Here is a 72,089-nt window from a genome sequence, read left to right as displayed (position 1 = left end):
ACCAAAATCTGCGAGATGGAAATCACTACTGGCTATCCCTGCCACGCAAAGCCTATCTGTTGGATTTCTATAGGTTTCGATAGGGGTAGGTTTGTAATTTCACCCAAACGTGACGTAACCGCCTCTCACCCGGATTCATACACGGTGGGCGCCAAAACACAGTGTGTCCTCGGCCGAAATCGACTCCCTCCCCGATTCATATTCATACACGGTGGGCGCGAAAAACAAACTCTCGTCGGCAAATATTCGGTGTATGCGAGATTACCGTCCTATCCCCAACCGACTAATGTTGTTGTGATGTAGTAGAAATTTGAAACGGGGGCTAAGTTTGTAAATTTATTCGCATTTGAGACAAACGCGCCCTGAATACATGGTTCCCCCTTCCTCTCTACCTCCCTTTTCCCCATTCATACTCTGTGGGCGCCAAAACACCCTATCCACCCACCCTCCTACATCCGCCGCCGTCCGCCACCCCATCCACCGCCGTCCTCCTCCACCATGCCAGAGCTGATACCCCGGCGCCGCCGTCCATTACAAGAGATTGACCTCTCTCATCCACGGCTTCGGACCGGGATCCTTGCATCTGGCCCTCTCGCTTCATCCCCACCGTCATCCACCTTGCCGGCGCCGCTCCTACGACCATCTCGTCCACCGCGCCCTGCCGCCATCGTCTACCCTCCTAGATCTACTTCCACGCCGCCGACAGCCATCGCTACCGCAGCACCGTCAAATTCTCAGCAGATGCGTACACGGCGTCGCACCAGAGGTGGTACTCTTTCGTGTCTGCTCAACTTATTTATCACAGCAAGAAAATAGATCGCCACTGCTTTACTCTGATTTCTTGTCTTGGTTGCGAAGTTGCCTTTGTCTGGTTTGCACCTTCAGATCTGCCATGGCACGCTCAACACTACACTCCCAATGCTTATGGTTTTCCCCTTTTTATATTCCACACTAGTTAAATCACAGTAGACTAAATTTCAAAATTGGGTCAGTCGATTTTTCAGAGCTCGTCGGAGTTCTCCGGTGTGATCGAAGGGGCTCGGGTGGTTGTGGGGCCTCGTCGAATGAAGAAAACTCAACGCGGGTGGGGGTTGGGGCGGGGTAGGGTGGGGGTGGCAGAGGAACACAGGCTGTGGGGGCCGGTGGTCCGGCCGATGGCCCGTGCGGTGTTTTGTATGGGAAGAATCAGAGACGGGGAATAAGAAGGGTTAGGAGACATAGGATCTTCATCCAACCGCCTGAAATGGTCGAGAGACAGTTGGGAGGTGCATTCTTAATGCGCTCTGGTTCATCATGTGTGGGCACTATGCAACCAACATTTTATTATCGAAAATCTACTTGCTCTTCTTTACCATGTTCCTCTTCTGTTCTTCTTTAATATGTACTCTCTCCGTTCCTAAATACAAGTATTTGTATAGATTCCACCATGGACTACATATGGAGCAAAATGAGTGAATCTACACTCTAAAATGTATCTGGATACATCTGTATGTGATCCATAGTGGAAATCTCTACCAAGACTCATATTTTGGAACGGAGGGAGTATGATAGTAGTACAGTATGTTCCTTGTACTGAAGATGAGCAGGGACATTTGCAGTGTAGAGGTTTATACGGTCGGTTGTGATGGACACTTTGAGCCTATTTGATTCGTATGATCTTGTAAACATAGGAATAGGATTTGTAGTGGCCTGCCCACTTGAATCCTATAAGAATAGCAAGGAAATGCGGGGAGCTGTGTCGCCTTTGAGAGTTACACTAATATTAACAGTACCGCACCTTCACTTGAAGAGAGCTGGTATCTGAAGCCTTTCTAGCCGTATCGGCAATACTAGCACATATATTCCAACAAGTTCCACTTTGCTGATTTTACTCTGATGCTTAAGGTTTTCCCGTTATATCTACACTATGATCTGTGTAGCTGCTTTGAGTCGCACTAGCATCAGTCCACTCTTGAAGCTAAACACTGCAATGACTTACAAAATTGGCACCAAGGCATTGAGTGCCATTCTGGATGCAATGAAACTCATACGCTCCCCACCTATTGATTCTTGTTTAAAAAATGATCCTAATGACTATTCTAACCTCGAGGAGTCAAAGGCAGATGGCCTGTCCTGTTCACCCATCAAGGTGCCTATTCTAATTTGGCAATGTTTTATTGATTGCGGGTATCTTGCATATGTTGTCTTGCATTTCTTCTACTTTGTTGCACCGCCATCTACTTAGTTTACTCATCATATATGTCAAGATGCCATGCCCATCCATCATCAATACATATTCCATCTGTCATCATACCATGTTTTTCCACTCAAATGTTGTTCTTGTGCATCAGACATCAAAAAGGAAGAGGGTGATCGCCAAACCTGAAGGAGCACCAGCAAAGTCCTTGAAAAACGTGGTGGTGCCAGAGAAATCAGACATCACCCCACTTATATTGGTTGTACAACCAGTGACACAAAACGTAGGACCGACTCCAGCAGACTGTACACATACTTCACTGGCCGCACCACTAGCCCCACCATACAGGACCTACACTCCAGCAATATGCAGATTTCATTTGCCATAGCACCAGCTGTACCACAGAAAAATCCCACTCCAGCAAAAAGTACAGCAAGTCCACCGGCCGAAGACCTATCCCAACTGTAGAGACAGCCAATCCCTGCAGATTGGAACCCCATTCCATTTATTCTCAGTTTAAAAGACAATGCTTTCAATGTTGTTAGGGACTACATGCATATATTCCCATCATGGGAAAATTATTGTGAAGACAAACACCATTTTCACATCTTCCTGTCCAACTTACGTGTAAGTGCTATTATGCATGGTTATTATTTTCCTGTTTTCTGCTGATTGAACACATCAATGATTTACATTACATTGTTGTAACTAGGCGAGGGTCAATCTGGATAGTCATGACGAGCAAAGCTTGCTTGTGCTTTTCAAGGAAGCATTGCAGCTGTATCGGTGTTACCTGAGGAAATCACACTTTGATGGCAAGTCTACAAAAGAATTTCCGGTGAAGTCTCCTATGCTAAATTTAGAAGACATTGAATGGAAAAACCTTGTCATGCACTGGTCTTGTTCCCAGGATGAGGTACTATATATGAAATCAGATGACAATTTGAACTTCTACTTTTCTGCATGTGCCTTACGGATCTTTTTTGCAGGAAATCTGCTCGAAGAAGAATTCCGGTTTGACAAGAACGACAGGATATAGCAAATATGCTGCCCGCTGCTTTGCTCTTGTTAGTACCTATTGTCCTGTATCATTGTACTTGCATACATACCTGGTTCATTATGTGATAGCAGTATGCATGATAGCTTGCTTATCAATTATTCGCTCCAAATTATCTAATCTGTATGAATGGTTACATTAGTGTAGAATATATCCAATGCCAATGTTTTTTAGCTCTGCATTGTTCTTGTAGGTACATGATGTCATTTATCAGTGTACTTATAATGACAGGTAGTTGTTCATGTACCATCACTCTGCAGCTTATTTTCCTTTGCCCTCCATTTTCTACACATCAGATCTATATTTACTCTTACCATAAGGTTGGTACTGAAAAAGTTTAGTTGTGCAATGCTCTTGGCTGTACCTTTTGCCTGTATCGCTGCACTTACATTTATAGCTACTTGGTTATGTAGCATCACTCTTCATCTTATCTTAAATATTCTCCATTTTTTCGTATATTATCACATCTATATTTACTCTTAACAAAATGTAGAATAAAGGCACTCCTTTTGAAGAAGATTCCGTGGTAAACTTCTTGAATTGCCCCCCCCCCCATCAGCATGGACAAGGCCTTTATAGAGCATGTCTTCACCAATAATGTAAGTTTGTCCATCTCAAGCCTTCAAACTTTGTTGTATATATTTGGTTAGGCATGACTGCAACAACTGTTTATTTTTGGTGTTTGCATCAAATTGTTTGTTTAAAGTTTATAATGTAGTTCATAAACAAAAGTTTGTCCTTTCTCAATTTAAGTTTTCAGTTGTACAACCAAGTTCCTTCTTCATACCATGTAAATTAAACTATATAGAGCAAGTGATCTTCTTTTGCACTGCATGTATGCTTCTGTTCTTCATCCGTAATCCAGTGGTGTGGTGAACCTACCCACTACAGCACAATGTCAAATTCTGCAATGTCTTAACTATGAACAATGTCATATCATTCTACTATTATTTAAACCGTCTCTTTATTTGCCAATCTGAAATGGTATAAATTGACAGCACACTAACCATTGATACTTATGAGTTCTTGATCTGTAATCCAGTGGTGTCGTGCAGCTACCAACTCCTTCACAATGTCATTTCCTGCCATGTCTTGACCTGAACAATACCATATTGTGTTAATGCAATTTTAAACTGTGTCACTTTATTCGTCAGTAAGAAATGTGATGAATTGTCAGCACTGATACTTTTACGTGCAAAACCTGTCATCTGTCTGCTTGTTTATCTTTTAGAGTGAGGAAGATATAAGTGTTGAACAAGCATAGTCTCATCATCTTGCTCAGCTGCTTGCGCTGGAGCTCCCTAGCAGGGCTAACCTTTCTTGAGCTCTATTGAAGTGATGTCAGTTTTTTATATTATTTTGTCAGCGTGTTTATTTGCATTGGTGGCGATCTTTGATGCCCAGTGTATGTAATCTGCTGTCTGCTTGTGCTTTATTATCATAGTGGCAAACTTTGATGCCCGGTGGATGTAATATGTCGTAATTCCTTTATTGTATAGTCTAGGTTTTTTCTTATTCACGCTGCTGCAGTTATTTTACTGTATATATATATATATATATATATATATATCCTGTCTTCACAGTAAACCGGACAAACTGTAAAATTATGGTACATAATCGGGCCGTCATGCAATCACGATGTAGGTTGGGCGTGAAACGTGCCAAACAGCTCACGGGCCGGCAGCAGCCCGAAATGAACCCCGGCCCATGATTGTGCGAATCAAATCACGGGCTTTTAACAGGACAAAATTGTCTCGGTCCTTGTTTGTCCCAATCAGATATCGGCTGCGAGCAAGGCGGATGCAAACTGGGTCGTAGTTAGGCCCAACTATATGATGGGGTTTTAACATGCCGAAATTAATATAGGGCTGAAATGTTAAATGGGCCCTTAACAGGCCAAAACTAATATCAGGCTGAATTACTAAGTGGGCCTTTAGCAAGTGGGCCCAAAAGCATAGTGTCCAGTTAACGAGCCGAATCTGATATGGGCCATAATTGAGCCCAAAGCCTCTTAAAGGGTCGGACCTGATCTGGGCCGTAATTTGGCCCAGAACGTGGTAGGCTTTAACGGGCTGGATCTCACATGGGCCACTATTAGGTCCGAAGCGTGGTAGGCCATTAATGGACCGGGTCAAATATGGGCCGGCATTTGGCCCAAAACATGGCAGCCAGTTAATGGGCCGGCCTACTACGGTCCTCAAAATCTTGTGGGCCTACAGCTGGGCCGGCCCATTAATGTCGGCGAAATCTCATGGGTCTTTAGCTGGGCCGGCCCATTATGATCCGCAAGAATCTTGTGGGCCTTTACCTGGGCCGGCCCATTATGGCACACAAAAATCTTGTGGGCCTTTACCTGGGCCGACCCATTATGGCCCACAAAATCTTGTGGGCCTTTAGCTGAGCCAGCCCATTATGGTCCGCAAAATCTCGTGGGCCTTTAGCTGGGTCGGCCCATTATGGTCCGCAAAATCTTGTGGGCCTTCAGTTGGGCCGGCCCATTTAAACTTGATGGGCCGGTCCACATGTCAACATATCATAGGCGCGTCTCGCCCATTGGATGAGTGACACCTATGCCAACGCGGACCTGACATGTGTCTCCTCCTGCCAATGATGATCTTACACATGGAAAATCCCCATTGGTCGGGGCTGTTAACGGGTTATCGGATCCAAAACCCGACCCGATAGCTTAACGGCGTTCCATTACGGTGGATGCCACGTGTCGGTCACCCTTGACGAAAGCACTTCTGTGACGCGCGATTTATCGTCATGGAAGTGGACACTTCCATGATGATAATTTTGGTAATGTCATGGAACACTTCTACGACAGCACAGGTATGACTATCTTGATTCTGTCATAAAATCGTCATGGATGTACATGCATGACAAAAAACGCGACCTACTGTGACAAACACGTATCATAATGGAAGTGTATTTTTTTGTAGTGCTTTTCTTCTCAACCTTATAAATCCCACTCAAATGTTTGTCCCATCCACGTAAAAACTGTCTTAGGTGCTATCTTATTCTGCCATCTTTTAACATTCGACCTCCCTCCTGAATCTTTAGCCCATTCTCTTGCTATCAGATCGAGGAACCCTTCTATTTCAAACCACACTAATTCGAAAGAAAAAGTGTTCTTGTTTCCCACATGCGTTGCCTCTCCCGAGTCAACCAGCAATGCGGTATGGTCGGAGATCGCGCGTGATAACGCTTGGACCGTCACCAGGGGGTACTTCTGCTCCCATTCGACGCTAGCGAGGACACGATCCAGCTTCTCAAACGTCGGAGTTGGTAACGTATTGGCCCAAGTGATTTTTCTACCGGAAAGCTCGATCTCTCTAAGATCCAAGCTTTCAATGATAGTACTGAACATAAACGACCATCTTCCATCAAAGATATCATTGTTTTTTCCTCCCGACGCCGAATAATGTTAAAATCGCCCCCAACCAGAATTGGGAGCTGCTTGCTGCCGCAAATAGGGACTAGATCCACCAAAAAATCTGGTTTGAGTTTAGGCTGCGCGGCGCCATACACCACCACTAATGCCCAATTAAACCCATCGGCTTTCGATCTGACCCAAAACTTAACCGCAAAATCACCCATAACCATATTCCGGAATTCCAATGTATCGCATTTAACCCCAAGTAAATTCCCACCGGATCTTCCTCTTGGAGGCAGGCAATGCCACTCGAAATCAACACCTCCCGATAAAGTACTAAGAAAATGGGGTGTAAAATTGTCCCTTCTAGTTTTGGTGAGGGCATTAAAATACAACTTGTGTTCTATAGATGCATTTGCTAGAAACCTTCTTTTAGCCAAGTCTGTAAGACCTCTGCTATTCCAAAAGATTCCTTTCATATTTCATCATGAAATTTTTTAGTGGTCCAGATCCTAGCACTTCTACACACAGCCGAAGCCGGATAAATCTTACGTCTCCACTTTCGTTTCGGCATGTTTTGGTCCTCTACTCGGTCCTCACAACCGAGCTCAGTGGACCCAACCACCTGAGACTCTGCAAGAATGGAATCTCTTGGGGAGATAGAGCAGTCATCCTCCTCCATCTCAGGAAGTGAGGGTACAAGATCCGCACCTATCAAGCACCCTGACTCCCAACGCATCTATATCTGAATCGTTCATAGGATTGACAGCCGCTAAGTTTCAAATCATTTCTAAAGCGCGCTCCGCTTCAAGATCCAGGATATCATTAACGGATTTAGAAATTTCACTACCATTGCTACCTAGTGAAACTCCCAACTGATTTGCATTATGTACAATCTCATCAGTAGAAAAATGCAAAATAGAATTGGAGGTGTTGACCGACATACCAGTAGTGACCTCAATGTCATGAAGCTTGGCCGCCCACATGGCGCACCTTAGCTGCATATCATCAACATCCGGCTGATCCTGGAGGCGGCAGCTCATCCACCGACCTTCGAACACATGATCCGGAATCCCTCCAAAAGCAATGATCTCATCCCGCGTGGCCCCGGGTAAGGCCTCCTGCCCCACCCCCAACAGGGCTCAAAAGAGTTGAAGCCACTGGAGCTCTGCCAGGTGACGTCTCCTGAACCGGTGAAGCGGCTCCAGCCACCACTGTCTCGGTGCCCGGTGCACCCAGCGGTGTCGTCCTGGGTCCGAGGCCAATGAACGCAGGAGTGGCCGCCCCCTCCAGCGGTGCCAAGGGAGAGGCAGGGGTGGAGGCCACCTGCCCACGCCCCCTCCTGACCCGGCATCTCCTCCGGCGCGCGGCACGACCGCAGCCGTGCAAGGCATGACCGGGCTCCTCGTCTACTGCGGAGCACCACTCCGAACGTGAGCAGCGAGGGAGCTGGGGGCCGCCTTCCCATGAGCCTCCCCGCCCTCGAAGCGAAGCTCGGCTACCTGGCCGAGAACTGCCTCGGGAACCGCAGAAATAGGTGCACACTCCATAGACGTCACCACTGAAACCAAGCCATCCGAGCAACCACCAACAGCTATGTCATGAACCGCAAAATCAAGAGGAGGAAGCGAGTGTTCGACCAAGTCACCACACTCCACCCGACCACTCCACAGTCTAGGAGGAGTAGAAGCAGGCTCAAACGAGCCAAATCATAATGAGTTCATAGGCGTAGAAGTTAGTGGCGGAGTCCGCTTCCCGGGCGCCACCGAGGCGTGATTCAAACCCGGGGTGTTGGACTTATCTCGTCCACGATCATCCTCTCGCAGCTCCTTGTTGCCTGTGCCATCATCCTTATCTACCATGTACAAATCGTCCCCACCCAAGGCCTCAATGAACAAATCGGTGTCGTCAAACTCAATCTCTAAGTTGTATATCATTCCGGCATGCGTCCATCTAACCACATCCAGTACGAACTCAATATCCAGAACACTCACAAGCAACCTCGCCACCCCGTTCGCCAGCCCATTTGTGCCATTTGTAAATCCATTTATCTGGAGCAGTAGTGGGGTCTCTTGTTGCAAACAGTTGATTCAAGGAATTCAATTGCTGGTAGGCCTGTAGTGACAGAGGACGGTGAAAAAGAGCTGAAAATTTCATGGATTGAATCACCTCCTCAAGTACAATGTTCTTATCTAGAGCAAAGGAGTGTAACTCAGGATATGTTTCAAGTAGAGGTTGACCATTCGAATTATCAGTCCAGAAAAATGGCGTATCTCCCTTTCCTGCTTTGCAGATGGCATTTGCCTTGTAGATAGGTAGCAGTTTGACAATTGATTTCCACCAAAAGGATCCATGTGGCCTCACATCTGGTGATGATGTCTTATAATATGTTTCCCAAATGATGTTGACCCATGGGATATCTTCTTTGTTCAAGAATTTGTGCAAGAATTTCATGAGGAGAGCTTGATTATGTGTAGAGATATCCAAAACTCCAAGTCCTCCACTCTCCTTGGGCCTGCATACTTTCTCCCATGAGATTGAAGCAGCCCCAGTCTCCAAAGTGCCATATTTTCTCCAGAAACACTGCTTCAGGTAGATATTAATCTGCTTGACCACTGTTTTGGGAATAGGCAGGGTGCACATGAAGAAAGTAGGCATGCTTGTGAAGACAGATTTGATCAAAGTGAATTTGTCTCCTGATGAAAGCAAACTGGAGTAGCTAAGCAGCCTTGTTTCTATTCTCTTCAGAAGAGGAGCGAAATCCTCAACTCTAGGTTTAGTAGTGGAGAGAGGCAATCCCAGATAAGTGTGAGGAAGATGTCCAATCTTGCAACCCATTAATGACAGTTCCCCCATTTTTGCCGCAGGAGTGTTGATTGATATTAAGGTTGATTTAGCATAATTCACTTTTAGGCCAGTGTAGGCAGCATAGTGGAGCAAAAGGTTCTTGATGTGAATGAGCTCTTGAGCATTATCATTGGCCACTAAAATGGTGCCATCTGCATACTGAATTATGGGATAGTCTGTGCTAGAGCTATGGGCCAAAGGGGACTGCACTAATGAGCTTGCCATTGCCTCATTAATCATGGACTGGAGCAAATCTGCAGCAAGAACAAAGATAAAAGGGGAGAGTGGATCTCCTTGTCTCACACCTTTTTTGCAGAGGAACTGTTTACCAGGAATGTTAGTAAGGAGGACAGATAAGTATCCGGTACTATAGATCATTTGAATCCAGTGGATCCATCTTCTTTAAAATCATTTTGCAGTCAAGATTTCAATAAGAGTATCATGATTGAGCATATCAAAGGCTTTCTCAAAGTCCAATTTTAAAAGGACAATTTCTTTCTGAGATTGTTGACACTGATGAATATATTCATATGCCCAGGCTAAACAGTCCTGGATACTCCTGTTGTTCAAGAAGCCATATTGATTCTTGTGTACCATCTTGAGAATCACTCTCTGTAATTTGTTTGCCAGCAGCTTGGTAATAATCTTGAGTGTGCAATTGAGTGGGGAGATTGGCCTAAATTTAGAAGGTGAAGCTGCAGATTCAGTTTTAGGAATGAGTGTGATGAAGGAGTAATTAATACACTGAAGATTAATTGTCCACTCATAGAAGTCTTGAATGAGTTTATAGAAATCATGAGTAATTATGTCTCAGCAGCTTTTCAAAAATGCAACATTGGAACCATCAGGGCCAGGTGATTTATCAGATGGCATCTCAGCAATGACTTTGTCAATTTCTTCTTTAGTAAAAGGTGTATCCAGAGTCTCAAGGTCCATCTGTGATAACAATAAGTGGTGGAGGTGCAGATGATTTGAAGTATCAGAGGTTGTGCCCATTCTAGCTTTAAAAGCTCTATAAAGGATTGCAGCTTTAGCATTTTGTTCAAAATGTTCATTCCCTGCCTCATCTTTAAGCATGGCTATACTGTTATGTCTGAATTTGATTGTAGCTTTGGCCTGAAAATATTTGGTATTTGCTTCCCCCATTTTGATTTTCCTGATAGTAGCTCTTTGTTTCCAATAAATCCTTTGATGTTCAAGAATTTCAGCCAAATGTGCTTTCAAAATCTTCCTACCATTCTCTTCCTCCAAAGTCAGGTTTCTGAATTCCTCTATAGTGTCATAACATAGAATCATGAAGTTTGTATCCTCGGAGATCTGCTTGAGGTCAGATAAATTTCTGGCCCAGATTTTGATTCCTTTTCTCAGTCTCTTGAATTTTTTTCGCACTTTTGTTTTTTATCAAACGTCTTCCAAATTTCAGTCACTCACCTTGATTAATTCTTTTTCTAATCTCCATATAGGGTATCTATGCTAATATTTTCAACTACAAATATGCTATTTGCATCAGGATTAATTGGTCCATTCTTTTCTTGAAAATTCTGATAAAAAGGTCAGTGCTTCCTTCAATTGGTAGTGTGAAAACTCATGAAACTGGTGAGCTAATTTTCATCTTTATCAATGAAAATTGTGAGGCCCTCATAACCTTTTGAAGAAAAAAAAGGTTGGCGCACATCTTTCTTAATTCTGAAAAATTGGTGCCACAACAAGTATATTGATAGTCATCTCAATATCTCACCCTTGGTGGCATCCTCAGTTTTATATCTTGCTGATTAATCCTACCTTAAGAATTCCAGTTTGGGCATCCATATATTCTGGCTATATCAGTGATCACGCTAGATTTTTTATCTTAGATAGTCATCTTGAAGTTATATCTTATTTGATGGTTAAACAATGATAGCCTTATATGACAGTTTATATTACACCTAGAATATACGTTCATATGTTAATTTGAACTAACTTTTGAGTATCTGAAGATGAACCATGGAAGAATAGTTCCTCAAAAATCACTAGCATGGTCATAGCTAGCCACCATTTGCCAGCTTACCTTGATCGTTTAAATCTTTTCCTACTGTTTAACATGGCACGTACAAACTACATCAAGTTTAATACCATTCTCATACTTAATTAGTTGTGAAGGTAACAGCCCTATGTAATATACTTTTCACGAAATGGCAACAACTCCATGTAACTGGTAAATGAACTTGGTGGGTAATATTGACCTTCTAATTAACCAAATCTATCGTATGCAAACAGTAAAAGAATACAGTCTGTACTTTAAATTATTTATTATTATGGGGTCTTCTAGATTTTAGGTATAGGTAATGATGACTTTGATAAACATTTCTTACCATTTTTGTCCTTCTGTTGGTCTCTCACACATGTAATCTCAAAGGATTGGGTTGACAAGAACACAAATTCATACATTCATATTAGCCTTTTGATCGCTTTCATTATGGCATATATAGTGTAGTAGTAACTCTTTTAGATCGAATTGGTGCTTGCAGTCGCACATCGACGTGAGAACCAAGCAACAATGTCACAATATTTTTTGACATTTATTTTGTACATTAGTAGCTTTCTCAGGTTATTGATTTATTATTCCTCTTGACATCCACAACCATTTTGGTACTCAATAGTCATGATTTTTTAAGTAAATTCAAACCAAAATTTACCGCAGCAATGCATGGGGCATCATCTAGTTTCTATAAGTAGGGGAGGATGTAATGCCCGTGTTTATTAGAAATAATAAGGTTTTGGTATTTGGTAATTAACAGAAATTAGCACACACTGGAGTAGTAATTATCAGCTTAATTAGATAAAATCAATCATTGGAAATCATTGGTTAGTACTAAGTAAGAGTAGTCAACTAAATTCCTTAATGTGGAAGGATGTGCATTAGAAGAACATGCTTGTAGAGCCTTCGGGTAGGAGGGCCACATGTAGATGTGGTACAAGATATTTTGCAGCTCAAGCTTGCAGTTATCTATAGCATTTAATGTTCAGTTAAGTTAGCTAGCCACGTGTGATGTAAAAGTACAAGCAGCTGTAAAATCTAGGGGCAAGTAGGTTGTAGATATTTCTAAGTTACATACTTATCTGGCTCCATCCTTTCCTTGCCATGCCTATAAATAGAGGAGCAAGAGCATGTTGTAGTACTCATCCCAACATACAAACCATTTCACTAGCTAGCTTTGCATGGAGTAGAATCACACTGATCGGCAAGAGCGCTCGGAGGAAGCAGCGAGTCAGCGAGTCAGGCAAGCCGGGATTCCTGTTATTCATACGAAGGAACAAGAAAAGAAGAAGTATGGGATAAATGGTTTTTGAGTTGGGCATGATGAAAGCGGGTACAATGGCATTACTTAGAAGCTATTATGTCCTGTCTTGGCTTTAGCTATGCATTCCATCTAGCCTTTCTAGCTTACCTATTCCTTGTTTGTCTCACTGTTCATGCCATGCTCTATAGCTAGTAGTACTTCTGAAGCTCTATAATGTGCATTGTTCGTGTGATTTGTTCCTATACATCTCTTGAAGCTAGCATGCATACCACAATACTACCTTCTGGTTTATGATCACAATGGAGAAATCCTTGCTACATGCATGTGAAAACATGGATTAATGGCTCATGAATGGATGGTTGGTTCTGTGAAAAGCATAGAGACATCTATCTTGGTCTTGCATGTATTTCCTCTTGTTAATCCTTGTCTAGTGCATTTATAAAAAATCTGGTGCCACGACGGCAAACGTATTGTATCGATCACAGTTCAGGTATGGGACTGTCTGAGTTCTCCGCTAAGAACGCCACTCGTTCGAAAGCGTGTCGATGATGGATCCGTAGGGGCGATCGACACTAGTAAGTCGGGTGGTCGGTTCTTAGGGGATCAAAGAGCTCTGCTCTACTAGCTCCTGTGTGGTTCTAGTCGAGACTGTCGACGTCGGAGTACCCCTCTTAAGAGTGTAAAAGTGTGAAATTTTACCCCTGTGACTCCCAGGTCGGGAAGCTTGCGGTCATATGTGATGCTAGTTATTTATTTTCTTTCCTTTAAAGTAAATCTCCATTATCTTCCTCTGCCATCAAACTCTTTCTATACAACTAACCCTTGTGTTTTTGTCACTTTGGCCGTGAGAAGTTCCTTTTGTACCCATGTGCTTCCTAAATATGAGATCATACTCATTCTTGCTATTGTTGTTGATTTTGCAGAAGTAGCAAATGATGGATGTGTCGATGATAATGATGAACAATAGGAGTAGCTCTACGGGTTGGGAATAAATAAAGAAGTTGCATGTATCATGACCTTTGTAATAGCTACTCCCTCCGTCCGGAATTACTTGTCGTATAAATGGATAAAAGCGGATGTATCTAGAACTAAAATAAATCTGGATACATCCATTTCTTTGACAAATATTTCCAGACAGAGGGAGAAGTAATGAATAAAGTTTGCTCTTGTACATACTGGAAAATATTTTGTTTACTAGCCTAACATGCTTATAAATTTGAAATTTATAAGCATGTGGCAATTGTCACGACTAAGACTCACTTGGGGTGTGACAACTTATGGCCATGACTTTGGCACAGGCTCCTCCCAGTCCCAACAACTTGGAGTTGCTGGATGATATACAACCCTCCCACGATCCGCACCCGACGCGGTTGGTGGGAACCAAATTCCTGTCGTCGGAGTAAGCACTTCGATGGCTGGAGACGACGAGGATGTTCGGCGAGAGCTACACCCCGGTTTGTCATGAGGAGGGGTAGGTCATGTCACCTGCCTCCTCCAATCCGGCCGCCCCCAAGGGAACAGTCACTAGGATAGGTACCCAGAGCACCGCTCCTCCTTCCTCTTTGGTTGTAGCGACCAACCCTCGTCCGGCCATCACGCCGGAGCAGACTGCCGATGTGTCAGTGACTCCTTCCAAGGTTCAGTCGGTGATGCGCCACCAAGGGCAGGAGGCTGCCTTCGGCAATGAAGCATTGAATCTACTTATCCGTAATTCCCTAGAATTGGTAATTAAGCTTACAATTTGTAGTCCCCAATTCACCCTCTCTAGTCGAATGCATCGATCCTTTCAAATTTGTTGGCTTTAATGGTATGAACAAAAACAGTGATGGGTTTTTACCTTGGGGTTGCTCTGATGGGCCGGCTACTAGTTTGTTGGTTCACCATGTCGTGATGGCTGCTCATTGTGAATTAAATTGGCCAAGCGTGGGCTTTCAAGCGTCTCGCTGGTTGAAAACATTTCAATGGTACCGGTTTATCCTCGACGGTGCCTATTGTTTGTTCACAATATACATTTGGTATGGGCGGCGTTAAAGGGATGGTGAAGGTTGGTCCATGCCGGTTTATACGTTCATTTTGTATCACTATTTCTACTGTAATTTATCCTATTCTAGTGACATATTTCACATTATGATGCAATTTTAATATCTTTTATCTCTTAAAATGCAGGGTATACAAAGAGAGAGGAATTGCCGGATAGCCGTAATATGGATAAAAAATACAACAAAACTTTACGCATCTCCTAATGAAGTGTGGATTCTACTGAATTATTTCAAGAAAATATTAAGTGAGAGGAATGAAGATGGGCCAAAGGGGGCCCACCAGGCCTTTGTGCATCCTAATGGGCCGGGTCCCCGCCCAGCCGTGCCCCATGCCCGCGTGGACTCTTGGTGGCTCGCCTCCTGATGCCCTTTGGCATAAAGTTGAAGGAAATATGCCCTAGAGGCAATAATAAAGTTGTTATTTATATTTCCTTATATCATGATAAATGTTTATTATTCATGCTAGAATTGTATTAACTGGAAACTTGATACATGTGTGGATACATAGACAAAACACAGTGTCCATAATATGCCTCTACTTGACTAGCTCGTTAATCAAAGATGGTTAAGTTTCCTAACCATAAGACATGTGTTGTCATTTGATGAACGGGATCACATCATTAGAGAATGATGTGATGGACAATACCCATCTGTTAGCTTAGCATAATGATCGTTAAGTTTTATTGCTATTGCTTTCTTCATGACTTATACATGTTCCTCTGACTATGAGATTATGCAACTCCCGAATACCGGAAGAACACCTTGTGTGCTATCAAACGTCACAACGTAACTGGGTGATTATAAAGATGCTCTACAGGTGTCTCCGAAGGTGTTTGTTGGGTTGGCATAGATCGAGATTAGGATTTGTCACACCATGTATCGGAGAGGTAACTCTGGGCCCTCTCGGTAATGCACATCACTATAAGCCTTGCAAGCAATGTGGCTAATGAGTTAGGTGTGGGATGATGCATTACGGAATGAGTAAAGACACTTGCCAGTAACGCGATTGAACTAGGTATGATGATACCGATGATCGAATCTCGGGCAAGTAACATACCGATGACAAAGGGAACAACACATGTTGTTATGCAGTTTTGACCGATAAAGATCTTCGTAGAATATGTGGGAGCCAATATGAGCATCCAGGTTCCGCTATTGGTTATGGACCGGACAGGTGTCCCGGTCATGTATACATAGTTCTCGAACCCGTAGGGTCCGCACGCTTAACATTCGATGACGATTTGCATTATGAGTTATGTGATTTGATGACCGAAGTTTGTTCCGAGTCCCGGATGAGATCACAGACATGACGAGGAGTCTCGAAATGGTCGAGAGGTAAAGATTCATACATTGGAAGGCTATATTCGGACATCGTAAAGGTTCCGAGTGATTCGGGTATTTTTCGGAGTATCGGGGAGTTACAGGAATTCATCGGGAGAAGTAATGGGCCTTATTGGGCCATACGTGAAAAGAGGAGGCAGGCCAAGGGGAGGTGGCGCCCCCCCCCCCTTGCCTTTTCCTACTCCCTCTATCTTTCCCTCTTTTCTTCTCTCCTACTCCGAAAAGGAAAGGGATTCCTACTAGGACTTGGGAGTCCTAGTAGGACTCCATACTTTTGGCACGCCCCTAGGGGGCGGCCTCTCTCCCTCCATCCTTGATATACATGGGCAGGGGCACCCCAAAGACATAACAAGTCTTCTCTTAGCCGTGTGTGGTGCCCCCTCCATAGTTACACATCTCGGTCATACCGTTGTAGTGCTTAGGCGAAGCCCTGCGCCGATAACTTCATCATCACCGTCGCCATGCCGTCGTGCTGACAGAAATCTCCTTCGTCCTCAACTAGATCAAGAGTTCGAGGGACGTCATCGAGCTGAACGTGTGCTGAACACGGAGGTGCCATACGTTCGGTGCTAGGATCGGTTGAATCACGAAGACGTTCGACTACATCAACCATGTTACTAAACGCTTCCGCTTTCGGTCTACAAGGGTACGTGGACACACTCTCCCCTCTCGTTGCTATGCATATCCTAGATAGATCTTGCATGATCGTAGGAATTCTTTTGAAATACTGCGTTCCCCAACAGTGGTATCAGAGCCAGGTCTATGCGTAGATGTTATATGCACGAGTAGAACGCAAAGTGTTGTGGGCGATAATAGTCATACCGCTTACCACCAACGTCTTACTTTGATTCAGCAGTATTGTTGGATGAAGCGGCCCGGACCAACATTACATGACCGCGTTCATGAGACTAGTTCTACCGACGTGCTTCGCACACAGGTGGCTGGCGGGTGTCTATTTCTCCAACTTTAGTTGAATCGAGTTTGACTACGGCCGGTCCTTGTTGGAGGTTAAAAGAGCACACTTGACAAAAAATCGTTGTGGTTTTGATGTGTAGGTAAGAACGGTTCTTGCTAGAAGCCCACAACAGCCACATAAAACTTGCAACAACAAAGTAGAGGATGTCTAACTTGTTTTTGCAGGGCATGTTGTGATGTGATATGCTCAAGACATGATGCGATATAATTTTTTGTATGAGATGATCATGTTTTGTTAAAGTTATCGGCAACTGGCATGAGCCTTATGGTTGTATCTTTATTTCATAAGATGCAAGCGCCATATAATTGCTTTACTTTATCGCTATGTGATGGCAATAGTTGCAAAAGCAATAGTTGGCAATACTTTATCGCCATGTGACGACACATTGATAGAGATCAAGATGATGGAGATCATGGTGTCATGCCGGTGACGATAAAGATCATGACAGTACTTTGGAGATGGAGATCAAAGGCACAAGATGATAATGGCCATTTCATGTCACATATTTTGATTACATGTGATGTTTATCTTTTATGCATCTTATTTTTCTTAGTACGGCGGTAGCATTATAAGATGATCCCTCACTAAATTTCAAGGTATAAGTGTTCTCCCTGAGTATGCACCGTTGCGACAGTTCGTCGTGTCAAGACACTACGTGATGGTTGGTTGTGATAAGCTCTACGTTCACATACAACGGGTGCAAGACAATTTTGCATGTGCAGAATACTCGGGTTAAACTTGACGAGCCTGGCATATGAAGATATGGCCTCGGCACACTGAGACCGGAAGGTCGAACGTGAATCATATAGTAGATATGATCAACATAGAGATGTTCACCATTGAAAACTACTCCATCTCACGTGATGATCGAACATGGTTTAGTTGATATGGATCACATGATCATTTAGATGACTAGAGGGATGTCTATCTAAGTGGGAGTTCTTAAGTAATATGATTAATTGAACTTAAATTTACCATTAACTTGGTCCTGATAGTTTTTGCATATCTATGTTGTTGTAGATCAATGGCTCGTGCTACCATTCCCTTGAATTTTAATGCATTCCTAGAGAAAGCTAAGTTGAAAGATGATGGTAGAAACTACACGAACTAGGTCCGTAACTTGAGTATTATCCTCATTGCTGCACAGAAGAATTACGTCCTTGAAGAACCGCTAGGTGCAAGGCCCGCTGCAAGAGCAACTCCGAACGTTATGAACGTCTAGCAAACTAAAGCTGATGACTACTCGATAGTTTAGTGTGTGCCATGCTTTACGGCTTAGAATCGGGACTTCAAAGACGTTTTGAACATCATGGAGCATATGAGATGTTCCAGGAGTTGAAGTTAATATTGCAAGAAAATGCCTGAGTTGAGAGATATGAAGTCTCCAACAAGTTCTATAGCTGCAAGATGGAGGAGAACAGTTCTGTCAGTGGACACATACTCAGAATCTCTGGGTACCATAACCACTTGACTCAGCTGGAGTTAATCTTCCTGATGATACTGTCATTGACAGAGTTCTTCAATCACTGCCATCAAGCTATAAAGGCTTCATGATGAACTATAACATACAGGGGATGGAAAAGACAATTCCTGAGCTCTTCGCGATGCTTAAAGCTGCGGAGGTAGAAATCAAGAAGGAGCATCAAGTGTTGATGGTTAACAAGACCACTAGTTTCAAGGAAAAGGACAAAGGGAAGAAGGGGAACTTCAAGAAGAACAGCAAGCAAGTTTCTACTCCCGGGAAGAAGCCCAAGTCTGGACCTAAGTCTGAAACCGACCGCTTCTACTGCAAAGGGATTGGTCACTGGAAGCGGAATTGCCCCAAGTATTTGGCGGATAAGAAGGATGGCAAAGTGAAAGGTATATTTGATATACATGTTATTGATGTGTACCTTACTAATGCTTGTAGTGGCGCCTGGGTATTTGATACTAGTTATGTTGCTCATATTTGCAACTCAAAATAGGGGCTACTGATTAAATGAAGAGTGGCTAAGGACGAGGTGACGATGCGCGTCGGAAATGGTTCCAAGGTCGATGTGATCGCCGTCGGCACGCTGCCTCTACATCTACCTTCGGGATTAGTTTTACACCTGAATAATTGTTATTTGGTGCCAGCGTTGAGCATGAACATTATATCTGGATCTTGTTTGATGCGAGATGGTTATTCATTTAAATCAGAGAATAATGGTTGTCCTATTTATATGAGTAATATCTTTTATGGTCATGCACCCTTGATGAGTGGTCTATTTTTGTTGAATCTCGATCGTAGTGATACACATATTCATAGTATTGAAGCCAAAAGATGCAAAGTTAATAATGATAGTGAAAATTATTTGTGGCACTGCCATTTAGGTCATATTGGTGTAAAGCGCATGAAGAAACTCCATGCTGATGGGCTTTTGGAATCACTTGATTATGAATCACTTGATGCTTGCGAACCATGCCTCATGGGCAAGATGACTAAGACTCCATTCTCCGGAACAGTGGAGCGAGCCAATGACTTATTGGAAATAATGCATACTGATGTATGCGGTCCAGTGAGTGTTGATGCTCGTTGTGGGTATCGTTATTTTCTGACCTTCACAGATGATTTGAGCAGATATGGGTATATCTACTTAATGAAACATAAGTCTAAAACATTTGAAAAGTTCAGAGAATTTCAGAGTGAAGTGGAAAATCATCGTAACATGAAAATAAAGTTTCTATGATCTGATCGTGGAGGTGGATATTTGAGTTACGAGTTTGGTCTTCATTTGAGTAGTTTCGCAACTCACGCCACCTGGAACACCACAGCGTAATGGTGTGTCCAAACGTCGTAACCATACTTTATTAGATATGGTGTGATCTATGATGGCTCTTACCGATTTACCCCTATCGTTTTGGGGTTATGCTTTAGAGACGGCTGCATTCACGTTAAATAGGTTACCATCTAAATCCGTTGAGACGACACCATATGAACTGTGGTTTGAAAAGAAACCTAAGATGACGTTTCTTAAAGTTTGGGGCTGCGATGCTGATGTGCAAAAGCTTCAACCTGATAAGCTCGAACCCAAATCGGAGAAATGCGTCTTCATAGGATACCCAAAGGAAACTGTTGGGTACACCTTCTATCACAGACCCGAAGGCAAGATTTTCCTTGCTAAGAATGGATCCTTTCTAGAGAAGGGGTTTCTCTCGAAAGAAGTGAGTGGGAGGAAAGTATAACTTGATGAGGTAATTGTACCTTCTCCCGAATTGTAAAGTAGTTCATCACATAAATCAGTTCCAGTGATTCCTACACCAATTAGTGAGGAAGTTAATGATGATGATCATGAAACTTCAGATCAAGTTACTACCGAACCTCGTAGGTCAACCAGAGTACGTTCTGCACCAGAGTGGTATGGCAATCCTGTTCTGGAAGTCATGTTACTATACCATGATGAACCCACGAACTATGAGGAAGCAATGATGAGCCCAGATTCCACGAAATGGCTTGAGGCCATGAAATCTGAGATGGGATCCATGTATGAGAACAAAGTGTGGACTTTGGTTGACTTGCCCGATGATCGGCAAGCCATAGAGAATAAATGGATCTTCAAGAAGAAGACTGACACTAACGGTAATGTTACTGTCTACAAAGCTCGACTTGTTCCGAAAGGTTTTCGACAAGTTCAAGGAGTTGACTACGATGAGACTTTCTCACCCGTAGCGACGCTTAAGTCTGTCTGAATCATGTTAGCAATTGCCGCATTTTATGATTATGAAATTTGGCAAATGGATGTCAAAACCGCATTCCTTAAAGAAGAGTTGTATATGATGCAACCAGAAGGTTTTGTCGATCCTAAAGGTGCTAACAAAGTGTGCAAGCTCCAGCGATCCATTTATGGACTGGTGCAAGCATCTCGGAGTTGGAATATACACTTTGATAGTGTGATCAGAGCTTATGGTTTTATACAGACTTTTGGAGAAGCCTGTATTTACAAGAAAGTGAGTGGGAGCTCTGTAGCATTTCTAATACTATATGTGGATGACATATTGTTGATTGGAAATAACACATAATTTCTGGATAGCATAAAAGGATACTTGAATAAGAATTTTTCAAGGAAAGACCTCGGTGAAGCTGCTTATATATTAGGAATCAAGATCTGTAGAGATAGATCAAGACGCTTAATTGGACTTTCACAAAGCACATACCTTGATAAAGTTTTGAAGAAGTTCAAAGTGGATCAATCAAATAAAGGGTGCTTGCCTATGTTACAAGGTGTGAAGTTGAGTCAGACTCAATGTCCGACCACTGCAGAAGATAGAGAGAAAATGAAAGTCATTCCCTATGCCTCAGCCATAGGTTCTATCATGTATGCAATGTTGTGTACCAGACCTGATGTGTAACTTGCTATAAGTTTAGCAGGGAGGTACCAATGTAATCCAGGAGTGGATCACTGGACAGCGGTCCAGAATATCCTGAAATACCTGAAAAGGACTAAGGATATATTTCTCGTTTATGAAGGTGAAAAAGAGCTTGTCGTAAATGGTTACATTGATGCAAGCTTTGACACTAATCTGGGTGACTCTCAGTCGCAAATCGGATACGTATTTATATTGAATGGTGGAGCTGTAAGTTGGTGCAGTTGCAAGCAGAGCATTGTGGCGGTATCTACGTGTGAAGCGCAGTACATAGCTGCTTTGGAAGCAGCAAATGAAGGAGTCTGGATGAAGGAGTTCATATCCGATCTAGGTGTAATACCTAGTGCATCGGGTCCAATGAAAATATTTTGTGACAATACTGGAGCAATTGCCTTGGCGAAGGAATCCAGATTTCACAAGAGAACCAAACACATCAAGAGAGGCTTCAATTCCATCCGCGATCAAGTCAAGGAGGGAGACATTGAGATTTGCAAAATACATACGGATCTGAATGTTGCAGACTCATTGACTAAGCCTCTTCCACGAGCAAAACATGATCTGCACCAAGACTCCATGGGTGTTAGAATCATTACTATGTAATATAGATTATTTACTCTAGTGCAAGTGGGAGACTTAAGGAAAAATGCCCTAGAGGCAATAATAAAGTTGTATTTATATTTACTTATATCATGATAAATGTTTATTATTCATGCTAGAATTGTATTAACCGGAAACTTAGTACATGTGTGAATACATAGACAAAATAGAGTGTCCCTAGTATGCCTCTACTTGAGTAGCTCGTTAATCAAAGATGGCTAAGTTTCCTGACCATAGACATGTGTTGTCATTTGATAAATGGGATCACATCATTAGAGAATGACGTGATGGACAAGACCCATCTGTTAGCTTTTATGATCGTTAAGTTTTATTGCTATTGCTTTCTTCATGACTTATACATGTCCATTGACTATGAGATTATGTAACTCCTGAATACCAGAGGAACACCTTGTGTTCTATCAAACGTCACAACATAACTGGGTGATTATAAAGATGCTCTACAGGTGTCTCCGAAGGTGTTTGTTGGGTTGGCAGAGACCGAGATTAGGATTTGTCACTCCAAGTATCGGAGAGGTATATCTAGGCCCTCTCGGTAATGCACATCACCATAAGAAGCCTTGCAAGCAAAGTGACTAATGACTTAGTTGCGGGATGGTGTATTACGGAATGAGTAAAGAGACTTGCCAGTAACGATATTGAACTAGGTATGAATATACCGACGATCAAATCTCGGGCAAGTAACATACCAATGGACAAAGCTAATTATGTATGTTGTCATAAGGTTCGATCGATAAAGATCTTCATAGAATATGTAGGAGCCAATATGGGCATCCAGGTTCCGCTATTGGTTATTGACCGGAGAAGTGTCTCAGCCATGTCTACATAGTTCTCGAACCCGTGGGGTCCGCATGCTTAAACATTCGTTGACGATATAATACTATATGAGTTATGTATGTTGGTAAACGAATGTTGTTCAGAATCCCGGATTTCATCACGGACATGATGAGGAGCTCCGAAATGGTCTGGAGGTAAAGATTGATATGTGGGATAATAGTGTTTGGTCTCTGGAAGGGTTCCGTAGTTCACTGGAAGGGGTTGTGGATGTTTCCCGAAATGTTTGGGTATGAGAACACTTTATTTGGGCCAAATGGGAAAGCCCACAAGGTTTTTGGAAAGCGCAAAAGGAAGTTTTGCAGAGTCCAGGGGCCATACGCCAAGGTCCCTGGTGTCTGGGAGTAGATGCTGGGAACCCTGGTGTCTGGCCCTGAAGTGCGAGAAGGACTCTTGCCTTTCGGGTGAAACTGACTTTGTGGAGGCTTTTACTCCAAGTTTCGACCCCAAGGCTCAACATATAAATAGAGGGGCAGGGCTAGCACCAAAGACACATCAAGAATCACCAAGCTGTGTGCCGGCAACCCCGTCCCCTCTAGTTTATCCTCTGTCATAGTTCCCATTGTGCTTGGCGAAGCCTGATACATCTCCAACGTATCTATAATTTTTTATTGTTCCATGCTATTATATTATCAACCTTGGATATTTTATATGCATTTATATGCTATTTTATATGATTTTTGGGACTAACCTATTAACCTAGAGCCCAGTGCCAGTTTCTGTTTTTTCCTTGTTTTAGAGTATCGCAGAAAAGGAAAATCAAACGGAGTCCAATTGACCTGAAACTTCACGGAACTTATTTTTGGACCAGAAGAACCCCCACGGAGTATCGGAGTTGGACTAGGAGAGTCCCGGGCTGCCCACGAGGGTGGGGGGCGCGCCCACCCCCCTGGGCGCACCCCCTGCCTCGTGGACAGCCCGGAGGTCCACCGACGTACTTCTTCCTCCCATATATACCCATATACCCTAAAAACTTTGGAGAGCACAATAGATTGGGAGTTCCGCCGCCAGAAGCCTCCGTAGCCACCGAAAACCAATCTAGACCCGTTCTGGCACCCTGCCGAAGGGGGAATCCTTCTCCGGTGGCCATCTTCATCATCCCGGTGCTCTCCATGACGAGGAGGGAGTAGTTCTCCCTCGGGCTGAGGGTATGTACTAGTAGCTATGTGTTTGATCTCTCTCTCGTGTTCTTGAGGTGGTACGATCTTGATGTATCGCGAGCTTTGCTATTATAGTTGGATCTTATGATGTTTTCTCCCCCCTCTACTCTCTTGTAATGGATTGAGTTTTCCCTTTGAAGTTATCTTATCGGATTGAGTCTTTAAGGATTTGAGAACACTTGATGTATGTCTTGCGTGGGATAAACATGGTGACAATGGGTTATTCTATTGATTCACTTGATGTATGTTTTGGTGATCAACTTGCGGGTTCCGCCCATGAACCTATGCATAGGGGTTGGCACACGTTTTCGTCTTGACTCTCCGGTAGAAACTTTAGGGCACTCTTTGTGGTTCTACGTGTTGGTTGAATAGATGAATCTGAGATTGTGTGATGCATATCGTATAATCATACCCACAGATACTTGAGGTGACATTGGAGTATCTAGGTGACATTAGGGTTTTGGTTGATTTGTGTCTTAAGGTGTTATTCTAGTACGAACTCTAGGGCTGTTTGTGATAGTTATAGGAATAGCCCAACGGATTGATTGGAAAGCATAACTTTGAGGTGGTTTCGTACCCTACCATAATCTCTTTGTTTGTTCTCCGCTATTAGTGACTTTGGAGTGACTCTTTGTTGCATGTTGAGGTATAGTTTTATGATCCAATTATGTTATTATTGTTGAGATGACTTACACTAGTGAAAGTATGAACCCTAGGCCTTGTTTCCTAGCATTGCAGTACCGTTTGTGCTCACTTTTATCATTAGTTACCTTGCTGTTTTTATATTTTCATATTACAAAAACCTTTATCTACCATCCATATTGCACTTGTATCACCATCTCTTCGCCGAACTAGTGCACCTATACAATTTACCATTGTATTGGGTGTGTTGGGGACACAAGAGACTCTTTGTTATTTGGTTGCAGGGTTGCTTGAGAGAGACCATCTTCATCCTATGCCTCCTACGGATTGATAAACCTTAGGTCATCCACTTGAGGGAAATTTGCTATTGTCCTACAAACCTCTGCACTTGGAGGCCCAACAACGTCTACAAGAAGAAGGTTGTGTAGTAGACATCAAGCTCTTTTCTGGCGCCATTGCCGGGGAGGTTAGCACTTGAAGGTATATCTTTAGATCTTGCAATCAAATCTTTTTGTTTATTGTTTTAGCACTAGTTTAGTTTATAAAAGAAAACTACAAAAAAATGGAATTGAGTTTGCCTCATATGCTTCATCTTTTTAATATCTTTCATGAGTATGATGGAAAGAAAAATTGTGCTCAAGTGCTAGAAGAAGAATGCATTAGAATGTTTGGCACTAAATATTTGAATGATGAGCATGATTGCAATGTTGTTAGTATGAATTCCTTGAATATCCATAGTACTAATGATGATTGCACTAGTTATGATGAAAATGTCTCCTATAAACATGTCAATTTTTGTGGAGTGCATTGGGTTTGCATGTACACACCAAATAGGGAAGATAGATTTTGCAAGAGGCATAAGTACTTAGAAACTAAATTGTTGCAAGAAAGGCTAGATGTTTGTGCTAAAAATTTAAATTTTCTTGGCCATACTTGTGAGCTTTGCAATGAACATGGCCATTTAACCATCCGATGCAAATTGTTTCATGATCTAATCGTTTCCAAAAATTGTGATGACTTGATTTATCTTGCACATCATAATGAACTTAGTTTGCTTATGGGTTACGAAGAAATGAAAATAATATTTGCCCGTGATAAACTTCTTGGCTTTGATCTAGAGGAAATTTATATGTATTGTGCGGTAAATTGTATTGAAAATCCATATATTGCCAACTACATAAAGAAAAGAAAACAAATAGAAGATGAAGAGAATACTAATGAAAGGGAAGAGACTTCCCAATACCCTCCTATTATTTCTTATGATGAATCAGGTAATGAGGAGGAGCCTCCTATTCAACCAATCTCATTAATAAGGAGCTCCAAAAAGAGATTGAACCCACACATGATGTGGTGAAGAAGGAGAAAAGAAAAAGGAAGAGAGGTAAAAAGATATCTCTCCCAAATAGTGCTGCTCCTATTACTGTTGTGCCTCATGAAAATATAATTGTGGAAGATAATGATACTTCTTATGACCTTGAAAATCTTTTTGGCACTTGCTTGGAAGAATATGATAATTGCTATACTATTGGTGCTATCTATACTATTAATGATGAGGGTGATTATGCTTATGATATGAAAAGGCCCAAGCTTGGAGATGCTATGTTTGATGAAGATGATATTTTTAGTCTCCCAAGTTTTGATATGCGAATTTATAATGATGATAGCATACCTCCTGCTTATGATGATTATATTGATGAAAGTGGATTTGGAGAGGTCATGACTTTATTTAGTAAAGATTCCACTATCTTGGAAGAGGTTTCAATTGATTATGATGAGAACAAAGTTGCTACTTATGATGATTATTGTGATGACACTTATGCTATAAAAAGTAGTGATGATTATATTTATAAAACTTGTCATGATTATGATTACCCCTTCTCTGAACATTTGAAAGCACAAGTGCTCCCTGGGTGGTTTTGGTAATTAATGTCAACTTATCTCTTGTTGGACTAACACTTTTACCTAGTATGTTTCAGATAAGTTCAACAATGGAGTGGCATGGACTAGAGGATGTGGAACCCCTTCAAGATGCTAAGGACAAAGGATTGGCTCAAGCTTCAAGATCAAGACTCTACATTTTCTATTTTAGTGATCCAAGATCACATTGAGTCTATAGGAAAAGCCAATACTATCAAGAGGGGATGAGGTGTTGCTTAATGGCTTGCTTCCTCAAAGTGCTTAGTGATATGCTCCAAAACCCTCAACTACCTTCCCACATCCACATATGACCTAAACCAAAAGTCAAACTCGGCCCCACCGATTCTATATATCCGGCGCCACCGAGTTTCAGATGTCATAGCCACTGCCACAAACCCTAGCAAATCGGTTTCACCGATAGGGATCTCGGTCTCGCTGAGATGGGATTGTAATCTCTCTGTGTATGTCCATTACCAAAATCGGTCTCACCGAGTTTGAGCAATCGGTACTACAGAGATTACAATGCAAACCCTCTGGTTAGCTTATTACCAAAATCGGTCCCACCGAGTTTGTGTAATCGGTCTCACCGAGTTTGCCTGACCAACTCTCTGGTTAGCTTATTACCAAAATCGGTCCCACCGAGTTTGTGTAATCGGTCACACCGAGATTGTGTAATCGGTCACACCGAGATTACGTTATGCCCTAACCCTAACCATATCGGTCCTACCGAGTTGCATCTCAGTCCCACCGAAAATCTTAACAGTCACTAGGTTTGCTGAATCAGTCCGACCGAGTTTAACCATTCGGTCCCACCGAGTTTGGCAAATTGTGTGTAACGGTTAGATTTTGTGTGGAGGCTATATATACCCCTCCACCCACTCTTCATTCATGGAGAGAGCCATCAGAACATACCTACACTTCCAATACACATTTTCTGAGAGAGAACCACCTACACTTGTGTTGAGGTCAAGATATTCCATTCCAACCATATGAATCTTGATCTCTAGCCTTTCCCAAGTTGCTTTCCACTCAAATCTTCTTTCCACCAAATCCAAATCCTGTGAGAGAGAGTTGAGTGTTGGGGAGACTATAATTTGAAGCACAAGAGCAAGGGGTTCATCATCAACACACCATTTGTTACCTCTTGGAGAGTGGTGTCTCCTAGATTGGCTAGGTGTCACTTGGGAGCCTCCAACAAGATTGTGGAGTTGAACCAAGGAGTTTGTAAGGGCAAGGAGATCGCCTACTTCGTGAAGATATACCGCTAGTGAGGCAAGTCCTTCGTGGGCGATGGCCGTGATGGAATAGACAAGGTTGCTTCTTCATGGACCCTTCGTGGGTGGAGCCCTCCGTGGACTCGCGCAACCGTTACCCTCCGTGGGTTGAAGTCTCCATCAACGTGGATGTACGATAGCACCACCTATCGGAACCACGACAAAAACATCAGTGTCTCCAATTGCGTTTGAATACTCCAAACCCTTCTCTTTACATTCTTGCAAGTTGCATGCTTTACTTTCTGCTGCTCATATACTCATTGCATGCTTGCTTGATATGTATTGTGTTTGTTAAACGTGTGCGTAAACTCCACTTAAACTTAAGAATATTAAAAACTGCAACTTTTGGCACTTAGTGTCTAATCACCCCCCCCTCTAGACACCTCTTCTTGATCCTTTCAATTGGTATCAGAGCTTTGGTCTCCATTGCCTTGGTTTAAACACCATTGGAGGAAGATGGATGTGTCTACTTTGGGGAGTCTTAGACATAGAGTGCCTATTCTTGATGGAGAGTATTTTCATGAGTGGAAAAATGAAATGCTTGAGATTTTCAATGAATGTCATTTGAACAAGTACATTACTATCCCTTGTGCACCTCATGTTGATCCTTTGCACCCTACCCTAGATGAAGATATTGACATGATTCGCAATCTTAGAACTGTTGAGCTCATCATTAGAGGCTTGCCTAGAAACTTGATTAGATGTTTGCCTACTCTCAAGTGTGCCTACACCATATGGAGATTTCTTGAGGAACGATTTCCAGATTATTCCTTGAAAAATTTAGACGAAATGATCCATAAGTCTATTGCCTTGAGTAAGATGAACTCTAGTGATCCTAGCTTTGGTGATTGTCTATTTGAGCTTACCAATCTCATGCGTGCCAAAGCAAATGTTGGAATCATTAGCGATATCATATCTGAAGCTATTAGAATTCATAAAGGTAACCATTGTGATGATCATTTATCTAATGAATTACCCTCTCTAGGAATTGATCAATCACAAGATGATGTTGAACATGGATACTATGATGAAGATGATGATAGTGACTATGCTCTTGATGATGCAATGAGGCATTTTGGTCTTATGGCAAATCTTCACGGCTACATGGCTGGAGGAAAGGAATGGGTCCTTGATAGTGGATGTACTAATCATATGACCGGAGATAAAGATATGTTCCGTGAGCTTGCTGAAAACGGTGGCCCTCGAAAATATGTCACTTTTGGTGATAATTCAAAGGGTAAGGTGGTTGGCCTTGGTAAGGTGGCCATCTCACATGATAGCTCCATACAAAATGCCATGCTCGTTGAATCCCTTGGATACAATTTAAATTCAGTTTCTAGACTTGCGGATTTCGGTTTCAATGTCTTATTCACTGAAGTAGATTGCCAAGTGTTTTGTAGAGACAATCATAAAATGGTCTTTACCGGTATACATAGAGGAGATCTTTACATTGTTGATTTCACTAAAAAGGCTCAACCTAGAACTTGCTTAATTACCAAATCTTCTAAAGGCTGGTTGTGGCATAGAAGACTAGGTCATGTTGGTATGCGAAATCTTGATAAGCTTATTAAAGGTGATCATATCTTTGGAATAAAAGATGTCATATTTGACAAGAATAGACTTTGTAGTGCTTGTCAAGCAGGGAAATAAGTTGGAGGAAGTCACCGCGCGAAGAACATCATGACCACAAGAAGACCACTCGAGCTACTTCACATGGATCTCTTTGGTCCAAATGCCTACAAGAGTCTCGGTGGTAACTCATTTGGTCTAGTCATAGTTGATGATTTTTCAAGATTTACGTGGGTGTTCTTTCTTGATGACAAATCGCAGGTCCAAAAGATCTTCAAAAACTTCGCTAGGAAGGCCCAAAATCAGTTTGACGTGAAGATCAAGAAGGTTCGGAGCGACAATGGAACAGAGTTCAAGAACGCAAATGTGGACACCTTTCTTGACGAAGAAGGGATTTCACACGAGTTCTCGGCTACGTACACACCTCAAAAAAATGGAGTTGTTGAAAGGAAGAACCGGACTCTTATCGAGATGGCAAGAACGATGCTTGATGAGTACAAAACGCCAAAGCACTTTTGGGTGGAAGCGGTTGAGACAGCTTGTCATGCAACAAATCACTTGTATCTTCACAAGCTACTCGGCAAGACGGCATACGAGCTCCTCACCGGTAACAAACCCCAAGTTGGATACTTTCGAGTATTCGGCTCAAAGTGCTACATTCTTGATAAGCATCGTCATTCTAAATTTGCTCCTAAATCTCATGAAGGTTTCCTACTTGGTTATGGCTTAAACTCTCACACTTACCGTGTCTACAACAATTTCACCTGAAAGGTTGAAGAGACGGTAGATGTGAAGTTTGATGAATCTAACGGCTCGCAAGTAGAGCAATTGCCAGTTGATGTAGGAGACAAAGACCCTTCAGAAGCAATTCAAGACTTGTCCATTGGCAAGATTCGTCCAACGGAAGTGAAGGAGAGTACCTCGTCCGTCCAAGTGGAAGCTTCTACCTCACGACAAGGTGAACCAAGAGTTGATACGGAAGCATCCACAAGTGGGACACGCCAAGATGAAGAAAACGAGGAAGCGCACCAAGATGAACATCAACAACCTCCTTCTCCACCACGACAAGAGAACGACAACGTCAACAATGAAGAAGACCAAGAAGAAGCACAAGATGAAGAGGATGTTCCACCCCGACCCAAGCAAAAGCTTTCATGAGTTCGAGCAAGAATTGCTAAGGATCATCCCGTCGAGCAAATCTACAATGATATCCAAACCGGGAGAATCACTCGCTCTAAAACTCGTTTATCTAACTTTTGTGAACATTACTCATTCATCTCTAGCATTGAACCTATGAAGGTTGAAGAAGCATTGGAGGATCCGGACTGGATAAACGCTATGCATGAAGAGCTACACAACTTTGAGAGAAATCAAGTGTGGACATTGGTCGAGAAGCCCGACAACAACCACAACATCATTGGTACCAAATGGGTGTTTCGCAACAAGCAAGATGAAGATGGACAAGTGGTTCGCAACAAAGCACGTCTCGTCGCCCAAGGCTACACACAAGTTGAAGGTATGGACTATGGTGAGACATATGCTCCCGTTGCTAGACTTGAGTCCATTCGCATCTTACTTGCTTATGCTAATCACCATGATATCACCTAGTACCAAATGGACATTAAAAGTGCTTTTCTAAATGGCAAAATTGAGGAGGAAGTTTATGTTAAGCAACCTCCCGGCTTCGTCAATCCTAAGAAACCTAATCATGTTTACAAACTTCACAAAGCCCTTTATGGTCTTAAACAAGCTCCTAGAGCATGGTATAAATGCTTGACCAAGTTCCTTATTGAAAAAGGCTTTGAAATTGGTAAAATTGATTCTACTCTTTTTACTAAAAGGGTTAATGGAGAACTATTTGTGTGCCAAATTTATGTTGATGATATCATATTTGGTTCAACTAACCCTCATTTTAGTGAGAAGTTTGGAAAGCTAATGTCGGAGAAGTTTGAGATGTCTATGATGAGTGAACTCAAATTCTTTCTCGGTTTGCAAATGAAGCAAACTAAGGAAGGTACCTTTGTCTCTCAAATGAAGTACACCAAGGACTTATTCAAGAAGTTCAATATGCAAGAATGCAAAGGTATGACTACACCCATGCCTACCAGTGGACATCTTGATTTGACCAAAGATGGTGAACCGGTTGATCAAAAGGTTTATCGCTCTATTATTGGTTCATTGTTATATCTATGTGCCTCTCGTCCCGATATTATGCTAAGTGTGTGCATGTGTGCACGATATCAAGCTGCTCCTAAAGAGTGTCATCTTAAGGCTGTGAAAAGGATAGTGAGATACCTAATCCATACACCAAATTTTGGCATTTGGTATCCTAAGAGGTCCTCTTTTGATCTTGTTGGCTACTCCGGTTCGGACTATGCCGGAGACAAGGTTGATAGAAAATCCACTTCGGGTACTTGTCAATTCCTTGGTAGATCTCTTGTGTCTTGGTCTTCCAAGAAACAAAACTCGGTATCCTTATCCACCACCGAAGTGGAATACATTGCCGCTGGTTCATGTTGTGCTCAATTACTTTGGATGGCCCAAACTCTTAAAGATTATGGGATATATGTGAAACATGTTCCATTGCTATGTGACAATGAAAGTGCTATTAAGACTGCTCACAATCCCGTGCAACATTCTCGAACTAAGCATATTGAAGTTCGTCATCATTTCATTCGAGATCATGTTGTTAAAGGGGACATTAACCTTAAGCATGTTCGCACCGATAAGCAATTGGCAGATATATTCACTAAACCACTTGATGAGAAAGTGTTTTGCAGGTTGAGAGGTGAATTGAACGATCATTGATGCTTCAAACTTGGAGTAGGAACTCCATTTGATACATGCGGGGCATGAGCCTATGACTAATCCTCGATATTTCTCTTATGATGCTATTCATATGTCTTGGATATATTTGTACCTTGCATGTTATCTAACCCGTGTAGGTACTTGGTTGAATATAAATCTATGAGATTGCAACTCACTCACATCTTGAGCAATCTCTACATCACCAAGTCTCTACACAATGGTGGTTGAAGACAAGGAAGCACGAAACCATTCAAACATATCCTTTGGCAAATTCTATGTTGAATCTCATGATTGTTATTTTGGATACACAAGTGCTCTTCCTTGCAAAGCTAACCCATGTAGGTAGATGAACTCAAACTCCAAGTGGTGCTCCCAACCCTTGATGAACTACATCAACCTTGAGCAACCCACACAAGTTCAACTACAACACCACCACCCAAGGTATGTTATTCCATCTTAGATAAGCTTTACTCCAAGTCATGAGTCAAAGCAACTCGACAAGATGTGAATACATCAAAAGGCTTAAACGAAAAATGGTAACCCCATTTTGAGCGTAAACGATGAGTATGACCTATGATCAAGTGCTCTCACTTGACTCCTAAGTCAATATACTCTAACATAGGTGACTTTGTCACCGACCATCTCTAGATGAAGTTCTCGTGTGTGTCTCCGTGCTTTTGTCTCTTGCATATTTGTTTCCCCTTTTAAAAAAAATCATCTAGAACTTTTAGTTTCTTTTCTTTCCTTTTTGTTCTGCATTTTCTGCATCCAATTCATTGCAAATCTTTCAGTAAATTCCTTGCATATCCTTGTGAGATCTTACTTGTCTAGTGAGCTGAGGTGACAAGAGGTTTCACTCTAATGAACTCGGTCACACCGGTTTGTTCTCTTCGGCCCAACCGAAATCTTTCGGTGCAACCAAAGCACACAACTCGGAGTCACCGATTCCACCACAGGAAAACCAACTTGCCACTTATTCCTGATTTCTGTTTGCTCCAGCTCCACTCAATGATTCTTGTCCTCTACCAGCATTATATTAGACATGCTGCTTTGCTCTGTGACTCGAGGACCAACCCATTTGTATCACATGTCCAGAAGAGCCCTTCGTGGAAATTGATGTCAAAGGGGGAGAGAGAGATCACATCAAAGCTTAATCCTTCCTATAGGGGGAGAAAGAGAGAATACTCAGGGGGAGAGAGTTTCTCAACTAGGAGAAAGTAATATCATCAAAGACCCCAGATGCTTGGTGTTCAAGAGGAGATATGTCACATGTCTTTAAGAGGGGAAAGACATGTTTGGTTGCTTGCTTTAGCTCAAGCTCTGTTGTTTCCTTTTTTTGTTGCTCTGATTTTCTGTTCCCTATCTTCTCCCAATATCCCATGCAGATTCAGGGGGACCAAGACATCTAAGGGAAGGAAATCTATGATTTTATTGCATATCTTTACCTTTGGGGACATGTCTATATCCAATGTGGTACTTAGTACTCACTCTACATGTCATCCCATGTAGCGACCAGACCTCAAACAGTCTGATCTCTGTGCTCCAGTGTCATCCCTGGATCAGTAATGCTGACACCACACAGTACTCGGAGGATTTATAACATAGTAGCAATCACACACTTATTACATCGAGTGTCTCAAACGAGAACTTATTACAATTAATATGGCTTAAGGCCATCTAATAACGATAACAGCGGAAGGCTTGGAAGATAAGTGAGTCCATCAACTCCAACGGCATCACTGAGTATAGAACCACGACCTAAAAACTCCTTAATCGTTGTTTGAAAAGTCTGCAACATTAACGTTGCAGCCTGAAACGGGTCAGCACATGGAATATGCTGGCAATGTAACACATAGAGGGTAATGGAATGAAATAGATATACTATATGCATATTTGGCTGGTGGAAAGCTCTATGGTTACAGTTTTGCGTAAAGCCAATTTTTCCCTACTTCAAAGGAATAAATTTAATTACTATCATGGTAGTTGTTAAACATTGAGAATGGTTGACAGCATCCTCAATCCCAATTAAGCATCATCATTAAACAAAACCCAACAAAATTAATTTAGAGTAACATGTTGAGATTCACATGATAATCCACGTACTAGATACTCAAGATGTCCATAACCGGGGACACGGCTAATAATGATTAGTTTATTACACTCTGCAGAGGTTTGCACACTTTTCCCCACAAGACTCAATCGCCTCCGTTTGGTTTCTCGCACTACAAGGTGTTTGAGAAGACGGATGACCGAGACATAGTCTTTCAGAAGCGCTAGCACCTTACGATCGGGTAGACCGTACCACCTACATCCCCTACATCTGCTAGTCTGCCACTGTAAGAGTTCGCATGACTTAGTCAACTATGCTAGAGCCCATAATAGCTTGTGGCTGCACATGGAAGTTTCTAGTATGAATAGTCTCATGATCCCTTTGAGCCTGGGTGGCGTCCGAAAGAAAACAGGCAAGTCCTGTAATACCCACGTGCCTCAATCACGTAGATGTGTGTTTAAGTTTCCACCTTAGATAAACCATTAATTAACAAAACTCACATCTGTCATGGATATCACTCACCCAATCCATGTCTACTAGCATAGCATGGCATAATAAGCAAACGCGGAAGTAACTCCCAAAGGTTTGAAAGTAAACAGGTAATAGGTACTACCTCAACTACTTCCCATCCCACAATTTAATTAGATCCTAATCATGCAATGTGTGAGGATTGATCTAATGCAATAAAACTGGGTAGTAGAAAAGGTATGATCAAAGTGTTACTTGCCTTGCTGATGATCCGCGAAACCTAGAGATTCGAAGTAACAAGCGGCGCACTCCGGGTATTCTATCGCAGACAAACAAACAAGCATACAATAAGTACTCATCTAATGCACGGGTAAAACTCAAATAAGAGATCTAACCAGAAGGTTCAACTTAAGAACTCCGGTTTGCAAAAGAATCAAATCGAACGAAACAACGAAAGTCAAACGGCGAAAGAAAACAACTTCGTTCTAGAAATCTGGATCTAGGGTAAATTTTATAGTAGCAAAATCTTGTTTAAGTTGGTTAAACGGATAGAGGGTTTCGAGACGAAACTCCAGGCGCTTGAATCGCCTGATTCCGATAAACGAGCGAAAAGATATACTAAAACGAAAATCGGATCAGGAATCGCGATCAGAAAAATCGCGGATTTAATCCGAGAAAAAGAAAAAACGACGAACGTTCGCTAGAACGAACGAACGGACGAACGCTCACTATTTAAATAAACCAGAAAAACCGATCTATTTTAAAAACCGAATCTAAAAAAACCGACGGAAAAATCGAACGGCTTTTCGAAAAAAAACTAAAAAACCCGACGCAGAAAACGAGGCGGCGAACCTCGGGCGGCGTGCGGCAGCGGCGGCGTCCGGCGGCGCGGTGGGGCGGTGGCGGCGGCTTGGGGCTCCCCCGGCTATATATAGCCTAACGGGTCGGGAGTCCTAGTCGGACACGGCCCTAGGTCGGTGCGCGTTTTTTTTACGCGCAGAAGAAAAATAAAAAGAAATACTAAACGGACTCCAAAAATTCCGAAATAAATTTTCACGGGCTTCTAAAATCCAGCCTCACAAGGTGAACATTTATTTGGGGCCTAAATGCAATTTTGGAAAACGCACATTTTTCCTAAATTCAAATAAAATACCGAAAAACTCCGAAATAAAATCTTATTTGATATTATTATTAAATCCTCAATATTTCTTTATTTTGGGAAAATAATTTTATTCCCTCTCTCATATTTTTGTAATAGAAATAATTGATGATAAAATAATTAAAATCAAATGATCCTATTCTCAAAATTTGAGAAAACTCAAATATGAAATAGCGAAATCCCCAACTCTCTCCGTGGGTCATTGAGTTGCGTAGAATTTCTATGATCAACAAAAATGCAAAATAAAATAAAATATGATATGCAATGATGATCTAATGTATAGCATTCCAAATTGAAAATTTGGGATGTTACAAACCTACCCCCCTTAAGATGAATCTCGCCCTCGAGATTCGGGTTGGCTAGGAAATAGGTGAGGGTGGTCCTTGAGCAATTCTTCCTCTCGTTCCCAGGTGGCTTCATCCTTTGTGTGGTGGCTCCACTGAACTTTGCAAAATTTGATAACCTTGCTGCGAGTGATTCGATTGGCAAACTCGAGAATCTTAACGGGTCTCTCCTCGTAGGTCAAGTCGTTATCCAACTGAATAGTTTCCAAAGGCACTGTGTCTCTCATCGGTATGTCAGCCATCTCCGCGTGACACTTATTCAACTGGGAAACGTGGAACACATCATGAACTCCTGACAATCCTTCAGGTAATTCCAACTTGTAGGCCACTTCTCCCATACGCTCCAAAACTCGATATGGTCCTACAAATCGTGGCGCTAACTTCCCTTTAACTCCAAAACGCTTTGTTCCCCAAAGTGGAGATACTCGAAGATAAGCTCTATCTCCGACTTCGTAAACGGTCTCCTTGTGTTTAGAATCTGCATAACTCTTTTGTCTGTACTGGGCTACCTTGAGCCTATCGCGAATCAACTTCACCTTCTGTTCAGACTCTTTAATCAAGTCAGGTCCAAACAACTGGCGGTCTCCAACTTCGTCCCATGACAACGGTGTCCTGCACCTCCTTCCGTACAAGGCTTCGAAAGGGGCCATCTTTAAACTGGTTTGGTAACTGTTGTTGTAAGAGAACTCTGCATATGGCAAATTGTCGTCCCAACTAGATCCGTAATCTAGCGCACAAGCTCTCAGCATATCCTCCAAAATCTGATTGACTCTCTCGGTCTGTCCATCTGTCTGTGGATGAAAAGTTGTACTGAATTCTAGCCTGGTACCCAAAGTTTCGTGCAACTGCTTCCAGAACTTTGAGGTAAAGTGGGTTCCTCTATCCGATACGATACTCCTTGGAACTCCATGCAAACATACGATCCTGGTCAAGTATATCTTTGCCAACTTAGCACTAGTGTAAGTGGTCTTTACTGGGATGAAATGAGCTACTTTCATCAATCGATCAACTACAACCCAAATCGAGTCATAGCCTGAACGAGTCCTGGGTAATCCCGTGATAAAATCCATGCCTAACTTATCCCACTTCCATTTGGGTATCGGCAATGGTTGTAACAATCCTGCTGGCTTCTGATGCTCTGCCTTTACTCTCTGACATACATCACAAACTGGTACATACTCCGCAATATCCTTCTTCATTCCGGTCCACCAGAAAATATCCTTCAAATCCAAATACATCTTGGTATTTCCCGGGTGAATCGAATATGGTGAATCGTGTGCCTCTTGCAGAATCAACTTCCCGATCTCCGGGTCATTGGGCACATAAACACGGTCTTCAAACCATAGGGTGTTGTGCTCATCCTCAAGAAATCCTTTAGCTTTTCCTTTGCTCAGTTTCTCCTTTATAGCGGCAATCTCTTTGTCAGCCTTCTGAGCTTCTCTGATTCTATCCATCAAGGTTGACTGAATCTCCAATGCTGCTACATAGCCTCTCGGAACTATTTCCAAACATAGTTCACGAAGATTTTCTACTAACTCCTTGGGTATTTCTCCCGTCATTAATGTATTGACATGGCTCTTATGGCTTAAGGCGTCAGCTACTACATTAGCCTTTCCGGGATGGTATTGCAATCTCATATCATAATCCTTGATGAGTTCCAACCATCTCCTTTGTCTGAGATTCAACTCCTTCTGTGTGAAAATGTACTTCAAACTCTTATGATCCGTGTACACCTCACAATGGTTTCCAATGAGGAAATGCCTGCATGTTTTCAAAGCATGCACTACGGCTGCTAACTCCAAATCATGTGTGGCATAATTCAACTCATGAGGCTTCAGTTGTCTTGAGGCATATGAAACAACTCTCCCTTCCTGCATAAGCACTGCTCCAAGTCCTCGACGTGAAGCGTCGCAATACACCTCATAATCTTTGGTCTGGTCTGGAAAAATCAACACTGGTGAGGTAACCAAACGTTTCTTCAACTCCTGGAAACTAGCCTCACATTCCTCCGTCCATATGAACTTGGTATCTTTCTTTAATAACTCCGTCATAGGCTTCGCAATCTTTGAGAAATTCTCAATGAATCTCCGGTAGTATCCTGCGAGTCCAAGAAAACTTCGGATCTCTCCCACTGTAGTTGGTGCTTCCCACTTGGTCATGGTATCTACTTTGGTAGGATCTACTGCTATACCTTCTCCAGATATAACGTGTCTGAGGAATCCTACTTCCTTCAACCAAAACTCACATTTGCTGAACTTGGCATATAATTGATGTTCTTTGAGCTTTCCAAGTACCAAACGCAAATGCTCCTTATGCTCCTCTTCATTCTTCGAATAAACCAGGATATCATCAATGAACACTACGACGAACTTATCCAAAAACTCCATAAATACTTTTCATCATGTTCATAAAATAGGCAGGTGCGTTAGTCAGACCAAATGACATAACGGTATACTCGTACAGCCCATACCTGGTGGTAAAAGCTGTCTGAGGAATATCCTGTTCTCGAATCTTCAACTGGTGGTATCCTGATCGTAGATCGATCTTGGAAAATACCTTAGCTCCTTGCAATCGATCAAACAGATCATTGATCATTGGTAGTGGGTACTTGTTCTTAATTGTTACTTTGTTCAATCCTTGATAATCAACAACCATCCTTAACGATCCATCCTTCTTCTCCACTAGAAGTACTAGCGATCCCCAAGGCGAAGAACTTGGGCGAATATATCCCTTATCCAGTAACTCCTTAATCTGCTTCTTAATTTCTACCAAATCCTTTGCTGGCATCCTATATGGTCTCTTTGATATTGGCCCGGTGCTTGGCAATAGCTCAATCAAAAACTCAATATCTCTATCCGGTGGCATGCTTGGCAACTCCTCTGGAAATACTTCAGGGAAATCCCTTACCACTGGTACTTCCTCCTGCACAACTCCTGTTAAGCAATTTACTTGAGTCCTCTTCGGCACATGTCGGGATACAAACTTGATCCTTCTCCCTTTTGGGGTGGTAAGCAAAATTGACTTACTAGCGCATTCAATATTTCCTTCATACTTTGATAACCAATCCATGCCTAATATCACATCCAATCCTTGAGATTCCAATACTATTATGTCTGAGGGAAAAACATAGTTACCAATCCTTAATGGTAACCGATCACACCATAGACTAGCCACATACTCTGCTCCAGGCGAGGTTACTAACATGGGTGACCTAAGGGCTTGGGTTGGTAGGTTATACTTATCCACAAATCCCCTGGAGATGTATGAATGCGATGCACCAGTATCGAAAAGAACAAGTGCAGTAAATGAATTAACCAGAAACTTACCTATTACTGCATCAGGCGGAGCTTCAACCTCCTCCACACTAACGTGGTTCACCTGTCCCCTATTAAAAGGGTTCGGCTTCTTCCCAGAGCTTCCATTGACATTTCCATTTTGTATCTCAGGGCATTCATTGGCATAATGTCCGGTCTTCGAACACTTAAAGCAAGTGACTTGGCTTAGGTCCTTCTTGGCTGGGGTTGATGGGTTGGTGCGATTCTGGCCATTGCTACCTCCATTTCCATTTCCATTCCTGGTGCCATTGTGATTGTGCGAGCTACCTCCTCCATGGGTATGCTGAAAATGTCCTCCCAATCTAGGGGTAAAACGTGGCTTCTGCTGAGCTCCTGAAGTGTACTTTCCTTGTCCATACTTCCTCTTGCGATTCTCAATTTGCTACTGCTTCCCTTCAATCATAAGAGCACGATCTACCAACTCCTGGTAGTTGTTGAAGGTTGCTACCATCAACTGCATGCTCAACTCATCATCCAGTCCTTCCAGAAACTTCTCCTGCTTAGCTGCATCCGTAGCGACGTCATCTGGGGCATAACATGCTAACTTACTAAAGTCCTCCGCATACTGGCCAATTGTTCGTCCTCCTTGGCACAAGTTGCGAAACTCACGCTTCTTCATGGCCATAGCTCCTGCTGAAACATGCGCAGTACGAAAAGCCTGCTGAAACTGGTCCCATGTGACAGTATCGACAGGGAAAGTGGCTGTGAAATTCTCCCACCATGATGCTGCTGGTCCTTCAAGTTGATGTGCGGCAAACTTCACCTTCTCCGCATCTGTGCATCCTGCTGTAGTCAACTCTCTAGTTGTCTTGCGGAGCCAATCATCTGCTACTATCAGCTCGGTGCTACTGGAAAACACCGGCGGATTCAGCCTAAGAAAATGGGCTAAGTGGTCAACTGGTGGTGGTGGTGGGTTGTTGTTGTTGTTGTTCCCCTGATTCTGATTCTGGACTAGCAACTGCATCAATGTGTTCTGCTGCTGGATCAACTGAGTGAGCTCTGGTGGAAAGGCAAATCTGGGGTCATGTCTCGGAGGCATCTGAGGGTTTAGAAAAGATGAGATCTAAGAATAGAGGGGGTCTAAAGAGAAAACACTACCCATATGCACATGAGGCAAAAACAAACAATTCACTTCATTCAATCAAACAAGGGCATACAATCGATCTAACTATCGCAAAAGTGCTCGCACTACTATATTTACATGGTGGACTACTACTACTGATGAGGTCGTCTACTAGAAATATTCTTCGGTTGCAGACTCCATGATATCTGCTCCAGCTTCATCAACATAGTCATCATCGCTTCCGTCTGGATCTGAATCGGTGTCGTCGATGATGATGTAGTCTTCCGGGCTAATCTCCTTGGGTTCTTCGTCTTCCTCTACTAGTGTAGGGCCTCCCATAAATATTCCAATCTTCTTGATTAGATCGTCATTTTTCTCCACCAGTACTTCAATTTCTTCTTCATAATCTTCACGTGTAGCCTTGAGTTCTTCCTCCAGTTCCTTGATTCTAATCTTAGCCTTCTTCAGATCTATCATGTCAGGACACATCTGGTTCTCCTGTCGTCGAATGTGCTGGTTTAACTCCTGGATAAAAGCTGCAATTGATCTATCCTTCCTGGTGCTGACCATCTCCCAGTGCTCATCTCGGCGCCCACAAATCTGGTAGATAGTATCCTTGAGATCATTGCGGTAGACTTCTCCAATATGTCCCATGGCGATGTGAGCTGCCATGCTCTTTCCTAGACTCCAAGTTGGTGCATCAAAAGAAAACTCTATGGGCTCAATGACTGGCATGAACGTCCTTCCTGGAACTTGAACTTGAATCATCCAGCGCTCTTCTTCAGGTAAAGTGGCGTTGTAGGTTCCGGTGAAGCTTGGTACCCCTATGTTCAGGTATCTAGTGACTTCCTTCAAGTGACATCCAAAGGGTGTATCTTCATCTGGTTGCGTGAACTTGTTCCTTGCATCCGCCATCCTAAAGAGTAGAAAAGATGAGAGGTCAGAAGAGAAGAGGGTGAATAGTGATCTAGGTCTCTAACTTAGTGGTCGTGTCCTACAGTCAGCGTGTGCTCTGATACCATCTCTATAGCGACCAGACCTCAAACAGTCTAATCTCTATGCTCCGGTGTCATCCCTGGATCAGTAATGCTGACACCATACAGTACTCGGAGGATTTATAATAGAGTAGCAATCACACACTTATTACATCGAGTGTCTCAAACGAGAATTTATTACAATTAATATGGCTTAAGGCCATCTAATAACGATAACAGCGGAAGGTTTGGAAGATAAGTGAGTCCATCAACTCCAACGGCATCACTGAGTATAGAACCATGACCTAAAAACTCCTTAATCGTCGTCTGAAAAGTCTGCAACATTAACGTTGTAGCCCGAAACGGGTCAGCACATGGAATATGCTGGCAATGTAACACATAGAGGGTAATGGAATGAAACAGCTATACTATATGCATATTTGGCTGGTGGAAAGCTCTATGGTTACAGTTTTGCGTAAAGCCAATTTTTCCCTACTTCAAAGGAATAAATTTAATTACTATCATGGTAGTTGTTAAACATTGAGAATGGTTGACAGCATCCTCAATCCCAATTAAGCATCATCATTAAACAAAACCCAACAAAATTAATTTAGAGTAACATGTTGAGATTCACATGATAATCCACGTACTAGATACTCAAGATGTCCATAACCGGGGACACGGCTGATCATGATTAGTTTATTACACTCTACAGAGGTTTGCGCACTTTTCCCCACAAGACTCGATCGCCTCCGTTTGGTTTCTCGCACTACAAGGTGTTTGAGAAGACGGATGACCGAGACATAGTCTTTCAGAAGCGCTAGCACCTTACGATCGGGTAGACCGTACCACCTACATCCCCTACATCTGCTAGTCTACCACTGTAAGAGTTCGCATGACTTAGTCAACTATGCTAGAGCCCATAATAGCTTGTGGCTGCACACGGAAGTTTCTAGTATGAATAGTCTCATGATCCCTTTGAGCCTGGGTGGCGGTCCGAAAGAAAACAGGCAAGTCCTGGAATACCCAGGTGCCTCAATCCACGCAGATGTGTGTTTAAGTTACCACCTTAGATAAACCATTAATTAACAAAACTCACATCTGTCATGGATATCACTCACCCAATCCACGTCTACTAGCATAGCATGGCATAATAAGCAAAAGCGGAAGTAACTCCCAAAGGTTTGAAAGTAAATAGGTAATAGGTACTACCTCAACTACTTCCCATCCCACAATTTAATTAGATCCTAATCATGCAATGTGTGAGGATTGATCTAATGCAATAAAACTGGGTAGTAGAAAAGGTATGATCAAAGTGTTACTTGCCTTGCTGATGATCCGCGAAACCTAGAGATTCGAAGTAACAAGCGGCGCACTCCGGGTATTCTATCGCAGACAAACAAACAAGCATACAATAAGTACTCATCTAATGCACGGGTAAAACTCAAATAAGAGATCTAACCAGAAGGTTCAACTTAAGAACTCCGGTATGCAAAAAGAATCAAATCGAACGAAACAACGAAAGTCAAACGGCGAAAGAAAACAACTTCGTTCTAGAAATCTGGATCTAGGGCAGATTTTACAGTAGCAAAATCTTGTTTAAGTTGGTTAAACGGATAGAGGGTTTCGAGACGAAACTCTGGGCGCTTGAATCGCCAGATTCCGATAAACGACCGAAAAGATATACTAAAACAAAAATCGGATCAGGAATCACGATCAGAAAAATCATGGATTTAATCCGAGAAAAAGAAAAAACGACGAATGTTCGCTAGAACGAACGAACGGACGAACGCTCACTATTTAAATAAACCGGAAAAACTGATCTATTTAAAAAAAGAATCTAAAAAAATGACAAAAAAACCGAACGGTTTTTCGAAAAAAATAAAAAAACTGGCGCGGAAAACGAGGCGGCGAACCTCGGGCGGCGTACGGCGGCGGCATTGTCCGGCGGTGCGGTGGGGTGGCGGTGGCGGCTTGGGGCTGGCTAGGGTTTCGGCTGGGCCTCCCCCGGCTATATATAGCCTAACGGGCCGAGAGTCCTAGTCGGACACGGCCCTAGGTCGGTGCGCGTTTTTTTACGCGCAGAAATACTAAACGGACTCCAAAAATTCCGAAATAAATTTTCACGGGCTTTTAAAATCAAGCATCACAAGGTGAACATTTATTTGGGGCCTAAATATAATTTTGAAAAACACACATTTTTCCTAAATTCAAATAAAACACCGAAAAACTCCGAAATAAAATCTTATTTGATTTTATTACTAAATCCTCAATATTTCTTTATTTTGGGAAAGTCATTTGATTCCCTCTCTCATATTTTTGTAATAGAAATAATTGATGATAAAATAATTAAGATCAAATGATCCTATTCTCAAAATTTGAGAAAACTCAAATATGAAAATAACGAAATCCCCAACTCTCTCCGGGGGTCATTGAGTTGCGTAGAATTTCTAGGATCAACCAAAATGCAAAAAAATAAAATATGATATGCAATGATGATCTAATGTATAACATTCCAAATTGAAAATTTGGGATGTTACATCCCAGTCTTGGTTCTCTTGTGGTTTCTCTTGCTTGCTCTGGTCAGTAGGTGTATCTGTGTTATTTAACCTTGTTTGCGCAGGTTCATCCCATCCTAAGCCAACTCAAGACCACAAGGTAAGTATATGCATCACAGTCATGTGAATGATAAGTTCTTGCTGATGTACATACTGTTTGCAAGGACTCGTGAGCATGAAGGTACATTTCTCACATTCACATCATTTGCTCTGATGCATATAGCCAAGATACATGTAACACATTGCTTACTCTGTCATGTTTATGCATTCACATTCTCCTATATTGAATATTCACATGATTGCATACATGTAGGGGGAGCCTATGCATGTTACATGTCTTTCCAAAGCTTTACTTGCTATTCTCTATATCTTTATCTAAAGCTTTGATGTATGTTGTCATCAATTACCAAAAAGGGGGAGATTGAAAGCACAAGTGCTCCCTGGGTGGTTTTGGTAATTAATGTCAACATATCTCTTGTTGGACTAACAATTTTACCTAGTATGTTTCAGATAAGTTCAACAATGGAGTGGCATGGACTAGAGGATGTGGAACCCCTTCAAGATGCTAAGGACAAAGGATTGGCTCAAGCTTCAAGATCAAGAGTCTACATTTTCTGTTTTAGTGATCCAAGATCACATTGAGTCTATAGGAAAAGCCAATACTATCAATAGGGGATGAGGTGTTGCTTAATGGCTTGCTTCCTCAAAGTGCTTAGTGATATGCTCCAAAACCCTCAACTACCTTCCCACATCCACATATGACCTAAACCAAAAGTCAAACTCGGCCCCACCGATTCTATCTATCCGGCGCCACCGAGTTTCAGATGTCATAGCCACTGCCACAAACCCTAGCAAATCGGTTTCACCGATAGGGATCTCGGTCTCACCGAGATGGGATTGTAATCTCTCTGTGTATGTCCATTACCAAAATCGGTCTCACCGAGTTTGAGCAATCGGTACTACCGAGATTACAATGCAAACCCTCTGGTTAGCTTATTACCAAAATCGGTACCACCGAGTTTGTGTAATCGGTCTCACCGAGTTTGCCTGACCAACTCTCTGGTTAGCTTATTACCAAAATCGGTCCCACCGAGTTTGTGTAATCGGTTACACCGAGATTACGTTATGACCTAACCCTAACCATATCGGTCCTACCGAGTTGCATCTCAGTCCCACCGAAAATCCTAACGGTCACTAGGTTTGCTGAATCGGTCCGACCGAGTTTAACCATTCGGTCCCACCGAGTTTGGCAAATTGTGTGTAACGGTTAGATTTTGTGTGGAGGCTATATATACCCCTCCACCCACTCTTCCGTGGAGAGAGCCATCAGAACATACCTACACTTCCAATACACATTTTCTGAGAGAGAACCACCTACACTTGTGTTGAGGTCAAGATATTCCATTCCAACCATATGAATATTGATCTCTAGCCTTTCCCAAGTTGCTTTCCACTCAAATCTTCTTTCCACCAAATCCAAATCCTGTGAAAGAGAGTTGAGTGTTGGGGAGACTATCATTTGAAGCACAAGAGCAAGGGGTTCATCATCAACACACCATTTGTTACCTCTTGGAGAGTGGTGTCTCCTAGATTGGCTAGGTGTCACTTGGAAGCCTCCAACAAGATTGTGGAGTTGAACCAAGGAGTTTGTAAGGGCAAGGAGATCGCCTACTTCATGAAGATCTACTGCTAGTGAGGCAAGTCCTTCGTGGGCGACGGCCGTGATGGAATAGACAAGGTTGCTTCTTCGTGGACCCTTCGTGGGTGGAGCCCTCCGTGGACTCGCGCAACCGTTACCCTCCGTGGGTTGAAGTCTCCATCAACGTGGATGTATGATAGCACCACCTATCGGAACCACGACAAAAACATCCATGTCTCCAATTGCGTTTGAATACTCCAAACCCTTCTCTTTACATTCTTGCAAGTTGCATGCTTTACTTTCCGCTGCTCATATACTCATTGCATGCTAGCTTGATATGTATTGTGTTTGTTAAACTTGTGCTTAAACTCCACTTAAACTTAAGAATATTAAAAACTGCAACTTTTGGCACTTAGTGTCTAATCACCCCCCCCCTCTAGACACCTCTTCTCGATCCTTTCAACATTACTCTTTTAATGTGGAAACAATTTACAATATTCGAGTTTCTTATGATACTCCCACTATTCTGAATGAGAAGAATCTTGCTTATGTGGAGAGTAATAAAATTTCTATGCTTGTAGATCATGAAAAGAATGCTTTATGTGGTAGTTATATTGTTGAATTCATTCATGATGCTACTGAAAATTATTATGAGGGAGGAATATATGCTTGTAGGAATTGCAATAATATCAAGTTTCCTCTCTATGTGCTTAAAATTTTGAAGTTATGCTTGTTTTACCTTCCTATGGAAGTTGATTCTTGTTCCCACAAGTTGTTTGCTCACAAAATACCTATGCATAGGAAGTGGGTTAGACTTAAATGTGTTAGTCATATTCTTCATGATGCTGTCTTTATGTTTCAATTCGTATCCTTTATGTGAGCATCGTTGAAATCATCATGCCTAGCTAGGGGCGTTAAACGATAGCGCTTGTTGGGAGGCAACCCAATATTATTCTTGTTCTTTACTTTTTGCTCCTGTTTAGTAATAAATAATTCATCTAGCCTCTGTTATATTGAGTTTTTATGTTTTAATTAGTGTTTGTGCCAAGTAGAACCGTTGGGAAGACTTGGGGAAAGTCTTGTTGATCTTGCTGTGAAAAAACAGAAACTTTAGCGCTCACGAGAACTGCTGCCATTTTTTATTGGAGAGTGATATTTAGTTAATTATTTTTGAAGATGATTAATAGATAAATTCTTCACGTCCAGCAATTTATTTTAGAATTTTTGGGGTTCCAGAAGTTTGCGTTAGTTACAGATTACTACAGACTGTTCTGTTTTTGACAGATTCTGTTTTTCGTGTGTTGTTTGCTTATTTTAATGAATCTATGGCTAGTAAAAGAGTTTATAAACCATAGTGAAGTTGGAATACAGTAGTTTTAACACCAATATAAATAAATAATTAGTTCATTACAGTACCTTGAAGTGGTGTTTTGTTTTCTTTCGCTAATGGAGCTTACGAGTTTTCTGTTAAGTTTTGTGTTGTGAAGTTTTCAAGTTTTGGGTAAAGATTCGATGGACTATGGAATAAGGAGTGGCAAGAGCCTAAGCTTGGGGATGCCCAAGGAACCCCAAGGTAATATTCAAGGACAAGCAAGAGCCTAAGCTTGGGGATTCCCCGGAAGGCATCCCCTCTTTCGTCTTCGTTTATCGGTAACTTTACTTGGAGCTATATTTTTATTCACCACATGATATGTGTTTTGCTTGGAGCGTCAATTTATTTTATTTTGTTTTGATTTCTGTTTGAATAAAGTATCAAGATCTGAAATTCTTAAATGTTAGAGAGTCTTCACATAGTTTCATAATTATTCGACTACTCATTGATCTTCACTTATATCTTTCGGAGTAGTTTCTCATTTGCTCTAGTGCTTCACTTATATCCTTTTAGAGCACGGTGGTGGTTTTATTTTATAGAAATAGATGAACTCTCATTCTTCACTTATATCATTTTGAGAGTCTCTAAACAGCATGGTAATTTGCTTTGATTATGAATTTAGTCCTAATATGATGGGCATCCAAGAGGGATATAATAAAAACTTTCATATAAAGTGCATTCAATACTAAGAGAAGGTTGATACTTGCTAATTGTTTTGAGATATGGAGATGGTGATATTAGATTCATGCTAGTTGAGTAGTTGTGAATTTGAGAAATACTTGTGTTGAAGTTTGTGATTCCCGTAGCATGCACGTATGGTGAACCGTTATGTGATGAAGTCGGAGCATGATTTATTTATTGATTGTCTTCCTTATGAGTGGCGGTCGGGGACGAGCGATGGTCTTTTCCTACCAATCTATCCCCCTAGGAGCATGCACGTGGTACTTTGTTTCGATAACTAATAGATCTTTGCAATAAGTATATGAGTTCTTTATGACTAATGTTGAGTCCATGGATTATACGCACTCTCACCCTTCCACCATTGCTAGCCTCTCTTGTGTCATGCAATTTTCGTCGGTACCATATCACCCACCATTACCTTCCTCAAAACAGCCACCATACCTACCTATTATGGCATTTCCATAGCCATTCCGAGATATATTGCCATGCAATTTTCCACCGTTCTGTTATTATGACACGCTTCATCATTGTCATATTGCTTTGCATGATCATGTAGTAGACATCGTATTTGTGGCAAAGCCACCGTTCATAATTCTTCCATACATGTCACTCTTGAGTCATTGCACATCCCGGTACACCGTCGGAGGCATTCATATAGAGTCATATTTTGTTCTAAGAATCGAGTTGTAATTCTTGAGTTGTAAGTAAATAAAAGTGTGATGATCATCATTATTAGAGCATTGTCCCAGTGAGGAAAGGATGATGGAGACTATGATTCCCCCATAAGTCGGGATGAGACTCCGGACAAAAAAATAAAAAAATAAAAAAAGAGGCCATAAAAAAGAGAAAAGGCCCCAAAAAAATAAAAAATGAGAGAAAAAGAGAGAAGGGGCAATGCTACTATCCTTTTACCATACTTGTGCTTCAAAGTAGCACCATGATCTTCATGATAGAGAGTCTCCTATGCTGTCACTTTCATATACTAGTAGGAATCTTTCATTATAGAACTTGGCTTGTATATTCCAATGATGGGCTTCCTCAAAATGCCCTAGGTCTTCGTGAGCAAGCGAGATGGATGCACACCCACTAGTTTCTTTTGTTCAGCTTTCATACATTTATAGCTCTAGTGCATCTGTTGCATGGCAATCCCTACTCACTCACATTGATATCTATTAATGGGCATCTCCATAGCCGGTTGATACGCCTAGTTGATGTGAGACTATCTTCTCCCCTTTTGTCTTCTCCACAACCACCCTTCTATTCCACCCATAGTGCTATATCCATGGCTCACGCTCATATATTGCGTGAAGATTGAAAAAGTTTGAGAACATCAAAAGTATGAAACAATTGCTTGGCTTGTCATCGGGGTTGTGCATGATTTAAATATGTTGTGTGGTGAAGATGGAGCATAGCCAGACTATATGATTTTGTAGGGATAGCTTTCTTTGGCCATGTTATTTTGAGAAGACATGATTACTTGGTTAGTTTGCTTGAAGTATTATTATTTTTATGTCAATATTCAATTTTTTTCTTGAATCTTATGGATCTGAATATTCTTGCCACAATAAGGAGAACTACATGGATAAATATGTTAGGTAGCATTCCACATCAAAAATTCTATTTTTATCATTTACCTACTCGAGGACGAGCAGGAATTAAGCTTGGGGATGCTAATACGTCTCCAACGTATCTATAATTTTTGATTGTTCCATGCTATTATATTATCAACCTTGGATGTTTTATATGCATTTATATGCTATTTTATATGATTTTTGGGACTAACCTATTAACCTAGAGCCCAGTGCCAGTTTCTTTTTTTCCTTGTTTTAGAGTATCGCAGAAAAGGAAAATCAAATGGAGTCCAATTGACCTGAAACTTCACAGAACTTATTTTTGGACCAGAAGAAGCCCACAGAGTATTGGAGTTGGACCAGGAGAGTCCCGGGCTGCCCATGAGGGTGGGGGCACCCCCCCTGCCTCGTGGACAACTCGGAGGTCCACCGACGTACTTCTTCCTCCCATATATACCCATATACCCTAAAAACTTCAGAGAGCACAATAGATCGGGAGTTCCGCCGCCAGAAGCCTCCGTAGCCACCAAAAACCAATCTAGACCTGTTCCGGCACCCTGCCGGAGGGGGAATCCTTCTCCGGTGGCCATCTTCATCATCCCGGTGCTCTCCATGACGAGGATGGAGTAGTTCTCCCTCGGGGCTGAGGGTATGTACCAATAGCTATGTGTTTGTTCTGTCTCTCTCTCTCTCTCTCTCGTGTACTTGAGGTGGTACGATCTTGATGTATCGCGAGCTTTGCTATTATAGTTGGATCTTATGATGTTTTCTCCCCCCTCTACTCTCTTGTAATGGATTGAGTTTTCCCTTTGAAGTTATCTTATCGGATTGAGTCTTGAACACTTGATGTATGTCTTGCGTGGGATAACCGTGGTGACAATGGGTTATTCTATTGATTCACTTGATGTATGTTTTGGTGATCAACTTGCGGGTTCCGCTCATGAACCTATGCATAGGGGTTGGCACACGTTTTCGTCTTGACTCTCCGGTAGAAACTTTAGGGCACTCTTTGAGGTTCTATGTGTTAGTTGAATAGATGAATCTGAGATTGTATGATGCATATCGTATAATCATACCCACGGATACTTGAGGTGACATTGGAGTATCGTGACATTAGGGTTTTGGTTGATTTGTGTCTTAAGGTGTTATTCTAGTATGAACTCTAGGGCTGTCTGTGACAGTTATAGGAATAGCCCAACGGATTGATTGGAAAGAATAACTTTGAGGTGGTTTCGTACCCTACCATAATCTCTTCGTTTGTTCTCCGCTATTGGTGACTTTGGAGTGACTCTTTGTTGCATGTTGAGGGATAGTTTTATGATCCAATTATGTTATTATTGTTGAGAGGACTTACACTAGTGAAAGTATGAACCCTAGGCCTTGTTTCCTAGCATTGCAATACCGTTTGGGCTCACTTTTATCATTAGTTACCTTGCTGTTTTTATATTTTCAGATTACAAAAACCTTTATCTACCATCCATATTGCACTTGTATCACCATCTCTTCGCTGAACTAGTGCACCTATACAATTTATCATTGTATTGGGTGTGTTGGGGACACAAGAGACTCTTTGTTATTTGGTTGAAGGGTTGCTTGAGAGAGACCATCTTCATCCTACGCCTCCTACGGATTGATAAACCTTAGGTCATCCACTTGAGGGAAATTTGCTACTATCCTACAAACCTCTGCTCTTGGAGGCCCAACAACGTCTACAAGAAGAAGGTTGTGTAGTAGACATCAAAGCCCTGCGGAGATTGTTCTTCACCAACACCGTCACCGCGCCGTCGGTCTGCCGGAACTCATCTACTACTTCGCCCGTCTTGCTGGATCAAGAAGGCGAGGACATCATCGAGCTAGACGTGTGCTGAATGCGGAGGTGCCGTATGTTTGGTACTTGATCGGGGCGGGTTGTGAAGGTGTACGACTACATCAACCGCGTTGATAAACACTTCCGCTTTGTGATCTTCAAGGGTATGAAGATGCTCTCCCCCTCTCATTGCTATGCATCTCCTAGATAGATCTTGCGTGAGCGTAGGATTTTTTTTTTTTGAAATTGCATGCTACATTCCCCAACAATTGATATGTTCATTTTGCATCACTATTTTCTACTGTAATTTATCCTATTTTAGTGACATATTTCACATTATGATGCAATCCTAATTAATATCTTTTATCTCTTAAAATGCAGGGTATACAAAGAGAGAGAGAGAGAGAGAGGAATTGCCGGACAGCTGGAATCTGGATAAAAAATACAACAAAAGAACATCTAACTTTACGGATCTCCCAATAAAGTGTGGATTTTACTGAATTATTTCCCGAAAATATAAAGTCAGAGGACCGAAGATGGGCTAGAGGGAACCCATCAGGCGTCCGTGCATCCTGGTGGCGCGGGTCCTCGACCAGCCGCGTCCCACGCCCGCGTGGACTCTTGGTGGCTCACCTCCTGATGCCCTTTGGCATAAAGTCTCATTTTCCCTAGATAAAATCATAGAAAATCCTAGGGACTTTCTGCCGCCATCTGCAGGCGGAATTTTGGCGAAGCACTTTTGTTGATCGGCCGAGTTATTCTACCCAGGAAACTTCCCTTCGGAAGTGGGAAATCGAAGTCATCATCATTAGCAACATTGTTGGGAAAAGTAGTAGAAAACAAAAAAATTGTCTACGAGCAAACCAGAAATACTATGAAGATGCATTAACAGTTAAGATCAGATCGTTACTAATTCTGAGTTGCAGTGGAAAGAGTGGGTGTAGATTATACTTGAAGTCCCGTGAACCATTCACAAACGATCCCTCGAACCAAAGACTGAGAACATGGCCTCTCCACAGTTTGCAGGCATACGGTCTTCTCGATCCGGCGATGCTTCACCATCGAGAGATAATCAACGCTGGAGGATTAGAACAAGGAGATTAAAACCACACTGGGCTTCTAATTATGAGGACTAGAGAGGAGTAGATCTAGCTCTGATTGGATCAACTAGAACTATAACTAAAGAACTAGAGGAGACTCCCAAACTTGTGTCATCCAAGGGCCAAATCCACAAGTATATATAGAAAACCACCTCCCCTTGGCTGGCCATGAGCAGGGGGTTCCCCTCAAATTCGGCCTCCCCTAGCTTGTCCAATAAGTTTTTAGCTCGCTAAATGATACAATCCTCGCTGATGGATTGGCGAGTACTCCATGGTCAGTGGCTATCACCTAACATTATGGGCCTAGGTGGCACCCAGATGTTATTGGACACTAGGGCCCAATAACTCTCCACCACTAGGCCTTTTTAGTATTTTCTTTGGCCCGTTGATGTTTAAATAGTTATAAAAGCCTCCTAATCATTATTATTGCCTTTTATTATTAATTTAACATACCTCGAAACATTTCACCTGTATATCTATTTTTGGTATTATCTGGTAAACCTCGAAACTCTTCCGGTAACTCCGAAACGCTTTTGGTTCCTCTCAAAACTATTTCTAATATTAATGAAACTATTTCATAAAACATTTATCATAACTCTTGCTTCACTAACACTCAAAGATCATGATTGCCTTAAGCTTGTGACCTTGTGGGTTCGGTAAAACATAGACATGAACAAAACCCGTTTCGTTTAATTGATAGTTGAACCGTGGACATGCATATCAATCCCTATGAGTACGTGAATGATATTAGAGTGAACCTTTTGTTATCATGTGATATTTCCTTTGCTTTGCGATACTTTATAAAACCGGAGATGAGATATATTGGTATCCTCTTTAGTCATTCTCATGCTCACTATATCAGTCAACTCGTTACCGGTTTTGTGTTTTTCTTTCTCGTTGACATGCTTCGGCATCCCTATGATTTAGTCACTGATGTCTACTACGCAACTTTATCCTTGTAGACGTTGTTGGGCCTCCAAGTGCAGAGTTTTGTAGGACAGTAGCAAATTTCCCTCAAGTGGATGACCTAAGGTTTATCAATCCGTGGGAGGCGTAGGATGAAGACACTACTGCAGGATGCTGCTAACACGATACTACAATCAGAGACCCTTCGATGAAACTGTGTGTGATGCCATAATCACAAATAGTGGTGTAAAAACCCATCAAAAAAGGTGCAAAACATTTGCGATGGAGGATGCATCAAACACAGTTTAGATTTTAGTTGCGCGTGCGATGCAGGGCATATGGTCCAGCTCAATTAACTGTTTGTGATGAGGAGGAACAAAAGAAACGGGCAGCTAGATGAAGGTGTTTGCGATATACAGCATACGGTTCACTCAGATGAACTATTTGTGATTAGGCAACACAAAAGAAATGGTCAGCCAGATCAAGGTGTGTGCGATATACAGCATGCAGTTCACTCAGATGAACTGTTTGCGTTGAGACATGAGAACAAAAACGGTTCAACTTAACAAGATGTGTGTGATACGCGGCAAACAGGTCTGTAATTGGAAACGTGTGTGAAGACCGATAACAACACAAACGATTACTGCTAACAAGCCGTGTGTGTTGTGAGCAAACTATTGCTGGTATACAATTGTGAATGAGTGATGAAAACATCACCGACGGGTTCCATTGTTTAGTCCGTGTGCGATGTGATTTTCTTTGTCCGCACAACATCTACGCTCTGTCTACAGAGCATCAACATATATACTTAAAAAGACAGCATTGCATAACCAAATTAAGCATACAATTACACAAGTGACTAAACACATAACATTTCCACACACCAAAGTAAGCAATTACATGCATACTAAAGTAGGAGAAACGAGGATATAATCATCTACTTATTGTTGGGATGACGCTTGCCATTGCTCTGCTTCCGGCTGGATCCCTGGCCGTTTTTGGGAAGGAGGCACTTCCTCATGTCAACGATCCGCCTGTACATGTCGTAGCCCGTGTACGCCTCCTTGGCCGCATACACGACGTGAGCTTTGTCGAGTTTCTCCATCCAGACCGAGTGCCAGGCACGCTTGTCCTTGTTGCACGAATCCTTCATGTCTCTATAGTAGGGGTCGATGATGGCCTCGGTGAGGTGAACCAGTGAGTCCTTCTCATGCTCCTTGCTGCCCTAGATCTTGTATTGCCCTGGATGTCGACAAGATTCTGGCAGGTGATGCCCGAATTCTCGAGCGGCTTTACATAATTGGTGATGTCCGCCGTAGTGAACATGTAGTGGGGGCTGTTGACAAACCTAGCGAAACGCTCGCAAGGCCTTGTGGCCATGTAGTAGTGGTAGACGAGGACGTGGTGGGGCACGCACATCTGGGCGACGACGACCTTGGGACGTGACCCAGCACGATCACGGGTGTACTTGAGGTCAAACTCGACCACCTTGTACTTCTCCTCGGCAAGCAACAACTTCATGATGTGGATGGAGTGCTCCACCTAGACCGGGTCATTGGTGTACACCACCGAGAGGTCCATGAACCTTCTATGGGTGTCCACCACGGCACGCATGATGAACTGCTGCTTATTGTCGGCAGCCGCTCGGAGCACCATTGGAGCCGCACAAGATACCCTCTAAGAATTTCTCATGGTGGGTGTGCTTCTTGCAATGGTGGGGCGCGATCGAAAGGTTGTCCGCTGTAATAAATGGGGGTCGGCCGGCCTGTAATCGTCACGTCTTGTCACGGCGTTCATAGCGGAGGATTCCGGTGCACGCTTGACAACACCACACCGCGCGCGTGGGCTCGAAGAGGCACCAAATGTATCATTGGTGAGCCTGTTCCCATGCTACCGCGCAATTTACCGCGCAAGGTTCCCGCTCGGCTAGTTTGGCCACGCGTCGGCTAGAAGAGGGACAAATCATGGGCGTTTATTGGCAAAAAACTTTGTAAAAACAAAGTGTGTGGAATGACTCTGGTCATAAGTTTACCCGTGGGTGATAAGGTCAAAGTTACACAAAAGGGTGATGATGGACACTCGAGTGTGATAATTAATCTACGCTCTACAGGGCAGACGGTGGAAGAAACCAACTGTGCGCAATAATGTTGAAGATCGCAGTCGAGTTAGCTATATAGACCGTGTGCTATGAGATCGACAAGGTAAACAGATTTGAGAATGGTTAATAAAATCTAAGACCATTGCATATTAAGGTCAAAATAGTTCTACCAATATACGAGTCTCATACGATGCCATTTCAATGATTGTACCACAAAATCTCGAAATGTTACAAGGTTCAAATTCCAGAGTTATACGACTCAAATTCGAAGATTACAAGGTTCAAACTGATATTAGAAATGAAATTCAGCTCATCAGCTGCAAACGATCGGGCTAATCAGCTGAACATAGATATCAGAGAGGTTCAAACTAATATTACCACTTCTAAGTCTGGTTTCGAAACCTCACAATTTTTGCAAAGGGGTCAGCCACTCAGAAGTCATGTATGGTGTTGACACGATGACTTCTGATTACTCTGTCATCTAAAGTACCAAATGATATTCAGCATTTTGGGAGCCTATTCCATTCTGCTGCAGGCGCCGGCGCTGATCAACAAACCATTCATTTTTGCGAAATAAATGTAGGGCAAACCTCCTTTCCTTCAGCACCCTTGATCTGAGAACAAAGAACCTGGCGAATATAATGTCCGGTAAGGTCCCTCGGTAGGAGTTCAAAGTAATTTCTAAGAGATGCAGATCTAGGCATTCAACGTGATTGTTATATTGTATCACATTATCCACCACTCGGCCTAATCTTATCTGCAAAAGAAGAAAACGTGTTAGTGCCTACATGCGGTTTTGAACATTACTACAAGCCTATTTGGTTTGCAGGATTTGTAAAATTAAATAACATGCCATCTACGATCTGACATGATTAACATGGGAATTTGATTACATTCTAGAGAAATGTAGCCTTCTTCATGATACGTCTCCAATGTATCTATAATTTTTTATTGTTCCATGCTATTATATTATCTATTTTGGATGTTTAATGGGCTTTACTATTCACTTTTATATTATTTTTGGGACTAACCTATTATCCGAAAGCCCAGTGCAAATTGTTGTTTTTTTGCCTATTTCAGCGTTTCGCAGGAAAGGAATATCAAACGGAATGAAACCTTCGCAAGGATCGTTTTTGGAACAAACGTGATCCAGGAGACTTGGAGTGGACGTCAAGAAAGCAGCAAGGAAGCCACGAGGCAGGAGGGCGTGCCCAGGGGGCCAGGCGCGCCCCCACCCTCATGGGCCCCTCGCGGCTCCACCGACCTACTTCTTTCGCCTATATATACTCTTATACCCTGAAACCTTCGGGGAGAGCCACGAAACACATCTTCCACCACCGCAACCTTCTGTACCCATGAGATCCCATCTTGGGGCCTTTTCTGGCGCTCCGCCGGAGGGGGATTCGATCACGGAGTGCTTCTACATATACACCATAGCCTCTCCGATGATGTGTGAGTAGTTTACCACAGACCTTCGGGTCCATAGTTATTAGCACAATGGCTTTTTCTCTCTCTTTGGATTTCAATACAAAGTTCTCCTCGATTCTCTTGGAGATCTATACGATGTAACTCTTTTTGCGGTGTGTTTGCCGAGATCCAATGAATTGTGGGTTTATGAACTTGATTAGCTATGAATATTTTTCTTCTCTGAATTCTTATATGCATGATTTGATATCTTTGCAAGTCTCTTCGAATTATCAATTTGGTTTGGCCTACTAGATTGATCTTTCTTGCAATGGGAGAAGTGCTTAGCTTTGGGTTCAATCTCACGGTGCTCGATCCAAGTGACAGAAAGGGAAATGACACATATTGTATTGTTGCCATCGAGGATAAAAAGATGGGGTTTGTATCATATTGCTTGAATTTATCCCTCTACATCATGTCATCTTGCCTAAAGTGTTACTCTGTTCTTATGAACTTAATACTCTAGATGCATGCTGGATAGCGGTCGATGTGTGGAGTAATAGTAGTAGATGCAGAATCGTTTCGGTCTACTTGTCATGGACGTCATGCCTATATTCATGATCATTGCCTTAGCTATCATCATAACTATGCACTTCTCTATCAATTGCTCGACAGTAATTTCTTCACCCACCGTAATTCATGCTATCTTGAGAGAAGCCACTAGTGAAACCTATGGCCCCTGGGTCTACTTTACATCATATAACTTTCCAATCTACAATTCTAGTTTACTATTTATTTTGCAATCTTTATTTTCCAATCTATACCATAAAAATACCAAAAATATTTATATTATTATCTTTATCAGATCTCACTTTTGCAAGTGACTGTGAAGGGAATGACAACCCCTTTATCGCGTTGATTGGAAGGTTCTTATTTGTTTGTGCAGGTGCTAGGCGATTTGCGTGTAGGCTCCTACTGGATTGATACCTTGGTTCTCAAAAACTGAGGGAAATACTTATGTTACTTTGCTGCATCACCCTTTCCTCTTCAAGGGAAAACCAATGCATGCTCAAGAGGTAGCAAGAAGGATTTCTAGCACTGTTGCCGGGGAGATCTACGCCAAGTTGAGCCACACCAAGTACCCATCACAAACTCTTATCCCTCGCATTACATTATTTGCCATTTGCCTCTCGTTTTCCTATCCCCCACTTCACCTTTGCCGTTTTATTCGCCCTTTTTCCGTTCGCCTCTTTTCGCTTGCTTCTTGTTTGCTTGTGTGTTGGATTGTTTGTCACGATGGCTTAGGATAATACTAAATTGTGTGACTTTTCCAATACCAACAATAATGATTTTATTAGCACTCCGATTGCTCCTCTTACCGATGCCGAATCTTGTGAAATTAATACGGCTTTGTTGAATCTTGTCATGAAAGATCAATTTGCTGGCCTTCCTATTGAAGATGCCGCTACCCATCTAAACGACTTTGTTGATTTGTGTGACATGCAAAAGAAGAAAGATGTGGATAATGATATTGTTAAATTGAAGCTATTTCCTTTTTCGCTTAGAGATCGTGCTAAAACTTGGTTCTCTTCTTTGCCTAAAGATAGTATTGATTCATGGAATAAGTGCAAAGATGCTTTTATCTCTAAGTATTTTCCTCCCGCTAAGGTCTTCTCTCTTAGAAACGATATTATGAATTTTAAGCAACTTGATCATGAGCATGTTGCACAAGCTTGGGAAAGTATGAAATTAATGATACATAATTGCCCTACACATGGTTTGGATTTATGGATGATTATACAAAAAAAATGTTGGATTGAATTTTGCTTCTAGAAATCTTTTAGATTCGGCCGCGGGAGGCACTTTTATGGAAATCACTTTAGGAGAAGCTACTAAATTCGTAGATAATATTATGGTTAATTATTCTCAATGGCACACCGAAAGATCTACTAGTAAAAAGGTTCATGTGATAGAAGAGATTAATGTTTTGAGTGGAAAGATGGATGAACTTATGAAACTGTTTGCTAATAAGAGTGTTTCTTCTGATCCTAATGATATGCCTTTGTCTACCTTGATTGATAATAATAATAATAATAATAATAATAATAATAATAATAATAATAATAATAATAATAATAATAATGAATCTATGGATGTGCATTTTGTTGGTAGGAACAATTTTGGTAACAACGCGTATAGAGGAAATTTTAATTCTAGGCCGTTCCCTAGTAATTCCTCTAATAATTATGGTAATTCCTACAACAACTCTTATGGAAATTTTAATAAGATGCCCTCTGATTTTGAGACTAGTATTAAAGAATTTATGACTTCTCAAAAGAATTTTAATGCCTTGCTTGAAGAAAAATTGCCTAAGATTGATGAGTTGGCTAGGAACGTGGATAGAATTTCTCTGGATGTTCATTCTTTGAAACTTAGATCTATTCCACCTAAGCATGATATCAATGAGTCTTTCAAAGCCATGAGAATTTCCATTGATGAGTGCAAAGAAAGAACCGCTAGGATGCATGCTAAAAAGGATTGCTTTGTAAAAGCGTGTTCTTCTAGTTTCCATGATAATAATGATGAAGATCTAAAAGTGATTGATGTGTCTCCTATTAAGTCTTTATTTTCCAATATGAATCTTGATAAAGATGGGACTGGAGATGAGTCAACTTTAGTTAAAAGGTGTCCCAATGATTCGGAATTTTTAGATCTTGATGCAAAAATTGGTAAAAGTAGGATTGAAGAGGTCAAAACTTTACATAGCAATGAACCCACTATTCTGGATTTCCAGGAATTTAATTATGATAATCGCTCTTTGATAGATTTTATTTCCTTGTTGCAATCCGTGTTAAATTCTCTTCATGCTTATGATCAAAACAATGCTTTTACTGAACATATCATTGATGCTTTAATGCAATCCTATGAAGAAAAACTTGAATTAGAAGTTTCTATCCCTATAAAACTTTATGATGAGTGGGAACCTACTATTAAAATTAAGATTAAAGATCATGAATGTTATGCTTTATGTGATTTGGGTGCTAGTGTTTCCACGATTCCAAAAACTTTGTGTGATGTGTTAGGTTTCCGTGAATTTGATGATTGTTCTTTAAATTTGCATCTTGCGGATTCCACCATTAAGAAACCTATGGGAAGGATTAATGATGTTCTTATTGTTGCAAATAGGAATTATGTGCCCGTAGATTTTATTGTTCTTGATATAGATTGCAATCCTACTTGTCCTATTATTCTTGGTAGACCTTTCCTTAGAACGATTGGTGCAATCATTGATATGAAAGAAGGAAATATTAGATTCCAATTCCCATTAAGGAAAGGCATGGAACACTTTCCTAGGAAGAAACTTAAATTACCTTATGAATCTATTATGCGAACCACTTATGGATTGCATACCAAATATGATAATACCTAGATCTATTCTTGCTTTTATGCCTAGCTAGGGGCGTTAAACGATAGCGCTTGTTGGGAGGCAACCCAATTTTATTTTTGTTTCTTGATTTTTGTTCCTGTTTAGTAATAAATGAATCATCTATCTACTTCTATGATTGTATTTTTTCTGTTTTAATTAGTGTTTGTGCCAAGTAAATCCTTTAGGATCTTCTTGGATGATTTGTTTGATCTTGCTAAAAAAACAGAAAGTATGCGCTCACGAGAATAATTTTCATTTTTAACAAGAGAGCGATAAAATACTGATTCCAACTGCAGTAGATCAATATACAAATTATTTAGGATGTCCTAATTTTTTAGAAGTTTTGGAGTTATATAAGTATTTGAAAAATACATATTACTACAGACTGTTCTGTTTTTGACAGATTCTGTTTTTCGTGTGTTGTTTGCTTATTTTGATGAATCTATGGCTAGTATCGGGGGGTATGAACCATAGAGAAGTTGGAATACAGTAGGTTTAACACCAATTTAAATAAAGAATGATTTCATTACAGTACCTTAAAGTGGTGGTTTGTTTTCTTATACTAACGGAGCTCATGGGATTTTCTGTTGAGTTTTGTGTTGTGAAGTTTTGAAGTTTTCGGGTAAAGATTTGATCGATTTTGGAATAAGGAGTGGCAAGAGCCTAAGATTGGGGATGCCCAAGGCACCCCAAGGTAAAATTCAAGTACAACCAAAAGCCTAAGCTTGGGGATGCCCCGGAAGGCATCCCCTCTTTCGTCTTCGTCCATCGGTAACTTTACTTGAGGCTATATTTTTATTCGCCACATGATATGTGTATTGCTTGGAGCGTCTTGTATGATTTGAGTCTTTGCTTTTTAGTTTACCCCAATCATCCTTGTTGTACACACATTTTTGAGAGACACACATTAATCGGAATTTATTAGAATACTCTTTGTGCTTCACTTATATCTTTTGAGCTAGATAATTTTGCTCTAGTGCTTCACTTATATCTTTTGAGCTAGATAATTTTGCTCTAGCGCTTCACTTATATCTTTTAGAGCATGGTGGGGGTTTTATTTTATAGAAATTATTGATCTCTCATGCTTCACTTATATTATTTTGAGAGTCCTTTAGAACAGCATGGTAATTTGCTTTGGCTATAAATTTAGTCCTAATATGATAGGCATCCAAGATGGGTATAATAAAAACTTTCATATAGAGTGCATAGAATACTATGAGAAGTTTGATACTTGATGATTGTTTTGAGATATGAAGATTGTAATATTAGTGTCATGCTAGTTGAGTAGTTGTGAATTTGAGAAATACTTGTGTTAGAGTTTGCAAGTCACGTAGCATGCACGTATGGTGAACGTTGTGTGGCAAATTTGAAGCATGAGGTGTTTCTTTGATTGTCCTCCTTATGAGTGGCGGTCGGGGATGAGCGATGGTCTTGTCCTACCAATATACCCCCCTAGGAGCAAGCGCGTAATGCTTGGTTTTTGATTACTTGTTGATTTTTGCAATAAGTATGTGAGTTCTTTATGACTAATGTTGAGTCCATGGATTATACGCACTCTCACCCTCCCATCATTGCTAGCCTCTTCGGTACCGTGCATTGCCCTTTCTCACCTTGAGAGTTGGTGCAAACTTCGCCGATGCATCCAACCCCCGTGATATGATACGCTCTATCACACATAAACTTCCCTATATCTTCCTCAAAACAGCCACCATACCTACCTATTATGGCATTTCCATAGCCATTCCGAGATATATTGCCATGCAACTTTCCACCGTTCCTTTTATTATGACACGCTTCATCATTTTCATATTGCCTTGCATGATCATGTAGTTGACATCGTATTTGTGGCAAAGCCACCATGCATAATTTCATACATGTCACTCTTGATTCATTGCCCATCCTGGTACACCGCCGGAGGCATTCATATAGAGTCATACTTTGTTCTAGTATCGATTTGTAATCCTTGAGTTGTAAATAAACAGAAGTGTGATGATCATCATTAATAGAGCATTTTCCCAAAAAGAAAAAGAAAAAGAAAGGCCAAATAAAAAAATAAAAAAATAAAAGGGACAATGCTACTATCCTTTTTTCCACACTTGTGCTTCAAAGTAGCACCATGATGTTCATGATAGAGAGTCTCTTATATTGTCACTTTCATATACTAGTGGGAATTTTCATTATAGAACATGGCTTGTATATTCCAACAATGGGCTTCCTCAAATACCCTAGGTCTTCGTGAGCAAGCAAGTTGGATACACACCCACTTAGTTTCTTTTGTTGATCTTTCATACATTTATAGCTCTAGTGCATCCGTTGCATGGCAATCCCTACTCCTCGCATTGCCATCAATTGATGGGCATCTCCATGGCCCATTGATTTGTCGCATCAATGTGAGACTTTATCCTTTTTTGTCTTCTCCACACAACCCCCATCATTATATTCTATTCCAACCATAGTGATATGTCCATGGCTCACACTCATGTATTGCGTGAAAGTTGAAAAAAGTTTGTGATTACTAAAGTATGAAACAATTGCTTGGCTTGTCATCGGGGTTGTGCATGATGAGAGCATTTTTGTGTGACGGAAATGAAGCATAGCCAAACTATGTGATTTTTGTAGGGATAAGCTTTCTTTGGCCATGTTATTTTGAGAAGACATCATTCCTTAGTTAGTATGCTTGAAGTATTATTACTTTTATGTCAATATTAAACTTTTGTCTTGAATCTCTGGAATCTAAACATTCATGCCACAATAAAGAGAATTACATTGAAAATTATGTTAGGTAGCATTCCACACCAAAAATTCTGTATTTATCATTTACCTACTCGAGGATGAGCAGGAATTAAGCTTGGGGATGCTTGATACGTCTCCAACGTATCTATAATTTTTGATTGTTCCATGCTATTATATTATCTGTTTTGGTTGTTTAATGGGCTATACTATTCACTTTTATATTATTTTTGGGACTAACCTATTAACCGAAAGCCTAGTGCAAATTGTTGTTTTTTGCCTATTTTAGTGTTTCGCGGAAAAGGAATATCAAACGGAACCCAAACGGAATGAAACCTTCGCGAGGATCGGTTTTGGAACAAACATGATCTAGGAGACTTGGAGTGGACATCAAGAAAGCGGCAAGGAAGCCACGAGGAAAGAGGGCACACCTAGGGGGGCCAGGCCCCCCCACCCTTGTGGGCCCCTTGTAGCTCCACCGACCTACTTCTTTTGCCTATATATACTCTTATACCCTGAAACCTTCGGGGAGATCCACGAAACACCTTTTCCACCGCTGCAACCTTCTGTACCTGTGAGATCCCATCTGGGGGCCTTTTCCAACGCTCCGCTGGAGGGGAGTGCGATCACGAAGGGCTTCTACATCAACACCATAGCCTCTCCGATGATGTGTGAGTAGTTTACTAATGACCTTTGGGTCCATAGTTATTAGCTAGATGGCTTCTTCTCTCTCTTTGGATCTCAATACAAAGTTCTCCTCGATTCTCTTGGAGATCTATTCGATGTAAGTCTTTTTGCGGTGTATTGGCCGAGATCCGATGAATTGTGGGTTTATGAACTTGATTATCTATGAATATTATTTGATTCTTCTCTGAATTCTTATATGCATGATTTGATATCTTTGCAAGTCTCTTCGAATTATCAGTTTGGTTTGGCCTACTGGATTGATATTTCTTGCAATGGGAGAAGTGGTTAGCTTTGGGTTCAATCTTGCGGTGCTCGATCCCAGTGACAGAAAGGGAAACGCCCCGAGACCGATGTGCCAGGTGTCCTCCCGTTATTCGCGGTTGTCGCCTTGTCATTGCTTGCGTATCATGCATGTCATATCATGTCATCATGTGCATTTCATTTGCATACATGTTCGTCTCATGCATCCAAGCTTTTTCCCCGTTGTCCATTTTGCAATCCAGCGCTCCTATGTCACCCGGTGTCCCTTTCTACCTCTTTTCGTGTGCGGGTGTTAAACGTTTTCGGATTGGACTGAGACTTGTCATGCGGCCTTGGTTTACTACCGGTAGACCGCCTGTCAAGTTTCGTGCCATTTGGACTTCGTTTGATACTCCAACGGTTAACCGAGGGACCAAAAAGGTCTCGTGTGTGTTGCAGCCCAACACCCCTCCAAAGTGGCCAAAAACCCACCTAAACCTCCCCCGTCATCTAGATCGTTCGATCATGATCGGGTGGCCGCAAACCGCACCTCATTTGGAGCTTCCTAGCTCCCTCTACATCTATAAATAGAGCCCTCCATTTCATTTTCGGGTCTTTTTCCCCGAAACCCTAGTCTCCTTCCTCTTCAGCCGCCGGACATGTCCGAAGTCTAGCCGGACGCGTCCGCGCACCGCCCCAGACCAATCAGGCGCTGACACGTCAGCCGCCCAGTGCCCCACTTCGCCGCGATCCGCGCCGGCCCTTGAGGCCCGCCGCGGGCCCTCCTCGGCCCATCCGCCGCGCCGCCCGAGCCGCGGGAGGCAGCCACCGCGCCGCCCCATATCCTCCCTCACGCCGGCCTGCCATCGGCCGATGCCTCCGTGCACCATCGCCGGAGCCGGCCGCCGCTCCGCCTCGTCCTCGCCACACCTGCCTCGCCGACCTCCGCCTCCGCCGCCAAGTCCAACCTCGGCGCCGCCCCGTCCTCCTCCGATCCGATTAGGCGCCCCCACGCCCGGATCCGGCAACCGCGCCTCTTCTCCGGCGAGATCCACCCCGGCGCACTCCAGCGACCTCGTGGTGCTACAGTGCACGTCAGATCTGGATCCAGATCCGGTTGACTATTCCCCCGAAACCCTAATTATTTTAGCATCTTCATCAGTGTATAACTTCCTCACTGTTGCTCCGATTCGTGCGTGTAGCATATCAAAATGTTCGTCTCGATGAGTACATCATTTCATCTCATTGCATCATTTTTATTGAGCTCATCTTGATGCCCGAAATGCTGTTGGAAGAGGGCTATGTGATGATAGTTTCAGATCTGTTTCAGCAAATGCACTTTTGTCATTTTTGCCATGATTAATGTGTGCATGCTATGATCCTGAGCTCTACATGTGTTTTGAAGAATGCCATGCCATCTTTACATGGGTGTATGCCATGTATTTTTGTGATCTTTATGGTGACTAACACTAGCATGCAAAGTAGCTTACTCAATGATGTTGATTTCAGGGACTTAGAATTTCACTAAGTCCTTGCCCAGTCATTATGTTTGTGCCATATGTTCATGTTGTTTCCTAGTGATCCGTGCCTCTTTTGAGCATGGTCAGTAAGGATGTTTTGTAGATATTGTGGTTCTCTATCCATCCATGTCTTTTTTTGCAATTATGAGCAACCTAGCTTGAGTCAATCGAGCTCTACTTTTGCTATAAAATGTTCCTGGCAGATTGTTAACATGTTTAGCAATTTTTCCGAGCTTGTAGTTGTTGATTCGTGCATGCTATGATGTTGTTCTTGCCATGTCTAGCTTCTATGCCATGTCTATTTGCAGGGTGTATGCTTAGTTTGTCAAGCAATGCCTCGTAGTGAGTGCATCAAGCTCGTAAACATGCCTACTTGATATCTGTTTTGCATGCTCCAGTTTTTCACTAAGCCTGAATCTGTTTTTGTTAATTGCTATGTTCACATGCTTGCAATTGTATTTTATAATCCCTTTTGGCTCATGGTCAGTAAGGGACTTCTGTTATATGCTTTGAGTAGCTTCATGCCATGCCTTTCTTTGCCATGTTATGTCCATGTAGCATGTAGTTTTCATGCTCTAAACATTGCTTCCTGATGATAAATTCTAGACTTGTTGTTTATTTCACTAAGCCTGAAACTTGTTATCTTTTGCTCTTTTGCCATGCTTGTTTGAATCTGTTATTGAGTGAATTAGCCGTATCTCAGCGTTCATCTTTTGTCAAGCATCATGAGTGGATCCCTGCCATATATTTTGTTGCCATGTTTGAGTGCATTAGCTTATTTATCTTGATGCATTTATGAGGCTACTTGCTGTTTATCACAGACCGGTGCCATATTTGTTTTGCTTGCCATTTGCAAACCATGCATCCGATTCAGGCGATCTTTATATCGATTTCAACCAAAATCAACTCACCTTTCCAATGGCACTCTTGGATTTCCATGTTGAGGCCAGGTTCAATCATTCCTTTCCAAATCATGCATATGCATCGCATACCACATCCCGCATATCATGCCTTGTTCATGTGTTGGTTGTTTACTATGTTCTGTGCTTCTTTCCGGTGTTGCTTCTTAGTGTTGGTTCCGACAACATCGCGTTTGTGAGGATTCGTTGGACTACGTCCGTTTGTCTTCTTCATGGACTCGTTCTTCTTCCTTGCGGGATTTCAGGCAAGATGACCATACCCTCGAAATCACTTCTATCTTTGCTTGCTAGTTGCTCGCTCTTTTGCTATGCCTATGCTATGATACTTACCACTTGCCTATCATGCCTCCCATATTGTTAAGCCAAGCCTCTAACCCACCTTGTCCTAGCAAACCGTTGTTTGGCTATGTTACTGCTTTGCTCAGCCCCTCTTATAGCGTTGTTAGTTGCAGGTGAAGATTTGAGTTTGTTCCATGTTTGGAACGTGGATATTTTGTTGGGATATCACAATATCTCCTATTTAATTAATGCATCTATACTTGGTAAAGGGTGGAAGGCTCGGCCTTATGCCTAGTGTTTTGTTCCACTCTTGCCGCCCTAGTTTCTGTCATATCGGTGTTATGTTCCCGGATTTTGCGTTCCTTACACGGTTGGGTTATAATGGGACCCCTTGACAGTTCGCTTTGAATAAAACTCCTCCGGCAAGGCCCAACCTTGGTTTTACCATTCGCCACCTAGCCTTTTTCCCTCGGGAGTCGCCTTCCCGAGGGTCATCTTTATTTTAACCCCCCCCCGGGCCAGTGCTTCTCTAAGTGTTGGTCCAACCGAGCGATGTCCGGGGCTACCAGGGGCAACTCTGGGCTGGCCTACCCGACGTCTTGCTCATCCGGTGTGCCCTGAGAACGAGATATGTGCAGCTCCTATCGGGATTTTTCGGCACATCTAGGTGGCTTTGCTGGACTTGTTTTACCATTGTCGAGGATGTCTTGTAACCGGGATGCCGAGTCTGATCGTATTGTCTTGGGAGAAGGAATATCCTTCGTTGACTGTGAGAGCTTGTGATGGGCTAAATTGGGACACCCCTGCAGGGATTTGAACTTTCGAAAGCCGTGCCTGCGGTTATGGTCAGATGGGAATTTGTTAATGTCCGGTTGTAGATAACCTAAAACTTATCTTAATTAAAATACATCAACCGTGTGTGTAACCGTGATGGTCTCTTTCCGGCAGAGTCCGGGAAGTGAACATGGTGTTGGAGTAATGCTTGACGTAGGTTGTTCTAGGATCACTTCTTGATCATAGTTATTCGACCGTGCTTTTGCCTTCTCTTCTTGCTCTCATTTGCGTATGTTTAGCCACCATATATGCTAGTCGCTTACTGCAGCTCCACATCATACCTTTACCTTACCTATAAGCTTAAATAGTCTTGATCGCGAGGGTGTGAGATTGCCGAGTCCCCGTGACTCACAGATACTTCCAAAACCAGTTTGCAGGTGCCGATGATATTGTGCAGGTGACGCAACCGAGCTCAAGGAGGAGCTCGATGAAGATCTTGTTCATTGTGTTTTTTCATTTTAGTTGATCAGTAGTGGAGCCCAATTGGGACGATCGGGGATCTGTGTAGCATTTGGGGTAGTCTTCTTTTATTTTGGTTCCGTAGCCGGACCTTGATTGTATCTGGATGATGTAATTCTTTATTCATGTATTGTGTGACGTGGCGATTGTAAGCCAACTATGTATCCTTTTCCCTTATTGTATTACATGGGTTGTGTGAAGATTACCTCACTTGCAACATTGCTTTCAATGCGGTCATGCCTCTAAGTCGTGCTTCGACACGTGGGAGATATAGCCGCATCAAGGGCGTTACAAGTTGGTAATCAGAGCCTTCCCCGACCTAGGAGCCCCCTGCTTGATCGAATCACTGGCGTTGTTGAGTCTAAATTTTTTTTGAGTCATTTAGGATTATATATATCAGAGAGTTAGGAATTCTGTTTACTCCCCAGTCCCTTCGTCGCTCTAGTGAGGCATCCCGACGTAGAGTTTTGACTCTTCTCTTCTCAAATTTCACTAAAAAAATTTAGGATCACGCGGGTATCTTGGAATCGTTCCGATGGTTTTGTGACGAGAACATTGTTCTTGGTGCCTCCTGACATTTAGGGGTTGTGGCAGTGTCCCGGGGAGTTGAGCTCCGAGGTGTTGTCGTCACAATTTTATCGTTGCAATTCTAGAATACCTGAGTTTCGCCGACAACGAAAATCTCTTTTATGCGGTTGTTGGTGAGATAACCTCGACGCCACCCAGTACTGGGGCGGGAGTTCGGGAGTATTGCCATAACTCGTATAACAGATGCTTTTCAAAGGTTGAGGTAAATGATTTCCGAAGGTTTCTTGGTTATGTGTTGAAGGATGGATACAGCTGGATGTAGGATTTGCTAGTTTTGGGTGAGATATTATGCTTCCCCTGTATCCCCAACACCTGATTGCATAACCGGGAAGTTTCGGGAGTTTATAAGTGGGAATTCAAGTAGTTCTTAGGATATCTTTTCGACAGATGTATGATATGAAATTGGGGTTCGACGTCTTGTGGTCCGCCTATCCACGGTTGGTTTTACAGTGGTCTCGTTGTGTCTTAAAGAGCCTATGCCGACTCGGGGACGCTTCGTATGTCATGTGCACATTCTTGTACATGATGGTGTTGTACGATCGAGCCTGTGTAGGCCCCACCACGAAAACTTCGGACGAAATCTCTATCATATGTTTGTTCCGGCTTATTCTGCAAGCCAGTCCTTTGTTTTGTTTTGAGTTGTGGTATTCGAGTTGCTTCAAAGTCAAATGTTGATTCCATACCTTTCCTAAGCGGTGTTCTCATACTCCGATGTGAACACTAATCCTTCATGATAATCAAGATTTCCATGTCAATCCTTTTTCAACCGGCGAGTCTCTCTTCAAGTGGATCCGATCATTTCAACATTCACAAGATCCAATCTCAGTTTTTCATCAACGTTGTTCGTTTCATCCGTCTTCAAGTTGACTCTGTTTTCCCACCCTCCCACCCTTTTTCTTCAAGGATTCAGATTTCTTGATCAAGTATCCATCTTATTGATGTCAAGTCTCTCCATTCTTTTCCTTCAATGTTCTTATCCGGTGATTCTCATGAAGATTCTAACGGAGCTTCTAGTTCGTCATTCCTCATTCGTTTTCTTCTACGGTGGATCCAATTCAATCTTTGTGGATCATACCCTTTTTCCTCGTTTCAAATACCTTCTCATGTCGGTGCATCTCTTACTCATTCATGTCTCGCTATTCAATTGTTCTGGAGTGCTCAAGATATCTCAAAGATTTGTGTTTCCACTCTACATTCATTCAAGCTCTTTCGAGGATGTTATCTCATTCAAGCCATTTAATTCAATCGGGGCAATATCTCTTTTCAAGCAATCTTTTCAACGCTGTTTTCTTTTGATTGGGCCCTAACCCACAGGTCTTTTTCTAGGATCTTACCTGACTCTTCTTATTTTCCCGGAGTTATTCTCAATTCTTTTTCGAAGTTTGACGTAAGAATGATTCATCATCAGTCAGATGGTTTCTCCAAGATCTTTCAAATTCTTTTCATCGTTGGCTCAACCTTTCCAATTTTCATTCCGGAGTGCCTCAAAAATTCTCAGTGGTGGTTCTCGTCATCATTCTCAACATTTGAAGACCGAAGAAGAGTTTCTTTTAAACCTTGCTCCATTCTCTGCCATCCTCTCATAATTGTTTTCGATTGTGAGATTTCTTTTCACCCACCCAGAGCAATTCAGGAGTCTTTTCAGTTTGATTCTCTGGAGCCCATCATTTCGAGACTTATTCATTCTCAGCTTTCAGCTATCATTCTCCAAATCTTACCGGTGCATCGATCAAATATCCTCTAATTAGTTCATGATCTCTTCGTCCTCTTGCATCTAATTTCCCTCAAGTATCTTCGTTCATTTGCAAATTCTTATCGGTGTTTCTTTATATTTTCTTCATTCATTTTCAATTCTTATGGTTGTTCGTTCAAAGATTTCTCTTCCTTCATTATCATATCAATTCATTCGTTGTTTCAATCCTACCGGTGGTTCGTTGAAGACCTTCCCAAGGTGGCGCTATATCTATCTTAATCCTTTTTACGAGAATAAGTAGCATGCAAAATCCATTGCTTGTCATCAATTTAAATTGGTGAAGGATAAGCATAATGTAATTCTTATTCTTGTTTCATCCAAGCGATTCAATTTCTGCTTTCCGGAGTGGTTCATCATATCACATTCTCGGTTCAAGATGCTCTATCTTTTCTTCCCGGAGTTCCAAGCACTCTCAATTATATCATCACGGAGTTCCATCTAAATCATTGCAAGGCTTCACCTTTTCTTTTCAACTTCTATTTCTTTTTATCATCATTTTGTTACCGGAGTTTCTTCACGGGGGTTCTACATGATGGTTCATCAAGGATTTAATTCCTTTTCGAAGTGTTCATCGAGATTCATTTTCAGAGGAGCTCAAGCATTCTTCATCTTGCATTCCGGAGTGCAATTCTCTCTGCCGTATCATTGGAGGTGGTATTATGTCATTCTTGATAATTTGAGTTCATGTTTCATGATTCACAAGTTATCAAGAATGAGGTATTTTAAATCCATCGACCTCTTTGTTGGAGTTATCTTGTGTCATGTTTCACCTAAAGCCTTCCCTAAGGATTGTTGCTATTATGGTGCTTATAAATGACTCAAGTTCTTTTATCCTCCCGGTGAAATAAGTTTTCTCGTCTCCTTGTTCATATCAATCCAATTCTGCTTTCCGTGAGTGGCAGGTTGTCACCTCATAATTTGAGATGTATTCCATAAGACCATATCAAGATTATTCTTTTCGTTGTTGGTTTTTTTCCAACAACTCCGTTCGACCCTTCCCCTAAGGATGCCTGTTCAAGCTCTTTTGTGGCAGAAATTGGCATTTTCTTCTCCATTCTCCTATTTCAATTCTCTATCTTCTATTCTTTTGTTCCGGAGGCATTGTCATGTTGCTCTCTTCAACCCATCTTCTTGTTTTGTCAGGACCTTGTTCTTTTCATGCTTATCCATTTAACCGGAGTGTTGTGCCCTCTGCTCAAGTTCTTTTCATCTTATCAAGCTTCATATCACTTTTCAACCGGAGTTCTGCCCGAGATTATTCTTCTTTGATCTTTGTTTATCTCATTTCAACCAGAGTGGTTTCAATTCCTTCTTCTCCTTTGTGCCCGTCATGCTTAGCTTTGCAATCTCTAGTTTTCCGTAATGTTCCTTGTTCCTCTTTTCCAACGAGTGTTTTCAACTTTGTTCATCTTCGTGGCATTCCTCCTTTCTTTTTGTTCAACCTCGCAAGGTTCTTTGGTTTCACTCGTTTGTCAAAGAAGCAACTTAGTTTTACCTCTTCTCTTTCTCTTCCGTTGTCCCTCCGGTGCCATTCTAGATCTCGGGACGAGATCCTCTCGTAGTGGTGGAGTGTTGTAACGCCCCGAGACCGATGTGCTAGGTGTCCTCCAGTTATTTGTTGTTGTTGCCTTGTCATTGCTTGCATGTCATGCATGTCATATCATGTCATCATGTGCATTTCATTTGCATACATGTTCGTCTCATGCATCCGAGCTTTTTCCCCATTGTCCGTTTTGCAATCCGGCGCTCCAATGTCACCCGGTGTCCCTTTCTACCTCTTTTCGTGTGCGGGTGTTAAACGTTTTCGGATTGAACCGAGACTTGTCAT

This window comes from Triticum aestivum, chromosome 4A (assembly GCF_018294505.1).
Source record: "Triticum aestivum cultivar Chinese Spring chromosome 4A, IWGSC CS RefSeq v2.1, whole genome shotgun sequence".
In the NCBI taxonomy this organism is placed as follows: Eukaryota; Viridiplantae; Streptophyta; class Magnoliopsida; order Poales; family Poaceae; genus Triticum; species Triticum aestivum.
This window is presented reverse-complemented; position numbering follows the sequence as displayed.